The sequence below is a fragment of the Chenopodium album genome, chromosome 27 (genome assembly GCF_948465745.1).
Source record: "Chenopodium album chromosome 27, dcCheAlbu1.1, whole genome shotgun sequence".
NCBI lineage: Eukaryota > Viridiplantae > Streptophyta > Magnoliopsida > Caryophyllales > Amaranthaceae > Chenopodium > Chenopodium album.
The window spans coordinates 25,137,645-25,209,733 of NC_137860.1; the positions used below are offsets into that span (position 1 = coordinate 25,137,645).

At 33.1% G+C, this 72,089-nt stretch overlaps 1 protein-coding gene, 1 long non-coding RNA gene and 1 pseudogene across 4 annotated transcripts; 1 reads left to right on the forward strand and 2 right to left on the reverse strand.

The window, feature by feature from the left end:
- Nucleotides 1-6,941: 6,941 nt before the first annotated feature.
- On the reverse strand, nt 6,942-29,062 carry LOC145620505 (uncharacterized). 3 transcript variants are annotated; one of them, XR_014108247.1, is made up of 6 exons: nt 28,636-29,062; nt 26,757-26,863; nt 24,324-24,373; nt 24,055-24,222; nt 9,469-9,590; nt 6,942-8,010 (listed from the first exon to the last, which is right to left on the reverse strand). It is a non-coding gene; the product is annotated as an uncharacterized LOC145620505 (long non-coding RNA). The 3 variants fall into 3 exon arrangements; XR_014108246.1 differs by adding an exon at nt 16,121-16,171 and having other exon boundaries at nt 6,942-9,590; XR_014108245.1 differs by having other exon boundaries at nt 6,942-9,590; nt 28,636-29,061.
- LOC145620504 (abscisic acid receptor PYL2 pseudogene) lies at nt 16,203-17,331 on the forward strand (annotated as a pseudogene).
- Nucleotides 29,063-38,331: 9,269 nt separating the features above from the next.
- On the reverse strand, nt 38,332-43,514 carry LOC145619186 (inorganic pyrophosphatase 2-like). Its single transcript, XM_081673817.1, has 4 exons — nt 43,261-43,514; nt 42,653-42,774; nt 40,631-40,838; nt 38,332-39,074 (listed from the first exon to the last, which is right to left on the reverse strand). The coding sequence occupies exons 1-4, from the start codon at nt 43,414-43,416 to the stop codon at nt 38,706-38,708; spliced, it is 855 nt and encodes a 284-aa protein (XP_081529943.1). The 5' UTR covers nt 43,417-43,514; the 3' UTR covers nt 38,332-38,705.
- Between the last annotated feature and the right edge of the window lie 28,575 nt (nt 43,515-72,089).

Below are 72,089 nucleotides of genomic sequence, written 5' to 3' on the forward strand. Positions count from 1 at the left end.
AATAAAAATAAAAATAAAAAATAAAAATAAAAATAAAAAAAAACTTAACACCAAGCACCACAAACGGAGCCCAACACCACTTAGCGCACCACCAACAAGCCCAGCACCACCACCACCTGCGAACCCAGACCCACAACCCCAAAACCCACCACCACCCACCCCGAAACCCACCACCACGAATCCAGACCCAGAACCCACCAACCTCCACCCCGAAACCCACCACCCAAGAAACCCACCACCACCCACCCCTGAACCCCAGACCTATAACCCCGAACCCACTACAACCCACCACCACCCACCCCGAAACCCATAACCTACCCCAGACCAACAACCCCGAAACCCACCACCACGATCCCAGACCCACAACCCTCCACCACCCACCCCGAAACCCAATTCCCACGAACCCAGACCCACGACCCACAACCCACGAACCCATATCTACCGCCCACAACATCGAAACTCACAACCCACCAACCAGCTTCACCACCTATCACCAACCACCTACCACGAAGCAGCAAGGAAAGGAAGAGAGAGAAAAAGGCGGCGACGACAAGCAAGACGACATGGTTTCGATGGAGGTCGGTGGTAGACTGGAGATCGGGGGAGATGACAAAGAGAGAGAAATTCTGGGTAAATAGAGTGGAGATCCGGTGGTAGTAGTGGTGGTGGTGGTGGTGGTGGTTGCCAATTAAGGTGGTGATGAATTTAGATAGAAGGAGAATGATTTTGGTAGAAATGCTTAAGTTAATCAATGTTAGGGTTTAAGTTAATAAGATAAAATTAGTTGTTTAATTAGGGTGTTTAGTATAAAAAGTAAGGGTAATGTTGTAAAATCACACAAAAAAATTTGCCATAAAAGGAAAGAAATAAGTTTATTGCAAGTAATGTGTAACGGCCATTTTTAGTAATTGTTGCAAGTAATTCGTAACGGAGGGAGTATATTTTTTTTCTTCATATTTTTAATTAAGGAAAATGCTATACATAGCCCTTAGGTAGGGGTGTCAAAAACTCACCCGATCCGAAAGGTTCATCTAAAACCGAACTGTTTTCGAACTGGCTTAACCCGCGATTTTTTTATCTGAATTCGATCTGGAGTCAACCCGAAGTTAACTCATAACCGACTTCACCTGGTAATATATGGTCCAAACCCAACTTGGAATCGACTCATAGTTAATCCGAAACTATTAAGACCCGATAATTCAAGATCCGAATTCGATCTAATCCGAAACAAAATCTACCCGAAACCATTTTGACCATAAAAGTATCTCTTTTTACCCGATCTATGTATTACCCGACCTCTATTTACCCGACTTGAAACATCCTTTGACCCAACTTAACCCGACCCAAAACTACTCATGTTTAATTTTTACCCGACCCAAAAAATTTAATCCAAAAAATTTCATGACCATCCTCTCCAACCATTTTAAGTTGTGGGGTTCAAGCTTAGTTATAAATAGGAAAAGTGAGACATACACTATCACATTTACTTATATATCCTTTGCATTCGTCTAACTAAGCTAACAAACTATAATTACATTCAAGAGCCCATGATTTCACACATCTAAATATTCTACATTTCTACAACATTGCAAACTAAAAGCTCATGGATGACCAAAAATTTAACGCATGTACATTATTAATTAATTATTCTTGTCAACACCAATGCCAAAATCAATCCAATCATTCGTTAGAGTGAGATATGGACCTTGTGTTAACATATTTCATATAAGTTAAATAAATCTAATACTAATAAAAAAAAAAGTTAGAATATATCCTCTGCATTCATCTAATACTAATACTATACTTATCCTGTGCATTCATCAATAAATCTAATACTTATCATCTGCTTGACTGCTTTCATCTAAATGATCAATAAATTATTGTATTGAAAAGCTAGAATTTAAAATTTGATAAACAAAAATAAAATTAATACTGCATTGAAAAACATGGAGTAAAAATTATTATGTAATTTTATTTCTGATGTCCACTACCGCTACCGAAATCAAATTACATTTATTTAGAGTTATAAAAACCATTGCACACAATAACAAAAACTAAAAATCTGGGAATGTAATCTGATTCATCACGCAGCGGCATCAACACTTCAGCAATGTTGAATGGAGTCAACATATTAGGGACAATAAAAATGTACAAATTGTCATTGATTGATATTAGTGCATGGATTAGGGACGGTACAATGATCATTGATTGATATATTTAGACAATTAGTCTATGATTTTGCACTCTAAAGTCAAACAATCCAATATTATCATTATACCATGAAATATACTTCCTAAAATGTATAAAATTTGAAGTTTATGACATTAAATATGTATATATGTTATATTAATGTGATTAGGTGTATTATATTCACAATTTTGATGAATCTGAATTTATCTGAATTTATTTCAAATTAATTGAACTTATCTGAATTTATTTCAACACATGTTACATATATGGATTTATCTGAATTTAATTATTTGAATTTATCTTAACTAATCTTAATAAATTAAAACTTATCTAAACTTATATGATATAATCTGAACTTATTACACAAAGTCTTATATATGTGGCTAGTCACATCGTGTGGCAGGGGTTACTTTATTAGTGTAATCGCGGTTACTTGATCAGTGTTAAAGAGGTTACTTGATCAGTGTTAAAGGGGTTACTTCGTCAGTGCTATAGGGTTACTCAGTGTTATAGGGGTTACTAAGTTTGTATTACAGGGGTTACTTGGTCAGTTCGTTTTATATGGGTTACTTTTTTTTTAATAAGTGGTTACTTGGTGTGGCTGGCCACACACAAGACGAGCTGCTGAACTTATAGTCTTGTATATTTCATCTGATTGTCATTAATCTTATCTTATTGCCGTATTGGCCTAGTTTAGGGTTTGCATTGCATAAAATTGTAAGAAAATTACAAGGTATGGTCCAAATTGAGAATTTTATAATATAAAGTGTAGTGAGTGGAAATATAATTAATTGTTAATATGAGTAAGAAATAATAAAATATTTTTGTTGGTAGGATTAATGAGGAGAAATAATAAAAATATTCGTAGTAACGTGTCCTTAATTACTAAATAAGATGTTAGAATTATTATGAAACCAACGTAAAGTAAATATGTGTTGCGATTATTATGAAATGGAGGGGTATAACTTCATTAACAATAACAAAATCAAACGTTACTAAAATATGAAAAATCTTGTATTCTTAGTCACGAGTTAGTTGCTAATATACAATAGACAATCTTGATACTTCTAATAATCGAGTAGCCAATGAATTGGCGATGATAAATAGCCACAAAGACGATGATAAACCAACACGTAAGGAAACATTTTATAATATGTGATAATCACCTGATCAAGGAGATAAATAATCATTTTAATTTCTTTAATAACTTGAGTTGTCAATCTTATATCAATTCTGATAAGCCAATACAAAAACTTAAACGAAACCCAAAAAATGATCTGAACTATATGAATAAAATCTCCAACAACAAAAATGACATGACTATTCTAATATAGCTAAAAGCCGAGTTGAACCGAGATTAACCCGAATTCAAATTATTCGACCCAAAAGAATGAGCTAACTATCGTAGTAACGAGATTCAATTTTTTGCCGGAAGTGAATTGATTTGAACCGAGATCTAATCGAATACGAAATGACCCGACCCAAAGCTAAATAAATCCATTTTAACCCAAATAAACCCGATAAAATCCGGACTCGAGTTCTTCTGAACTCGGTATGACTCGACCCGAATTTGATATGGGCCAAGTTTGATTTGTATCCGACCATGCTTGAACTCAACTTTAACCCGAATCTGATTAAGTTCAACCTGATTTGATTTGGTTTGTTAAGTTAAAATGACCCATCATTACCCGATCTAAACATCCCGACCCGTCGTGGGTCAACCCAAACTCCATCTGGGTACCCGATTTGACACCTCTACCCTTAGGGCTACATATAAGTATTAAATTTACACTTTAATTAATTACAACACTATTTTACGGAGTATTTGATAAGACCCCACTAGAAGTGTGCATAGTCAGATCCAAATCTGATTTGAACCATATTGAAATGGACCAAGCAATTCTAATCCTGTCCCTAGTATATACATAGCCCTTAGGGCTACATATAAGTATTAAATTTACACTTTAATTAATTACAACACTATTTTACAGAGTATTTGATAAGACCCTACTAGAAGTGTGCATAGTCAGATCCAAATCTGATTTGAACCACATTGAAATGGACCAAGCAATTCTAATCCTGTCCCTAGTTTTAAAATAATGTGGTTGTTCATTTCAATATAGCATTGGGCTGAAAATTACCTACACCAAAGAGCATATTGATTGGTCTCAAGAGTGTGCAGGGCCGTAGCAATGATTTTTGGGGCCCTGTTCCAAATCGAAAAAGAGGCCCTTAATAATGTGAAATTTATACAAATTCTTTACCTATAATTTAGGCAATGCACAATTTTTCTATGTATACTTTACCTATAATAATAGTGTCACATACACTTGATTACAATTATACTAGGCCCGTAAAAACCATCAAGATTATAACAAATAGCCAATCTAACATTCTAACCCAAACCAAAGCAAAAAAACAACCAATTAAAATTTTAACTACATGTTGCAAAATTAAAAAAAAATTCAATTACTCCGTAGCTGTGAAATAATACTCCGTAGGAATGATGAACATATTGCATAAAACACAAAAAATAACCTATAGAAGAATTATAAACTAGCAGACCTGAAAAGAATGCTTTCGTCAAAATCAGAAAAAAAAAATTAAAAACAAAAACATCAAACTTTTACCTTTAATCGATGGGCAAAGAAGTGAAATTAATTGCTTCAATCGTTTCTATTTTTGCTTGATTGTGTATCAATTAAGAATTAGATGAACAGATGATTGAGGAATGATGGAAGATAACCCGCCGTTTGACAAGAATAATTATAGAGAATCAAAATTAATTGCTCACCAATTTTTTTTTTTATTATTATGGAAGAAAAACCATTTGAATTTGACTGAGTATATATATATATTTTTTTCCGATAAAAATCCTTGAATGGAGAAATAGAAAATACAAGTTTCCATGAAATTCATTGATGTAATTATGATAGTACTATTGTATTGATGGAGGAATTTGGAAAATTGTAGAATTTAATATGGAAGTTAGAATAAAGAGAGGAAAATATGAGCGTGATACAAGAAGACTACAAGTTTATAGTTTTTTTTTTCTTTTTTTACAAAATAAGAATATTAAAAAAAAACAAAAATGGGCCCCTTTAAATTGGGGGCCCTGTGCAAGAGGCACCTTGCACTTGCTCTTCTACGGCCCTGAGAGTGTGTCCGAGGAAACCGCTCAAACGCTTAAGTCAGGCCGCGCGATAAATGATAAAAGAAAGTATTCAATGCAAGTGTGAGTATATTCAATGCTAATATATTTGAATATCTTGAGGGTGTGAAGAATCTCGCTATCTATACCCAAAAGGAAGTAAATAGTTTGGACTCACTTGGCAAGTGGGCTATAATGAAGCAAATTGGCTTAATTTACTTGACTTATGGGCAGGGGTGGAATCAAGGGGGGCTAAGGTATGCCATAGCCACCCCCATGATTCAATTAAAATTTAATTTTGAATATTTATAACGTATACATTGCAGCAAAGTTGGTTTAACATGGGAATTGTAAAAGTTCTGGTTATGCCAGTGCTTATGGCATGTAGCTACTTATTTGCACTGACTATACTATAGAAGAGCTCAATAATCAAGATAACACAGCTAATATTCTTATAATAAAATGAGGATGGGGGATATCTCAAGTGGTTAGAGCTTTCTTTTCAATTCCAGGAGTCCATGTCCGAAAGTTCGACTTTAACTTATTTGACATTTTGTTATTTTAATATACTCCTAGTCCTTTTCAAAATGTCATCCAAACTGGACCCAATTATAAATATATCGTTTTTCTAGTCGGTTTACAGTTTGATAATTCTAAATCACCAAAAAAGAATAGTTTGCAAATTATTATTCACTTTGATATTTTAACTAAACCATGGTTAGACCATATTAGACCATAAATCATTTTGATAAAATTAAGACGAAGATCTAGAAAACATGATCACTTCGCGTACATCCACTATGAATTTATGGTTCTCTGAAAATAAAAAGCAATTTCAATAACATGCTATTTTGCACACTATTACTTTTATAAAATGTTGTGGGTCGAAATATAATCCAACACCAAATACTTTTGCACTATTCATGGTTTATTGACTAGCTAGAATATCAAAGAGGAATCACACTGTGGTGCTAAGAGGGGGACATATTATGCTAGCATCCGGCTACACAATTGGACGAGCGCATTGTATGCATATCACTTAGGTTGTATGCTCATTGCTCAAGTGATGTGCCTTGTCCCTCAAAAAAAAAAAAAAAAAAAAAAAATTAAAAAAAAATTAAAAAATAAAAGTGGTGTGCCTTGCAATGGGACAACGAGGAGCTAACCTCGGAGCGCCACAACGAGGGTGTTAGTGGCTTAGGTGGGGAAGTGTTGACAGATTCCCCAATGCTCGACACAACAAATCTCATGAGGCAACCTCCCTATACACGTGTGCTTATAATGATCCATGTCTTGGTGTTGTTTCCTCTATTATTGTTATAGTGCTTGTTGCTCGTATGGGGAAGGCTAACCTGAATCAATCCTTGGGAATTCAGACACGACAGGAGCAATTTAGCTCGTCCCATGACATTAAGCAATGATGTAATATTAGTAGGAATATGGCCGTGGTTAAGCTGTATGAGCCGATTTTCAAAGACTAATTCTTTTTTGCTATGAGAAAGAGATCAGATTTGACAGTAGAGCAGAAGTTTATCATCCTTCAAAACAAAAAGGGCTTCTTCTACAGTATATGCAATGTGGTGGCTTCACTCTGGTTTGATCTTCATTATCCAGCTCTTCATGTACGGAGTCCCCTCATGATTTTAGGGTCCAGGGGTCTTCCGGGCATCAATTCTCTGGTGTTAAACAATATCGAAAATTATAAAGATACAACAATGGGAAGACAAGTTTTAAAAGCTGATTGAATCACTGATATCACTCAAGCCGAGTTTTAGAGGTATAAAAAGTCTCAAAGCCCTTGAATAATATAATAGGGAGTATGGAGCAACATCATTAGACTACAAATACTGGATGTTGCCAACTACAGTTTCTGCAGTCAATATTCTTCAATGCGTATTTTGGAAATCATTCCATTGACAGCTTCACAGTCCTCGATACACTGAGAACCATGCCTGACCCTGTAAGAATGATCCCATAAGCACTCTCTGCATTACTAGTTTCTCTTGAAAGGATCAACACTTTTGAGCACACAGACGATCACAGTAAGACAGTTGCAAAATCGGAAAATCAGAGATTCAGAAAATGTCACAGCAACAAAGGGAAATTTTTTTGACAGTAAATTTTTTTTTTTTTTTTTTTTTTTTTTTTTTTTTTTTTTTGTAGAAGCATTGACAATCAAAGAAACGACACTAGACAAAGAAATTCATAGTTTCAGGCATAATAAGCATACAGAAACTGCTCATGATCTTTTTGGAGCAGTGGATGCACATACAGCTGCAGCTTTATTCCATGTAAGACTGAAAAAATAAGAGTTAATTATACGTCAATCTGCAAGATGACTACATGAGCTTTTAATTCCCAATATCCAGCACCAATCAAACCAGTATAATCTAAGTATGACTTCCACCCAACATCTCCAATTGTTTTCTTCCCTTCCTTTTTCAGTCAGCTGATCTGCTGGTCTCTGGTGGAATTCTTCTTGTTGAATTTCTCCAACGATGAATATGATCATTATGAGTCCAGTTCTCAAAGCTTGTCGGACTCTCACTCTCTTTTGCCTTTGCAATTTCAACCATCATGTATTCACGACCTTCACGAGTAAATAAAACTGCAACATGCCAGAGCGCACAAACACACACACACCCAAAAAAAAAAAAATATTCATGGCCCTGCGATTGAAAAACAGAGTTCCACGATATAAAGATTTGAACCTTTATATAGTTTATCCTTTTTTCTGGCATTACTAAGGTAAGGTATCAATAGACTGCATAGGGAATAGCTTGCACTTTCAACGAAGGGGACTAGAGTAAGAGTCATGCAAAACAAATAAATAAAATAAAAATAAAAAAACATGGCAAAATTACTCTAATTAGCACCTTATTTAAACTAGTAGAACAAGGGAAAGCAATGATTGACAAACTTCTTTACGCATAAAAAATTAAGGATGAAACTCAGCATCATCCCCCGAAACACTATACGTTCTTTCATAAGTCCCCAAGATCACCAAATAACCATCGTTTTATGTCTCCAAGACCTTCAAAATATCCCTATGACATGCAATATAAGCCTCTGTAAAGACACATATTTAGGGAGATGGAATAAAGTCTACACAGGAACACATGTGAACAGGGGGGGGGGGGGGGGGGAGTTTGAACAGCTTGTAACTCCAAATGAGCTTCCATCTCAAAACTAAATAGTAATGAGAGGAACAAACCCCCTAAATCATAAAGTGATTACTATCACTTCTAATTCTTAGTGTAGAAATGTTTACATGCCCACATGTGCAGTGTTGGATCTCTCAACAAAGAGGTATAAAACACAAACAAGATGCCAAAAAATGTATTAATCCATTTGTCAAATAATTATGCTGGCAATACAATCTTAATGGTGCAAAGGGAGAAAACAAAATCTGTCAAACTAAGGAAATTAACCATGATGTTCCTCTTGATCTCCACTGCAAGTGTGAGATACTGAGGGGCAAAAACTTCTTTGAGTGACAATGGAAAGAAACAAATAGTGCTATAACTGACAAATTAGACTAAACATGACAGTCAGATTAAAAGACCATTGATATTTCCCTTTTCCCTTTTGAAACAGATACTATGACAAGTAGTTATCAACTGATTGCAATAATTTCGACTAATTTCAACTAAAGTTCCAGACACAGACCGAATCGATCAATAACATGGTACGAGAAATGCGAAATAAAATGGCCAGTTAAAATAAAGGGTTGTTCCAGGCCAGCCCACTGAACAGGACAAGGACACAAGGAAACAATATGTGCTCTGCATTGCCAGGTTTGCTGCAGTTAGACTACAGGATTGTGGACTTGCCTCACTCTTATTATGAGAATCTCAAGCCCAAGTACACTGGAATTTGTTATATACACCCAGGTGCACCGTACACCCAACCCACCCAAGGTTAGTTTTTGCTCTTCATTTGATGATTAAATGAAAAACAATCATCAAAATGAGAACAATATACTCATGGGTGTACGGTGCACCCGGGTGTATAAACAATCTCACCAAGTACACTAGATTCAATATAAGCAATACAAATGGTGATATGAAGATCTTTTGGTTCCCTTGGTTAATTATGAAATATCACATTTTTCAGGCTGAAATTACCAGTCATGGTTTGACTTTGACATGGCCCAATAGGATGTCTTTCTTCCTCGCTATGCTAGTTCATTGAGCATTCCACACTTGATATTCAGCATGCCCGTCAGAAATAAGTTTTTTGTGCAATCCTGGTCATAAAACAGAGCAGCACTTAGCCATTTTCAAAAACAAAAATCAAACAAAGTGAACTGTGATATTACAGTCCCGAAAATAAAATTTAATAGGCAGTTAGGCACTAGGCAGTAAAATCGTTAATATTCAGTCTTAATATATATGCTGTCTCCTGTCTTCATTTAAGCTGCTTCAAACGTTCTAATATAAATTACAATTAAAAGGATATATACTTTTCAGTGGATCCTTTGTGGAAGTCATACAAAAATCAGAGTAAAATGAAACTTATTCTCGGTATTTAATATCATCTGATATGGTTTTATTGCAGGATCCAATTCTCTTAGATAAACCTACTAGCATATTGTACATGCTAATGGTATACCTTTTGTTTTCTTTTCTTCAGGTCCTATAATTTAAACTAAAAGAAGGAAAAAAAATAAAAAAAAGGATCTTGAAGGGATTAAGATTACAGCAATTATTATACCAGTCCAACCAGAAAGTATAGAGTGCGCTTACATAAGTTATAGAGCTCACTCTATGAACCATAACCGAGCAAATTAGACAAATTTACTCATTGATCCATGTAGTAAGGATATAGAGCCTGCTCAAGTCAGGTTCAGTTTGGATTATATTGGTTCAGGTCATAGTCAGACACTGGGTCATGAATCAACTTAGGCAAAGTCATATTGGAGTCTAGTGCAGTAGTGCTAACACCAAAAAAAAATAAACATAATGGAGCCTAGTGCAGGCTAGCTTATTAACAAGAAATCTATACAGTCAAAGTTGATCTTTGGATCAGGTTAGAGTTAAAAACACTTCAATTCATCTAAGTTCAACCCAACACCCTCATACAGGCAATGATATACTATGGTCATCTTGGGTAAAAAAAAAAAAAAAAAGGGTAACTCTATTGCTGTCAACTAGAAACAATTAAATTGACGAAGATGACCTAATCCTGAATTTCCAGGACCAAACCCAACTTGACCTAGGATGACCAATTGCCAATATGACCTAAAACTGACAACGCCTAGACTCAAACACTGGAATGGACAGATTTATCTTATTCATCGTCTTTCTTGATTTTTTAAGGGTTGGGGTGTACAAACTAACAATATTTAAATACCCTGTTTATACACAATAATTTGCCAATTTAAATTGTCACACGCAGATCATAGATAAATATAGAAGATTGATGAAATTAAAGTGACTGACATACATGTATTAGATGCAAATGTTTATAATTTAATTGAAAGAAGATAGGAGCAAAGTCATTAATTTGATAAAAAAAAAAAAAATGAATATAATAAGAATATTTGTCAAAGCTTACACCGAGATTGTAAAACAATTACTAATTTGCAACAAGAATTTCTCAAGAATGACACTTTTTGTAAAATCGAGAAGTTTTATTATGCAAAGTAGTTGGAGTAACTAGTATGTACTTAGTTAACATTAGCTAAAGACAATGAAAGATGGACCACGGGAAGATAGCATGATAAGGTAGTTTAAGACAGCTACTATTTTGGAGAAGAAAGCGTTTTCATTGGCTTTACAACTTTCAAAACCAAAGATGGGTGGTAACCTGGTATTACAGATGTGGTGACCCATTACGCTGAACATCTATATGTCGACCTAGTTTCAAGAGGGTGGGGGGGGGGGGGGGGGGGGGGGGGGGGGGTGGGGGTTTGCCAATTCCTAAATAAACCTCAATAAACCTTCCACCCTCTGTTCACTTAATTTTTTTACCCTCAATCCTTGCTTTTACTTAGGCTTGACATGAGTGACATCTAACTAGAGACCCCAGGTCCCCAGCCACCAGAGGAACTTGCAACGACAACAGCCATACCACCGGAAAAGTTTTCATATAATACACCATCATTTATTAAGTACCTCGAACCTACATTAAAGTTTCACTTACTCAATGCACACATATTTAGGAGCGATGAATCAAAAAAAGAACATACAAAGGTTTGATTAGTTATATGTGAATATAAAAGAAAAAGTGGGATTTGGTAGATTAAAGGTGAATAAAAGGAGATAAAGGGGTTTTGGGTTCAAAATAAATAGAAACTTGGATTTAGTTAGAAATGAATAAACGTAGAAAATAGTAGTGTTTGATTAATTATATGTAAAATATATAACAAAACAGTAGAGAAATGAGATTTTCGGAGGCTCTTTGATCGGCTTTCAGCTTTTTCTTTTTCTTTTTTTTTTTTTTTATTATTTAGCCAACCAACCAAAAAAACTTGTTTGGTAAATGACTCTTTCAACTAGCTAAAAAGCCGGCTTTTCAGCCAAAATGATAAAACTACTTGAATTAGCTTGGATTACGGCTTTTAGGCCTAATTGATTAGAAATATTTCCACAGTTATTTTATTTAGTTGCAAACATTTTGTTTTTCACATTTGTCATCTCATTATTTCAATCAATAATAGCTCTAATTATGCATTTGTAAAGAAATTAAAATTAAATTTAGTAAAGTACACAATGAGATGAATATGACCTAAAAAAGCTTGGAAGAAGCAGATTGAGAGTGACATCACTGACATGAGTGCTTTGGGATTGAGGATAATAAGGTATTGGATAGAGCGGTGTGGAGAGAGAAAATTCATGTCAACGACGTGTCATGATTATATATATACTTTTTAAATTAATCTGAGTATTTACTTTTATTGTTTTATCCCAATAGTGTTTTATGAACAGTATTGATGTCCTTTACTAAAGTTTTCTCAAACCTTTATGATTTTGACTCTAAATGTTTTAACCACCTTTTTATAACTTTCTTGAATTTCATTTTATGTTCACTTTTAAAACTTACTTCATTTAAAATAAAAAGTGAGTAGAACAAAACGGAAGGAGTACAAGCTAGGATATCTTAGACATATAACATTAAAATTTGTTTAAGATACTTATTTAAATTAGGTAATAAAGTGTTTATAATCATCAAGTTTTCCGTTTTTTTAAAAAAAGTTGAATGCACTGGGAAAAACTAATACTTCCATAAAACATTTACTCCATATACTACGTATGTGATAAAAATATACTTCGTATATCGGAGTACTTTGTAGTATGTGCACCAGCAGCCTAAGTGATAAGAATATGCTTTCCTATAAACTAAGTTGGATGCTACTATCACCAATATTACGTTCTCAGATCACAGAATGTCTACAAAATAATTGCTATGCCATATATGTGGTCCAAGAGAGAGTAATGTGCAAAAACATAGCACCAATAGTTGAATGAGAAAATGCTAGATTGTTGAGACTCTTTCCATCCTAAACTTTATAATACTAGAATAAAGACTAAATATTATCCTTAATATATAGAAAAAATATAGTAGTAGAGACCGGTAGAAAGCATGAACAAATAGAAGAACAACAAGAAACACAAATTCAAAGCGATATGCTACTTATGTTCTATTTGCTTCATCTGATTTGTTTGAAATTGTTTTATTTCATTTAAAATCATTTTATTTAATTTGAACTCAAAGTATATTGTCTAAACTCTTTTGAAATTTCATTTTACTTATCTAAGCTTATTTTATTTAGTAATACTTAATAATTTTAGTCTGATATTATTTTGTCAAAACTTATCTAGATAAGATCAACTAAGTTAAATGGAAAACTTTTGTATACACCCGATTTTCAGTAATTTACTGAACAACGGGTTCACTTTTGTCAAATTTAGTGTCACTTTTGTCAAATTTATTGTCACTTTTGTCAAATTTATCAATTAAGCATAAATAACTCTTATATGTCAGAACAACTTTTGTGCATTTTTGTGTAACTTTTGCGCATTTTATTGTCACTTTATAACGGATGGTCAGTAATTTACTGAACATCCGTTTTATTTAAAAGTTTGTCAAGTTAAAATAGGATGAAACAAACAAACAAACAAACCCTTATTGTCATCCAACAGTTAGAAAAAAACAAACAATTAATTTGAAAAAAAAAAATTTGAAAAAAAAAAGGGCAAGTGGTTAATGTTCTCTACTCATACACCTAATGTAGAGTCTTTTCAAACTTAAAATAATATACCTAATGTACTAAGAATAAAGCAATTTAATAGAAGATCTTATATTAGATTCTAATTTTAATGAACAAAACCAAATGTAAAGACTTTTTTCAATAAAAGGACTCGCTTTCAATATTTCTGGAAATATTATTTGGTTGTATAGTATAAAGGAATATAACTGGAACCTTTTTATAAGATCTAAGAGACAGAGATAGTCAACCTGTTTCAAAGCACCTAGCTTTCTTGATTTAGTAAACTTTGACACTTTAAATACCAAAATGCATGACAGTGAAGCCATCTCATTACTAAATATGACAGGGAATCAAGTGGGGTTATGGTATGCACATTATTGCGGCTCCTAATGTTCAGAAATATAAATAAATCATTTTAAGCAGTGACCATGCTTTCAAAGACTCTATGAGCAATGCAAGAGCTGCTATAATTATGAAAGTGTCTTCATCACACATAGTCCTTGACAGTAAAGTGTACACTCCTGAGACAAGGACATACAAGATATGCTAACACCTTTAATTTTCAGATCTCGACAGCATGTGAACACAGAAAATCCTATGATAATTTTCGGCGTAACTAACCATTTAGCTTGCATGATTAGACGTGAAGATACTCCCTATGTATGGAATCAGTTGAACCCGTTACGAGTCTCACAACCTCTAATTGTCACAAGAAAGACCATACACACTGTACTGCATGGTTACCTCTCAAAAGATCAATCTTTTTACATGTTCACTACACGAATTTTAATTAAGGCCTCACACAGCACAGTGCTAATACAACTGATTAACCTTGTCAGTCAGACCAGTGCATTTAAAAACAGCTCTTAACAAGGCAAGAAGGGTCTTTTAGGAAAAACAATATTGAGCTCTAATCATAGTACAATTATGAAGGATGGAGTAACAAACCATTCCAATCACTGAATGAAGAAGATATGACTAGCCAGATAATTCTAACGAACATACTACTCGGAGAAGCCCAAAAAGGAGCAAAATAGCTCCTTTGTTTCATTGCTGCAGGCTGTGCATGACACACAATATTATGCTGAAGTGAGATAAAAGAGAGGCATTTAACAACAGTTCTTAACACTTTGCCAGGCTTTATTTGTACCAAAACCTCTCAAAATTTAAGCCTCTAAGATTTTAAGATGATCATAACACTAACGCAAAGCTCAAACAGACTATTTTATCTAACCCATTGTCTCTGCATAAAAATCATTTCTACTAACTTGTGAAAATCCACATAAATCCTTCAACTTATACTAAATCATATACAAAGTATTGTTTCTCATCATAATCCAAGCACATTCTCCCACAATTGTCACATTTTTTTTGCCTTTTTATCTGATAATTAGGAAAACCGATATACTCGTCTTAGTAGAGATTAAGACTGGACAGCAACAATCCAACCCTGTGGAAGCCATCAATATAGAAAGAAAGTAGGCAGAAATGTTCAAAAAACATCAAAACAATACCTCAAACCATTAGTTTGGGGTTGATGAAAATTGACCTATCAATTTCATGGCTGAATGACTGAGATGTACAGAAACATTACAGCAAATATGACTGAAACAAAGTCTATAGAAACAAACACTGGTAGATTCACAACTAATCAGACTAAAGTGATGACCAGATCATGTCAACTATAACTCTTGTAAAACTGAAATAATGTAGCCATTACCAATGTGCAACAAATCTCTTGCAATCACAACTTTTACACCCCAAACATTAGCTTATCCCAACAATGGCCAGATAACCAAGTGTATTGCATCCATAATAAATAAATAAATAAATAATAAAAAATTAAAAAAAAAACAAATAATATATCAGCTAAGACTATACCAACAGTATCTCCACTACATGATTTGAGAAATCGCAATTAATGAACAAGACAATAGTATAAAATAATATTAATATAAAAAAACAGTTCCAAAAATATATTAAAGTAAGGTGACCCTCTTTGTGCACAAGCCCAACCAAACATATAGAATCTGAAAGCTCAAAGGTATCATATTGATGCCTAGTGCTATTGAAGTTTTTGTTAAATTAAAAATAAACCAAAAAGGATGAGTACACATAACCCAAGTTTTACGATTGCTTATTTTATCTTAGTATTTACTTTAATTATTTTTACTCAATTCGTGTTTTAACAACTTAACTGATTTCCTTTGCTAAAGTTTTCTCAGATCTTCATGTTTTTTTACTCACGTTTTTACCACTCCTTTAAAACATTCTTGAATTTTAATCTTGGTTTTTTTTTAACACTCTTAAAATTTTCTTGGATGCTCTTTCTTTTCCTCACTTTACACACCTTTTTTACAAACTTTTTCAACTAATTATCTTGTTATGTCCTTTTTTCTATATCGGACGGTTCCTTATGACAGTTCATATTAGCCAACCCCAAATCAATTTGGGACTAAGGCTTTGTTGTTGTTGTTTTTATAAATATATACGCCCGCATGGTAATACCCGCGGTTGATTGCATATTCAAAGACAGTAAACCCTCAAGTAGCTAAGAGCATTACCTGTGTACCAGCTGCTAACTACGACTTAGTAATTTCCCTGAGAGCATTGAGCTGTCCAATAACACCAAAAAAGAATCTCTTACTCCAAATAAACAAATCATATACACAGACAGAAAAGTCAAACAACCATTCCCCCAAGCACTCCCAGAGAAAAGCCAATAAATATGCCCTTTTGTCACATGAAAGGTGCTAAATTCTCTTTCCAAATTTCTCCCTACACCACTTCAATATTTCACCTCACTCCCTCTTACTACTTCAACCAAGATCTTCTGCCACACTAATTTTGTTTCATCTCAACTATTAGCTAAAAATCAACAGACACATAAATGGATCGGAACCGATTAACTTCCCAAAGTCTTACAGCAGAAGAGTACACAAAACTGGAAGATGTCATAAGCACATGCCATAGTGCTAATTTGCCTCCAAACAAGTGCACATCTTTAATAATCCAGCGCATAAACGCACCGGCAAACATTGTTTGGCGGTATGTCCGAGCCTTTGATAACCCTCAAGCTTACAAGTATTTGATCAAGAGTTGCACAATGAGGGGTGATGGAGGGGTAGGTAGTGTGAGGGATATAACAGTAATCTCAGGACTTCCTGCAGAGAGGAGCACTGAGAGATTAGAGATGCTTGATGATCAGAGACGTATATTAAGCTTCAAGGTCCTAGGGGGTGAACACAGACTTATGAATTACTGCTCTGTCACATCAGTAAATGAAATAAAACACACGGGGAGGGTTTACACCATTGTCTTGGAATCCTACACTGTAGATATACCAGAGGGAAACACAGCAGAGGACACAAAGATGTTTGCTGATACTGTAGTAAAACTAAATCTTCAAAAATTAGCCGAGGTATCAGAGATGACAGCCTCTTGAATGCTGAAGATCAAAGGGTGATGAGTGCAAAATTGTTGAATGGCTAGGTCTAAAGCTGGATTTTGACTCTGTCAGAGATTTTTCTCTTGTTAGTGGGAATGCTGTTACATCTTGTAAGTTGAATTTTTCCACACTGTATTAGATAGTTGTTTTAAGCATGCTGATTGGTTGAAAAGCAATATCTCTGATGATCCAGAATACTCTATTTTTATAGACATAACCAATTTGAATTAAGACGGTTCTCTAAAAAAAGAAGTCAAAAGAGTCTAGGCTGGATGTCTTAGTGGTCTCGAAACCCTTAAATTACTCAGCTAGCAGACATAAAACTAGATTGAGATATGCTTGCACTTCATACATAATTAACCTTTGCACTAGAAAAAGGTTCCTCAAAACTAGCAGCATTAGGTCAGTTGACTGTTTCTAGGAAGGTTTTTCAGCAAAAGATAACAATATACATGCATATACCTCAGCTATCTACCATATAATACTATTTCCTTTTAGAGTTAAAATTTGATTAACCCTTAGCAAAAGATTCAAGGATAACATGATCAATAATATAACCCAGATTGGATGTCAAGGGCTTTCATTATTGAACACATGATCGCATGTCAAACAAGGTTTTTTTAAATTTATATTTGACAATAATTTGTTAGTGAAATTTTCTTACAGTAATAATAAATAAATTTACTACCTTCGTTCCAAATTATTTGCAATGATTTGACAAAAAGTGCGAGTAGAAAATGTCTAATCGGTGCAAATAATTTGAAGCGGAGGTAGTATTTAAATTGATATGTTGTGCGGGTCCTAAATAGTAAGCTCTATTTTTTTCACCTTAAGAGAATAGTTTCAAGAGAAATATGTTAAAATCCTCATTCAATAATACATAAGCTTTCCACTTGCTACTATGTCAATACAAAAGACTTTAAAGCTTATTAGCATGAAGAAATTCATGTAAAAAGAAAATAAACATTCCTTGTCTAAAAGATATAAAGAAGAAACAACTTTTAGAATTTTCAATATAAAGACTTTTGAAAGAGTTTTTTTTTTTTTTTTGAAAGAGTTATTTAACTACAAAGAAGATTGAAAAAGTATAAGTCATGGAATATTTGTTCACATAAGGTTTACTAGGCAATACTTTTTTGATAGTGAGAACATGCAACTGTTAGAAATGAACATATGGTTGATAGGTTCTAATAAGTGCAAATAGAATAAAGGTTATCAGAGTTCAATTTCAGCTAAAATAAGTTCTTATAAGTTTTAATAAGTTTGATCCAAATTGAAAAACACACCCTAAGTGTCAAAAAGATTTACACACATACACTACTATTTATCACATCCTTATTTAATTTTGTTTTTGGTAGATAAAAAGCACATTCATCCAAGAGATTGTTACCCAGGTATACACCCACTCGATATCTTCCATTTTCTCTCCATCTACTCCCGGCAAGGTCAAATGTAACTCCATTCCCATAGCCTCCTTACCAGAGCGTCACGGTCGTCTTCTTACATAGCCAAAGCATCTTAAGCGATTCTCCCTCATCTTGCACTCAATCGATATAACCCCTACTTTCACGTATTATCTCATTCATCAACCGATCCTTTTTTATATGGCCACACATCCATCACAACATACGCATCTCCGCCACATTCATCTTATGCACGTGGCAATGCTTAACGGCCCAACATTCTGTACCATATAACAAAGCAGGCCTTATTGTCATTCGGTAGAATTTCCCCTTTAATCTATGGGGTATGCCGGGAATCACATATAAAAAAAAAAACATGTCGCACTCTTCCACTTTAACCAACCTGCTTTGATCCTAGGAGATACATCTCCATCCAATTCTCCATCCTTTTGAATGATAGATCCCAGATTCCCAGATATCGAAAGACCTCATAACCTTAGACAATCTACTCATCCAAGGTGATCACCCTTGCCTCATTGTTTCCCACACCGCTAAACTTACATTCCAAATACTTTGTCTTACTTTTGCTCACCTTCAAGCCACGAGACTCCTAAGTCCGTCTCCACAGTTCTAACTTACTTTCCACGTCTTCTTTCGTCTCATCAATCAATACAATATCTTCAGTAAACATCATGCACCATAGTATATCATCTTGGATAGGATTCATCGATTCGTCCATAACTATAAGAAAACGAAAAGGGCTAAGTATAGAACCTAGATGAACTCCAATTGTAATTGGGAACTCTTTGGTCTTCCCAACAGTGGTCTTCACACTAGTACTAGCTCCTTCATACATGTCCTTAATGATGTCAACACACTTCTGCAAAACGCCTTTTCTCGTTAATGCCCACTAAAGATCTCCCTTGGTATTGCAAAAAATCAATATTTGAGGGAACGGCATGTTAGGCATAGTCTATTAGTAGTAACTTAGGGTATAAGCTAGAGGTTTGTTAGGAGGGATAATCTGAGGAATAAGGATATGTTGAATATTGAGTGGTTTGTTATTGGGAGAGAGTGAGCCTCTCGAAAGCTCAAACTCAGGAGAGAATCCACCTTTCGAAAGTGGAATCATCATTTAATTTACTGTATTCCCATCTTATCAATATAATAATCAATTTTCTTCGGAAAATTTGCCAATTACTACCGTGTATTAAAGCCACTTTGCAAATTACTACCGCGAAATAAAAAACTGTATTCCCATCTTATTAATATAAAGAAAATTTGCCAAATACTACTGTGAATTAAAGCCACTTTGCAAATTACTACCGCGAAATAAAAAACTTGTGACTTACTACCATAAAAACCTTTAAAAATTTTATTTTACTACCAAGTTTCACTTTAACTCAATTATTATGTTATTAACTTACATTTAACCCTTACTTAAGCAAAACTAGAGAAAAAAATTTAAAAAAATAATCTAACCCATGGTTACCCCTAAACAAACCCAATTCCGCTCCCTCTTTCTCTCTCTTCTTCATTCTCTCTCTCACTCTCCCTCTCTCATCTTTACTCTGGCTTTGAATCTCATTTTCCAAGCTAATAGATTTATTCTCTTCCAGCAGCCCCAAAATTAAGTCCCTTTGCCAAATTGTCATTTCTTCATCATACCAAACAAAGTATATGCAACCCTTTGTATTGTTTTTCGCATCAAAATCTAGCTAGACAAGCTTTAAACCTCCTACTGGGGTTTTCTTTGGTCCAGGGCTTCAACCCACACTTGCATTTCCAACCCACTGACCTTGCCCCTCTAAACATCTCGCTGTCACAATTATGGAGTTAAAAAAATAAAAAATAAAAAACTGCATCACTAATAATGTTCAAATCGTAGTTAGAAAAATACAATAGTTCTAAAGTAATTAACCAAAATCGCTAACGAAAAACCCCAAATTGAAAATTTCCAAAAATACGTTAAACCCTAGATTTGAAAACAATTTCACCAAATTTTTGATAAGGAAATTAAACAAATTGATCGTTTCCCTTGGATTGATTAGAGTATAGATGGGAAGAATAAGTGGTCAATTTAGAGAAACAACTTTAATATCAGAGATTTCACAAGCCCCCGCTTTGCAATAGGTAGCGGTTCTAATGGTGAAGATTCTGAAGAAGGAGAAATGAAGGAAAGGGGGAGGTTTGGTTAAGTTAGTTAGGGGGTTAACCATGGGTTAGAATTTTTTTTTTTTTTTTGGTGGTTAAATTGCTTAAACAAGGGTTAAACGTGAGTTAGTGATGTCATAAAGAACCTAAAGCAAAGGTTGGTAGTAGAATAAAAATTTAAAAGTTTTTATGGTAGTAAGGCACAAGTTTTTTTATTTCACGGTAGCAATTTTCAAAGTGACTTTAATACGCGGTAGTAATTGGCAAATTTTCCTTTTTTTTTTTTGATTTTTGCCATTGTTAGTGCTGTAGGAGGAAAGAGTCTTTGAAGCAAGATTTCAGTCAAGAAAAAAACCGACAGTTCCTCACAGGTATCATAAGCTTTCTCCAAATCAATTAAAACCATAAGTAGATCCTTCTTGTCCCGATAGACCTTTATTGGTTGTCTTATTATATGGATAACCTCCGAAGTCGATCTTCCAAATCCAAATTGGTAATCTAAGACCTTCACACTTCTCCTTAACCTTTGTTCTTTCACTCGCTCCAAAGTTTCATAGTAAGACTCATTAATTTGATCCTTGGCACAATCTTCGACATCACCTTTGTTCTTATACAAAGATATTAAAATACTTATCTTGCACTCCAAAGGCATCTTATTACATCCCTAAATCTCGTTGAAAAAAGTTGTCAACCATTCAATTCATCTTTCTCCCAAACATCTCTAAACCTCAATAGGAATGTCATCAGACCCAACCGCTTTCTTCAATCCCATCTTTTTTAACGTCATTTTGACTTCTCCCTTTTGAATTCTTTGCATAAACTCACAATTAACCATATCATGTGGGACACTTGTATCACCAATGTCTTGAGTCGATCTCCTAAATAGATTATCAAAGTAAGACCGCCACCTATCCTTTATCTCCTTGTCTCCAACAAGAACTCTGGTGAATATCCTTCACACACTTGACCTTTCCAAAATCCCACGTCTTCCGATCTATAATACAAGCAAGCCTATAGATGCTTTTTCCTCCTTACAATTGGCACACAAATCAAGTAAATTAGAAAAAGAGAGTATTGATGAGGTAAGTGGATATAAGATAAATTAGGATAAAATAAGAGAGATTGTGTAAATAGGTGGGTGGATGTAATAAAGAGAGATTGTGTAAATGAGTTGGTGTACGCAAGAAGAAAAGTTGGTGTACGTAAGAGAATGAGTAGAAAGGTTTAAATATCAATTGACAAACTAATACATAAGCAAGTGTTAGTCAAACTAATGAATAGGGAGTAGTATTTTGGGACATCCTATAAGGGAATTGTAGGATAATATACTGGTTGTATGGGATAGAGCCATACAGAACTTTAATTGTGATGAAAGGTCACTTTAGTCATTCCCCTCGGAGCAACTTTGTGTGATGGTAGATTGCAAAAGTCAAGGTATGTCATTAATGATCATAGGGAACTGTTTAGGTACACAGAAGACTAAGATTGTTATGCATGCATGTGGATTGTCGGGTTGTTGATTGAAGAATATCGTTGAGATCAATTCTAAATATACTCCATCAAAATAGTTTACTATACAAAGTAGCTATTTATAATGCTAGTCATGGTGTAAAAACAAGGTCACAACGTTCTGGTCATGCTATAAAAAATGGCTATTTATAATGCTAGTCATGCTAGTCGGGCCTTATCGTAAAGGATTTCAAATTGCACGGACCTAAATCGTCCATATCAACAAGCGGTCTTTCAAACACCCACGATCACATCTATTAAATGTTCCAACCCCAAATCATCAAACATTGAAAGTTACATCTATCACTTAAAAACTACTTCCTATTAAGAGAAATAGTGAAGATTCCCCATGTCTTCCCACTAATGGGCTAATGGCTCTAATCATATGTTATTCTACTCTAATAATTCTAATACCATACAACTACAATAAAATCCTAATGAGACTTTGAAATCAAAACTGTGACACAGTCTATCATATCCATTCTCTGATGTCCTGCGATCACAACTGAATTTGCATTTTCAAACCATGATACAAGGAATCCCAAGAAAGTAACACATGAATTGGATTTAGGTGCAATGTAAAGATATTCTATAGAGGTTTGCATTAGATCAAATTTAGAGCCTTTTGGCCGTAGCATCAAATATATAGGCAACTTCTTATAACTATCAATTTAGTACTTTTAACCAAAATCCCACAAATTATAGAACACTATGGGAACAGAAGTATATTTTGCCCCCTCTTACCTTAACCATAAATTACATTGTTAATAACATCATCAACACATAAATAGAATCAGGCCCCATCTCAAACAACTTGGAGAACTCAAAATTGGGTACCACATAAATTTGAATGTTACGATGGATGTGTATGAACACCGTAAAGAATATAATTAATAATGGAAGTATTTGAAAGAATGTTAGTTTGCTATTAAGGATGATATAGGAAAGATACAATCACGTTGCTATGGGCTTGTGAGGTGGCAAAACTTGTAACTCGAAGGGAAATGGAGAATTATGACCATGGGATTTATAGAAGAAACCAAGGAGGCCAAAATCACTCGGATGAAGGTAATTAAGGATGATATAAATAAATTAGGTTCATAAGAACATATAGTACTTAAATTTTGCTTTAAAAAAAAAAAAAAATATAGGGAAAGAATCTTTGTCAATTAACTAAGGAGATGAATTCGATTTAGTTTACCCAACCAAGCCCAAATGCCCCCTCCACCTCACCATTGGGATTAAGACTTTGGTCAAATAAGTAAACATTCAATTTGAAATTCCTTGTCGGAACAAAGGAAGAATGATATATTTATGCTTAAATCTAAGGAAAAATAGAGTATCAAAGTACTCCCTCCGCTCCCTTATTTTCATTTTAGATTGTCACAATTCAATTGCCCATTTTCCTTTTCTGGGAAGGTCCTCAAGTTAAAAAAACAAGAAACCTTTTCCTATATTTCCCTCTTTTTATCTGTCCCATACTCCCATTGTCCCGACTTACTCTCTTCTTAAATTACAAAAACTAAAGCATATCTAATACTTTGGTATTTTATTCAACAAAGGCCAGCCACAAGCCCACAAGAATTCCCTTGATCTATGTGCTCAAAAGAAGTCTGTTATCGGTTAGGGGCAAAGTGAGTAAAATAGGACAAACCAAAAAAAAGACGAAAAAAAAGCTTGATAGTTAGAAGGATGACTGGATGATACAGTTTATTAGCCAATTTACATATTTTCTTGTTAGGAAAAGCTGCTTGAAAATCAATTTCCAAAATTTTAAGACATATTTAACATAAAGCTATTAAAGATCATTAAAAACAATGGGCGGCAGCACATCTCCCTTGCTCTCAAACTAAAAAGGTGCACTTGAACAAATTATAATTAGCATCACATGATCAATAATATGTGTACGCGCACACACACAGGATGATTCATTGGCAAACAGAGTAAGAAATTTGGCTATATAGCTACTTCTTCACAAACATACCTCCAAGTTATCCATCAAGAAAGAGCATGTGCTTTTATGTGGCGTCTACATCAGGAATCTCATCTGAGGAATATAGGCATTAAATAATCGTGATTGATTCAATCCAACGTCATGATTCCAAATTCCAAATTCCAAATGGCAAAAAGTAATTTATGTGGTCTTCAAAACCTACATAAGCAAGAGCCAAAATGATCCCAGTACAAAATTAATTAAGTTAATAGAACCTCATATGCATGTAATTGTAAAGTGCTTATAATTTCTGGTACTACCTTAGCAGAATGTACAGTAATTCTTGCAAGAAAATTACAGCAACTTCAGACTGGAAAAAAAAATGTAATCCAATGATTCCAAATTAGTAGCTAAAGGGTAAAACCAAATCAAGCAGGCTACAATAGAATAGTATATTTGAATGCTGCCCATGAGCACAATGAACACACAAAAAGATAATATATTTGCAAAGATCATAACATGCAACTGGAATATTTACTACACAAAAACGTTTCAAAAAGTAATCATTCATTCTATCAATAGATAATCTCTGCTTTTACGGTTTGAAAACCAAAACTCTACTCTTATCACAAATAGCTGAATTAAAATTTCTATTGACCATATAGCATATGCATTTGATCTTCCCAAGTCCATATGTGACAAATTCAAAGGATATTTAGCTAAACATGGAAAAAAGGTCATTAAATCAGATTCAGTTCAAACCATATTTGAGTGATGAGTCATTTGATATGGTTTCGAGTAGGCCCGGTAATCAAGCAAATCGAGTCAAGAACGGTGTGGATCAATTGGCCAATAGCTAGTTGGGTCATAAGAAACTCGGCCAAAGCAGATTATGCAAATTAATGATGGGAAGGTCATTACATAAGCATGGGAAAAATGAAAGACGAAAGAGGCAAGAGAAAGTACTAATGAATACAAACCCTACATGTAATTTAATTTATTTATTTTTATTTTATCATAACTATTTTCATACAAAAAATTATTGGGCAATTATATTGACCTAGTCCATTAAAATCCTATCCAATAAGATTCTTTTAAATTGGCCCTAAACCTATACCCATTGAATCAACTTCTCCAAAAACCAATACAAGTTTTGGGTCATATTTAGATAAATCGTTGATTATCACATCATCAACAATCATTCAATATAAGTTGCATTAATTTCAAGGTATATTTCATTTCTGTATCCAAATTCTGGGCAAATATGTAAGCCATATGCTTAGTGCAGAAATAAGTAATTTAAACCAACTTGCTAGTTAACTTTTATGAGAATAACCAACTTGCTAGTTAATTTTTATGAGAATAAGGTTGTTCCCCATCATATCCAGCCCATTCCCATTCCCTATATTGACCCATCCCTGTGACTCAAAATCTCCTTTTGATGATTTTGTCAGCACTATTTATAACACTGCCTTCTTTTAAAATTAAAATCCTCTTCAGCTAATACTAGAAATTCATTTCTCACTGTAAGCATTAGATTAGATAGAAGTGTAAGACAAAATGGATTTTGCTGTCAAATATGATGAAAATGGTAGGACAAATTAAATGAGGTGGCCAAACATACCATGATGAATGAGAAGCACACAAAATGGAGATTGTTTACATGAAGACACAGGAAATCAAATCTACAGATTATAGCATCCAATGAAGAACATATTATGGCATACCGTCCTTGAGACATTCAATTGAAACACTTATCAACTGATTACTTTTCTGCCACCTAACTCCACATAATAAGAGTTCATGATGTTTGTCATGTTTCTTCTTAGTTGGCATGTTTCTTTAGTCATGTTTGTCAATGAATAACTTCGACTATTAATATAATTAATTAACAGTAAGCAAAAAGGTTATATGTTGAAATTATATAACGAGATGATTTATCAAGATCCCACATGTCACATGACTATGTTTTATCATCACGTATGAATCACACAAGTTTAATGGCTCTTTTTATTTTTAATGATATAAATTGACAAGTTTAATGGCTCTTTTGGTTCATGTAGCCGAACCCACTTATGGGATTAAGGCTTTGATTGATTGATTGACAAAAAAAAAGACAAAGATTAATTTTAAACTATCGCTTCAACTTAATGATCCATAGGCACTTTTTGCCCAACTGATCATCTTTCTTCAATTTTATTTTATTTTTGCTAGATAATAAAAACGTCTTGGCTTACTATGAATTAATACTTGCTTATCACAAAGTCTGCCTAGATAAGTTTTTCAAGTAAAATAACAAATATTAACGTATACTAGCAAAAAATTCATCAGATAGTCAAGCCCCAAATTTTATTTCTTTAATTCTTTTTTTTTTAATTTTTTTTTGAAATTAAAGAAGTGCAAATGCATCCACTTGGGGGATTGTCCAAAAAACAAAGTAGTATGCTAAAAAAGAATGAAAAAAGCATCACGAATACACAAACATTCTGGAAGAAGCTTGGTTATCTTTCTAAACCTTGTATTCAGAAGTTGAACTATTCGGTAAAATCCTTTAGCAAGCGCAATCCGCATGATATACATCCTATCATTAGCACTGACCAGATGAATTGAAAATAATAGAACATTCTAATGCCTTTAAGCTTTGTTATTCGCAACCTAAAATTTATAGTATGCCAGAGGAAAGTTGTGAATATAGTAGACCATGTAATTCCCAATGATAGCTACATAAAACAACAACAGTAGTGAGGAATTACCAGATTACAAAAGAGTGAAGTCTGCTTCAATTTTCATTTCTTGGTGCAGTACTGGCCTGATCACCATCTCTGGCAAGATATACAAGAATGTAAGTAAGATATTTGTCCTGCGAAAGAATGTCCAAAACAAAAAGGAGAATTGAGATAAGATTATAAAATAAATAAATAAATAAATAAAAAACAAGATAGATGAGGCAGTAAATCACAAAAGATGGAGACGGTAAGATAAAGGATAAAAAAATCTATACACAAATTCCTTCAAAATAAGAAGCCATACACAGAAAACCGATACAAATCGCAGAGGCATAGAACTAAAGGCAAAATAAACATTGATTTCTACATAGACATTTTAGGCAAACTCAATCAAACTAAGCAAGAAATATAACCAATAAAGGTCCAAGGCAACTTCAAAGATATAAAATGTTTTGGTGTAAATAACATCAAAAAGAAAAAAAAAAGGCAATGTAAGGCACTTCATAGTAGTCATAAATATAGTAACCCATAAAAATGATACAGATATGCTACAACAAATGTACCCAGGCACTGGCACACCAAAGTGACAAAACTGTCCAAGAAAGCAACAACTGAAGAAGAAAACTAATGATCTTACTAAAATGATCGAAATCAAGTTCACTCACGTTGCGAGCAATGAACCAAGGATTTCCAGTTAACTGCCACTATTATGCTATATATCTACAACAACCAGTCTTCCGTTTTTGCATTGGCTAGTTTGCTCACATTTTACTCTTCTTAGGTTTACAATAACTCCGTAGTATAAAAACATAAATAAATAACATTTACAGCATTGTCTAGATTAGAAAACACTACAACATAGTTTTTTTTTCCCAGTGTAAGGTCGGATGCACCACAATATTGAGACTTTACCCAAGATCAAAATAGGAACAAAAAACCGTGTGAAAGTTGACCCAACACAAAAGCACGATCCAATCCCACAACAATATTGAAATTGAGGGTCTTGAACACAATGTTTTAACCCAAAAACTTGAAGACCCACCATTAACACCTACATAATAGATTTAAGTGACACCAATACAGCTAAACACAAAATTACCCGACCTTAAAGAGTTGCTCACTTACTCGTATCAGACATGTCTATCAGAGTATAACAATGAATATTTAACTAAATTACATAGACATGTGTACATGTATATCAAAAATCAAATACCTTACAAGCTTCTTAACATTATGTTCACAAAGCCATGTGATGCAAAATAAGCAGACAGCTATGAATTATTGAAATGTGCAATTGAATTAAGTTACATATACTTATTAAAATATTAAATATAAGTGACAATGTCACAAGAATAATATACATTCTTAGAAACTAAAATAAAATTAAAAATAATAGATTTGCATATGATAAAATAACCCCAAATCCCAACATCCTCAAAACTATTAAAAATTCATATGTCGGCAAACAACGGCACACTTTAGATCAAAGTTTAATACCCACTTGATTAAATTAAATCAAAGAAAAGTTCCCATTTTTTATTTTATTTGAATTCTGATCATAAATCAAAACAAATCAGCTGTTTCTAGAGACCACCCAGAAATTAATTGTTCCCCATTTCAAAAAAAATCTACACTTTACACAACCTAAGATTGAAAACTACAGTAGTACTAATGTTGGAAAATGGGATTAATTTGTTGTTTTATTCTTTGCTAATTACAAGGCGGATCAAACTCAATAGAATTTGAACAACATGAAATCATGAATTAAAATAAACACTTCAATTCAAATAAAATAATACCATCCAATTAAAATAAACATATAATAGGACGATGTTAGATTACATTAATCCTAGATTAACCCTAATCAGCAAATAATAGAAATAGAATAATCAAAATTAGAAGGTACCTGTGGTTGATGTCGGCAAGACGAGCGTAACCCATGTGGCTCGCCGACCTCCTCTATTATGCTTGCTTTCGGTGGGGATGATCTGCATTTCTGCAACTGATTGTTACTGGGCTGGTTTTCCTCATTCCATTTTAATTTTATTTCTTTTTTGGTTGCGGGTAGAAAATAATGTAGACAGAATTTAATCCGATGCTAAACTGTCAATAGTCCAAGTCCAAGGCTAGTAGAGGGTCCAAAGTTAAATGAAACACGATTTTTTGACTTATAAAACCACAACAACAACAAAAAAACAAAAAAAAACAATTATGTAATAAGAGGAAAGAGAGAATATTAGAGAGAGAGATGTATACGTAGAGAGGTAATTGTATTCTCTATATACATCCATTTCATGAGTAACCTATATATATACATGATAGAATATTGTAACTTATACGGACAATGAAGAGTCCATTCATGAGAGGGTTAATGTGACAAAATGACATATGGAGGGTTACAAGGATGTTATTACTACCATACTTAAGGTAGTCATAAAAGAGATATTTACAAGCTATAATGGGCATACATTATTATTTGTAACACTCCCCCTTGGATGCCCATTATCTAAAGATATTTAATGCGCTTATATGTTGCCTCATTAAAAACCTTTCCAGGAAAAACTCAGTGGGAAAAAACCATGGATAAGGGAAAAATAGTGCAGCGCGCAATTACTCCCCCTCATTAGTATATTGACAGGCTAAAGTCGTATCACCTAATCAAAAGTAATTACCTAAGTCCTCTAACTAAAGTAGATAGGAAAGTAGGATCGAATCCACAGGGAAACTAGTCTTTCTATTCCTAATTAATTAATAGTAATCTAAATTATTAATAACAATTTGTTGTGATTTAAAGATTATACTACGAAGAATATAAGTAGGGAGAATAAAATAGGAGGAATCAATGAATTAAAGACCTAGGGCATAGGTTCACCAATAAATAATACTCCAGGGTAAAACATAATAACTAATCATCAATGCATCAATTAACCAGATTACAAAGGGTTTTCGCTACGTATTACAATCACAGAATTAATCTACCGGTATTAAATCTCATCTCTCGAATCTCGACTTAACCATTTATAGATTAACCTGCCTATTGAAACTAGACTTAAACATCAATTCTCATCTCTCGAATCTCGAATCAATATTGTCAAACTCATGCATAAAAGATCAGGCCTAATTCGAATCAATATTGTCAAACTCATGCATAAACTCATGCAATTCCCTATAAAACTCAACCAAAACTACGAAAACACTAGAAAACACATATTAGTAATAAAAGTGGCTCTAAAGAGCCAAAAACACTACTAATAATGACCAAGGGACGGGGGTAAAATACTACATAAATTAGACATATCATATATCACTGAAGATCTTTGAGACGACGCAATCCAATACGATAAACTAACTTTTTAAATTAAATGTTGTGGTCAGAAGAGCCTTAGTGAATAAGTCTGCTAAATTTTCACTTGAACGAATCTGCAATACTTTTATATCTCCATTCTTCTGAAGATCATGAGTGAAGAAAAATTTGGGTAAGATGTGCTTTGTTCTGTCACTTTTGATATATCCTTCCTTAAGTTGAGCAATACAAGCTGCATTATCCTTATATAAAGTTGTCAGTGCCTCTTTCCCAAATGATATACCACAAACTTCTTTTATATGTTGAACAATCCACCTTAACCATACACATTCACGACCAGCCTCGTGAATTGCTAAAATCTCAGAATGATTGGAAGAAGTAGCTGCAATGGTTTGTTTCATGGAACGCCAAGAAATGGCAGTACCACCATGTGTGAACACATATCCAGTTTATGATCGACCATCATGAAGATCTGATAAGTAACTTGCATCTGCAAAACCAATCAAATTTTCTTTGGACAACTTTGGGAAAAATAAACCCATATCCTTCGTACCTTGAAGATAACGAAGTAAATGTTTAATCCTATTCCAATGCCTCCGGGTTGGACATGAGCTAAACCTTGCTAATAAATTAACTGAAAATGATATGTCGGGTCGTGTATGACTTGCAAGGTACATTAGTGCTCCAATTGCACTAAGATATGGTACTTTAGGACCAAGAATTTCTTCATCATTTTCCCGAGGTCAGAATGGATCTTTCTCTACTTCAAGTGATCTTACAACCATAGGGCTGCTCAATGGATGTGTTGTATCCATAGAAAATCTTTTAAGAACATTTTCTATGTATGTTGATTGATGCACAAGGATTCCATTCTCTAGGTGCTCTATTTGTAACCCCAAGCAAAAGTTCGTCTTTCCGAAATCTTTCATTTCAAACTCTTTCTTTAAATAATTGACAGTCACTGAAATCTCTTCAGGAGTTCCAATGATATTCAAATCATTAACATACATCGCAATTATAACAAATCTTGATCCAAATTTCCTTATAAAAATACATGGGCTAATAAGATTATTCTTATAACCTTCCTTTAACAAATACTCACTTAGACGGTTATACCACATACGCCCAGATTGTTTCAATCCATAAAGAGATTTGTTCAACTTAATACAAAAATGTTTTTGAGATCGAACTAGATTTTGCTGCTTCTAGCAGCTTAAATCCTTCTGGTAGCTTCATGTAAATGTCATTATCCAGTGGGCCATATAAATAAGCTGTGACTACATCCATTAAACGTAAGTTAAGTCCTTCTCTTATTGCCAGACTAATCAAAACTCTAAAAGTAGTTGCATCCACCACAGGAGAGTATGTCTCCTCATAATCAATACCAGGCCTTTGTGAGAATCCCTGTGCAACTAATCGTGCCTTATATCTTACAACTTCACCCTTTTCATTTCTCTTTCGCACAAAGACCCATTTATATCCCACTGCTTTACACCTTCAGGTGTACGGACTACAGGTCCGAATACTTCTCTTTTTCCAAGAGATTTTAATTCTGCTTCAATTGCTTCTTTCAATTTTGACCAATCATTTCTTTGTCTACATTCTTCAATGGATTTTGGTTCATGATCCTCGTTATTATCCATAACATCTAATGCTACATTTCATGGAAAAACATCATCGACGTCGATTTGATTTCGATTTTATGCAATTCCAGACATGATATAATTTGTTGAAATTTCTTCATTAGCAGGTACCTGAATTTCTTCCTGCATCATATCTAAATTCTCTTCTGGAGATCCTTCGGAAATTGTTTCTTCAATTTGACCATCATCAATCAATGCCCCCTTTTCTTTTCCGAGGATTCTTATCTTTGGAACCTATTGGTCTTCTACGTTTCTGACGTGGTTTAGATTCATTAGCAAATTTATTTTGTCCTTCCGGGACATCTATTTTAAATAGAGCACTTACAGCTGGAATATGTGACTTGGTCACTCTTTTTGGGTCAGCAAACGAGTCTGGCAATTGATTTGCTAAACTTTGTAAATGAATTATCTTTTGAACTTCCCGTTCACATTGTTTAGTTTAAGGATCAAGATAGGATAATGATAATTCATTCCATTTAATTCCCTTTTCCAGCTCTCTCTTTTCTCCCCCTAATGTTGGGAAAAGTGATTCGTTAAAATGACAATCTGCAAAACGAGCCGTAAATAAATCCCCTGTTGTAGGCTCAAGATATTTAATTATTGACGGGGATTCAAACCCAACATATATTCCCAACCTTCTTTGAGGACCCATCTTAGAGCGTTGTGGTGGAGCGATTGGAACATAAACCGCACATCCAAAATTCTTAGATGGGAAATATTTGGATCCTGACCATAAAACAATTGTAATGGGGAGAACTTGTGATCACTTGTTGACCTAATGCAAATTAGTGTTGCTGCATGTAATATAGCATGTCCCCAAGCAGAAATTGGGAGATTGGATTTCATAAGCAATGGTCTAGCGATTAACTGAAGACGTTTAATTAATGACTCTGCCACACCGTTTTGAGTATGAACATGTGCTACAGGATGTTCAACATCTATCCTAATGGACATGCAATAATCATTGAAAGCTTGAGATGTGAATTCACTAGCATTATCAAGCTAGATAGTCTTAATAGAAGTATCTGGAAAATGTGCCCGTAACTTAATCAATTGGGCAAGTAATCTCGCAAACGCCAGGTTACGAGTTGATAACATGGACACATGTGACCATCTAGTTGATGCATCAATTAAAACCATAAAATATCTAAATGGTCCACATGGGGATGTATGGGCCCACAAATATCTCCTTGTATACGGTCCTGAAAACTAATTGATTCAAAATTAATTTTAGCTGGTGATAGACAAATTATCAACTTGCCTTCTGAGCAAGCAGCACATGAAAATTTATTATGAAGAATCTGCTGGCTCTTCAAAGAATGTCCACATGAATTCGTAATTATTTTACGCATCATTATTGAACCGGGATGGCCTAACCGATCATGCCAAACAACAAAATTATCAGTGAAATTCTGGTTTACTATAGCATGAGTCTCAATAGTATTGATTTTTGTGTAGTATAAACCACAGGGGAATGTAGGGAGTTTCTCCAAAACATGTTTTGTGTCTTGAGTTATATTTGTGATTTGAAGGAATTCATTATTTTCTTCATTGATTGTCTCAATATGATAACCATTATTGCGAATATCCTTAAAACTTAATAAATTTCTTTGAGACAATGGGGAGTATAAAGCATCAATTATTTTAATTTCAGTTTCCAAAGGCAATTTTATAGTTGCTCTTCCGGAGCCCTCAATGATATTTGTACTACCCAATATGGTACTCACATTAATCCTTTTCATCATCAAATAAGAGAACTATTTTTTATTTTTAAGTATTGTATGATTAGTTACACTGTCAACAAGACATAATTCTTCACCATTCATAGCAAATTGTACTTGAGTAGTATCCATATTCTTCACGAAATAAAATACATGTCAAAATATTAAGCATAAAAATAATGATGATAGAATAAATAAAACACTCAAATAGTTCATAAATTCATAAAGCAAAAGCCCTTATTACAACCATAGAAAATAACTTAAGTAAATAACTAGATAAAGTCTAATACTTAAAGTTGACACAAAATAATATTTAATTATTCCCTTCCGGGGCATTGAAGAAATCACCAACTTCTAAATGAGTTGTATTGCCAAAATCAAAATTATTCCTTCCGGGGAAGTAAGGAAATTAGCAACATCGAAATGATTTGCATTGCCAAAATCAAAATCACCTTCACCATCTTCAAGAACAAGGTTTGCCTCAACTTTCTTTCCTTTCTTCGATGATTCTTGGTAAAGTTCAACAAGATGCTTTGGAGTTCTACTAACCCGAGACCAATGGCCTTTTCCTCCATAACGGTAACATATATTGGTCTCACTTTTCTCTTTATCATCCCTACGTTCCCACTTCTGGTGGGAATGTGAGTTTGTGAAATGACTTTCACGACCTCTACCATATCCACATCCACGACCCCGGTCGCGTCATTGGCCACGACCGCGACCTCTACCTCGACCACTACTGCCGGAGTGGTCTTTGTTTTTAGTTTCTTTCTCATTATGGGTTGTCATATTCATTTCAGGGAATGGAGTGGAGCCAGTAGGACGTGATTAATGATTTTTCATTAACAGCTCGTTATTTTGCTCAGCCACAAGAAGACAAGACATTAATTCAGAATATTTTTGAAAACCTTTTTCTCTCTATTGTGTCTACAGGACAATATTATTTGCATGAAAAGTGGAGTATGTTTTTGCAAGCATTTCTGCATTAGTAATATTTTCTAACAAAGTGTCTCAATTATCGTGAAATAAAGAGAGTACTTATTACTTACTAGAAAGTATTCCATATGTTTATACATTCGTGCAATATTTTTTTTTCCGAGAAAATATTTATACCATAAATTAGTATGAGACGGTTTCAAATAGAGGAGATCATTGTTCGGGCCAGGCCAAAGCTAAAAAATTAAGCCCACTTTTCAGGCCGGGTCGGGCCAAGCTTTGGACCGAAATTTTGGTGCTAATAACGTGTTATGTAATAAGGGGAAAGAGAGAATATTAGAGAGAGATAGAGAGATGTATACGTAGAGAGGTAATTGTGTTGTCTATATAAATCCATTTCATGAATCACCTATATATATACATGATAGAACATTGTAACCTATATGGACAATAATGAGTCCATTCATGAGAGGGTTAATGTGACCTAATGACATTGGAGGGTTACAAGGATGTTATTACTACCATACTTAAGGTAGTCATAAAAGAGATATTTACAAGTTGTAATGGGCATACAATATCATTTGTAACAAAAACTGGATTATAACATCACGAAAAGCTAAATTTTATCATAGCACCATAAAAAAAATCTAAAAATTGGATTTCACCACCAATTAACGAATTTTTGGGTGGAATCCATTTGTGTTGGCCTAGTGGCCCATCACGTATACGTGTCACTAATATATTTGAATTTAAGCCATTTTTTGTTTAGGTTAGGCTTAATCATATTATATTATATGGGTCATGCTAGGGCAGATCATGGCAAGAAAGAATAAAAAGGGGGGGGGGGTTCAAGTCGGGCCCAATACTAGCCAAAAAACTGTGCCCAAACCCGTCATTTCAAGCCAAAAATTAGCATTCATTTTGAGTCTTTTTCAAGTCAGGCAAAAACTATTATTGTATGAGATAGCTCCCTCTGAGTTATTTCCCACTCTTAGCCTTACCAGGGGATGGTGCGCGATCTCTAGTGCGACACCGCTCACCCTATAAGCTACCTTGAGTTGACAAACCACTAAATAGAATAGCTCTTGCTCAACCTACTTGGTACAACTATAAATAGTACCTAAATTACACCAACAAAAGGGTTAGACAATTTATACTTTCACCATACTTTCTCTATTATTGATACTTTCTCACTAAATACTACTAAACCATTAGAGGAGGATTCCTCAAACCACCCTCGAGGGAAGGGTGTTAATGAGCTCACACGTTTGTGAACTACACGCAATCAAGCTCGATTAAAGCTTGGTTGAAGCTTAAAGCTAACAAATAAGTTTAAGCAAAAATCTTAACCTTGTCAAATAAATGAACAAATCTTGAAAAACATCATGTTCGACTCAATAATGTTCATGAACCTCTCGTTTAAGTTCATTTATAAGTTTGTTCACATTCAATTAAAAGTCTGTCAATATTTATTTTTTTACTCTTATATATTTGTTAAAATTACTAATTATTTCATCATATATAGGCATGAAAACTCTGTCATTACCTTTTTTTTACAGAAAGAATGAAAAAATCTTATATAAAATTAAATGCATTAAAAGTTGAAAGAAATCATTTTTCAATGATTATTTAAGGCTCATTTATTCAGTCAAGTGTGATCAAACTCGTTCTTCAAGCTCGAACTTAGACTCGAAATGCAAACAAGTACATTCGTGAATATAGCTTGGACAAGCCAAATTCTGAATGACCCAACCTTGAACAAGATTTTTAAAATCTTTTTCAAGCTCGAGATAGTTCGAACACTAATAATTCTAATCAAGCTTAGCTTTGACAGACTAAAATTCAAATCAGCTTGGATCGTTTGCATCCCTACTCGAGGGCAACAACGTTTGAAAGTATCTAGGTGATCAAAGTAGTTCCATACAAGAATTCGGTCACCAACACCACCACCAAGACCTCACTTGGAACAAATACTAAAGAAAATAATTCGATTGCCCAAAACCCAAAATATAAAAAGAAATATATCGACCTAAGCTCAAAACTCAGTCACAAAAATTCTACCCCAATCCAGGGTAGTTTTCTAGGTTTAAATTATGCTGATATTTACAGATTTAGACATTTATGAATTTGAGTCATCATCTATTGAGTATCGAACCATTATCAAGTCATTATCGAGTCAATGTTTATTTATTTTTTGTCAATATTAGTTCCTTTATCGAGACATTCTTTACTCGAATCATTTGATGACTAAAAACAATTACAATATCCAATTATATAATATCAACCACGCAATAAGGCAATAATTAGTACAAGTATTAAGACTGGTTCTTTATATATCATGTAACACAAGATGAAAAGTACAAATATGGCCTAGTCTGAAATAGATACAACCTAATGGAGAACTCACCTGTTAACAACACGACAACTAATGATATGACCAATATGATAACAATCTATGACCAAATTCACCCAATTGGTTAAAAACCAAATAACCTATATTGTCAACCCAACTTGCTTGTATCTATGAACCAATAACCAACATTTATGACCCAATGATCACTTGATCTGACCTGGCCTCTCCTAACCTAGTGGGGCCAAATTGACATGTTTTAATCAGAATTGAAAATTATTGACTCATTATTGTGAGTCAGCCCGAAATCAATCTGATTAGATGGCCCGTATTCACACATCTAGATGGTTCTTTAGTCTTTACATTGTCCCCAACTTGTGGTTCTTAACCAGAGGCGGAACACATTGAGATAGATTTCACTTTGTTCTTTAACTCTTAGTTCCTAATTTTGTGCTACTTGTGTTTATACACAATTGCTACTTGCTGACATCCCCTTGAACACCTTAGGAGCACCTTAGTTTTCCTTTAATTTTTCCAAGTTGGACTTTCTTGATGATTGGCAATCTTACTTGAGGAGATCAGAATATTATTGGTGATACAAGAATCAAGAAAATTAAAAAGGGATATAATCCTGCATGATTGTGCCTGGGATATTTGTTGCACACTTGCACTTGCATGATGTACATTTGTTTTTTGTTGTTTTGGCAGAGCTAAGTTTCTTCTTTTAACTAGGCAGGGTATATATTGTACAATATGTTATTGAAAGCATGAAGTATAATAATATATTAATTTTTAGCGTGTTTTCAGCGTGACCAGTCACACCGTATGGCCAACTAACACACATTAAACACTGACCGGGTACCACAAACAAAGTAATCCTTGACCGAGTAAACCCTGACTGAGTTACTCTTAACCGAACAAACCCCTAACCAAGTAATTATAACCTTGGCCACATGACGAGTAACCCCTACTAAGTAACACTCCGACTACATAATGCGACCAGCTATATATGAAACTTTGTCCTTTTTCTTTTTAAATTAAGTAATACTCCGTACTTTAATATATTAAAGTATAGATGTTAATATGTTATCTTATACTTGTTTCAGAAGGTTTTAAACATTTTATTAATTTTTCTTACAAATCTCTTTAAATATTTTACCATTCTTACCACACATCCAATTTTTACCTTTTTAATCATTGTTTGCTTACTATATCCTCACCATTATAATCTCTCTATAATTTAACATTTTATTTTATTAAAAATTTATTTTTTTTCTAACAGCCACTTATCACATCAATGTTCTATCTCCAAAATCTTTAATTTGTGTTTTTAAGGGTGTTTGTCATTTGATATGTACCTTGGTGTGTATCTAGATACCCAAATTTTTAGGGTATTTTACCACTTGAAACTATTTTTTCTAAGGAATATTCAGTGATAATGAAGTTTAAATAATGGAGTTAGAGATTTGAAGTATAGTTTAAATTTAGCTTAATTATTTATAAAAATAAATAAACAAATTCAAAGATTAATTTTAGTACTTATTAAAATGTTCATTGGAAGTATCAATTTCTTAGGTCGTAATTGGTAAAATAGTACAATGACCCACTCGTGTTAAATGATTAGATAATAAAAGAAGAAGCACTCACATTATGTAAAAAAGAAATGGCTATTTTGCCTTTACTTCTTATTAAGATTACAATAAAGTACACACTATTATATATGATGCCTAATTTAATTAGCTTAATTTGGCTTAAATAAACTAGCTCAAACTCAAAGCTTATATATACTTCATACGACGACCACATCCTAAGCTCACTCATACTTTCGTAACATATGATAGGCAGGCTATGTGGGTTCAAATCACCATTTTTCTCGAACATAATTTTGACGGGGTAATGGTAACCACAATACTATATCTAGATATTTCCTCAATCTAGAAACAATTATCAGATGATAACATAATATAAAATAACATGTGACAACTAAATTTTGACTGAGGGATTTATTAGTCAGCGTCATTATTACTGAGACACTGAAAGTGCCGGTGGTAGAACTTCACGTGAAGGCCTTGGCACGTTATTCTTAAGCTTGAAATCAACCTTAGCCAAGCTTTGATGTCCACCTTTCTTCTCTAGCTTATTAGATAACAAGTCATGGATGAGGGAGAGTAGGACACGTTCGAGATCGCCCCCGTCGGACCATCCATGGATCTTAGCATTGATGAGGCTAGGGTTACTTGAAATTACACCCCAAAGTGGGTAGTTCTTCCTAGGCATGCAACAATCACCTTCTCTTAGCTTTAAGCTAGGGCAATGATCTCCATTTCCATCACCTAAATAGATGAATGTGTTGTCCCCTTCATTAGCTAATAGCTTTTCCATCACTACACCCTGGTTGTTTAGTAGAAGAAATCATATTATTAGTGGATTTAAAAAGAAAATTATAAAGAATATGAATTATTTCTTCCACTAAATGATAAATGATTAATGTACCTTTCCATTTTTTTTGGAAATATCTTTCATACCCTTTGTAACCTAGCTTATATTGATAGTGACATATTTTGTCTACCTTCATTGATTCTACTATTCTTTAGTTTTATTACTTAGGCACAAATATTATTTATGCCTCAAATTTATAAAGTAACACATTTGTTTTATGTGATCGTGGATGGATTTAAGACACAAATAACATAATCATATAAGAATATCAATTATTATATATATGGTATAGACTACAAAATCAACGACACTAATTATTCTTTATTTATTATACTACTCTCGTTAATTTTTATGTGCAACATTTGGATATTATTTGAGAGATATAAAAACTTTAAAAGTTACATATAATAATTAACGAAGATAATAGTTTAAATAAAAAGTTAAAGTAAATAAAGTTATTCGATTGTATTTGATTTCACCGTTCTCATAATATCGAGGCCAAACCTTTTATCATTACCCCAATTATTTATTTTTAGTTTTTTAAATTTATGAGGCCAAGATTTTCCTCTAGGAAATTGATTTGTAATTATATACTTGTATTTATCATTAATTATTATTTATTGTTTTCTTATAATGTAAAAATGTAAATTTAGTACAAAGAACAAAACAAAGTACTTTAAAAAGGGGGTTGGCCCTCTAAGACTAGAGCACATGATGGTCTAAAATGTGAAAGGAGTCAGGAAAATGTGGATGGGGCCGTCCTTCTCTTCCTCTCATAATCGATTGCATAGGGCTTAGGCCCAATTCATCTGATTACTTCTTACACATTTTTATCTCTTTATTAGTACAGATTTTTATGGTTAACTTTTTTTTTTAGTGAATGGAAATATAATACAATTTTATCACTAAAATTATCTGACAGAGTAGTTTTTTTCCTTCAAAAATCAAAACATTAATACTTTTGCTACTAAAGATTCTTTTTTTACTTTGCAAAGTCCAAAATCATTTATTTATTTATTTTTTTCTCTTGTGGCTCATCAAATTATATACTCAATTCAATAGTCTAAGTATAACTTTGACCAAAATTAATAAAATAAATTACTTCATCTCTTTCTAATAATTCTTCTAGTTTAGGAATTAGAATTGTCTTACCAAAATTTTCAAAATAAGAAATTCATTTAGAAACGGAGGAAATAAAATGTCGTATTTTACAAAACCACACATAATTATGATTATTCCTAACATTTAAACCCATAAATGGCGATCAAATGAGTGTGTGTGTGATTGAAGTAGTCAAAACAAACCATCAATAAACTAAACAACATAGGTAGTATATCTTTGTTATTTTTCAAGGTTAGAATCTTTAATTTCTTGAATATAAAATCCATGCATAAGGTTAATCTTATTTTACATCTTCCACTGTGAAACTCATGTCAAAATAAATAACCTTATCCTAAAGTACACTACATGAAAAAATTGACTATTTTACTATGTAAGAAAATATATACCTTACACATGTTAGGAGGGCAAAGAATGTTGTCACAGTTATGAGGAGCAGTAGTGAAATCATGGTGAGGAAATATTCTAACTCTTCCACTTTCCTCCACATAACCAGGATTAGTGTGGATCTCAGTAAAATAATCCTTGATACCATGATGATCCAATATTGTTTCTATAAAGAACCTGTTTGCATCACTTAGTATCCTCAAGTCACACCTGAAAATCATTGTCCCACATATAGATAAGTCAATTCACTTATAATCTTCTATATAGAAAATTGCAACTTTGAATTTTCTTGCAAAAATATTTAACAACAATTATTATTTTAATCAGTAAAAATAATTTAAATGCACTTATCAATTTTAGCCGATAATGTTTGTACACTTACTCTAAATGACAAGCTACAAAGAAAATGACTGTAACATGTTTATTCGGTAATGATTAGTTTTAATTAATTTTCATAACACTAAAATTAATTTTTAGTCGATAAAAATAATTAAAGTTCCAAAAATCAATTTTACTGGTAAACATAAATAAAGTTTAGTAAAAATTTAAGTCAGTGAATTATAATTATTAATTTTGAAGGACAAGTTACAAATAAACTCTTTTAAAACAAGTTTTAGTTGGTAAAAAATAGAATTAATTAGTAAAAATTTATCTTAATAGGTAAATTTAGTTATATAATAAAACTAATTACTGGAAATGTTTATCAATAGAACAGAGTTTTTGGTAGACGTAATTGTTACCGTACAAAAATACTTTTCATTTTATATACTAATTATGGATATGAATGTAAAAGGCATGATTGACAATAACTTTAAAATAGTGATTTTTTTATTTTTTGTTTTCATTTTCATTTACTACTTATAATTAGTTTATTAGAGCACGCTTCCATCAAAGTTGGGAAGACAACTAGACAAGTACCAAGGTAGTAAGGTGTAACCTTGAGAAGAATCTTTGATTTTGCGTTTTTTTTTCCTTACAAAAATTATTTTATTAAAAAGACAGTTACAAGAAAGTGTGGGATCCCAACTGTGAAGAAAAATTCTGGTTTAAATCAATAAATATTAAAGGCCAGAAATTCTCAACCTCAAAAAGTTAAGGAGTCCAACAATTAAATTCGCACTATATAAATTTTTAATAACCCTAACTTTCATTCCAAGGTTTATCATTTCCATTCTTCTTTTCATACTTGTATTTTGGAGCAATTTCAAATCACCACATCTTTTTATACAGTGACTTTAGCTTATATAATGGGTGAATTATTATAATTTTGTGACACCACTTACAAAAATCCGTATGTGTTTTTATGCTATTATATACTCCATATCTTTTTTTTTCGTAATAATATTGAAGTATAAAGTTTTAAATTTGACCTAAGTTTATTTCGCTTTTATATATGATACATCTTATAATCATCAAATGGAGAGTTTATTCCCAATAAATTATTCTTTTCATCATTATGTTTAAAGTATAGTAATTGTTTTAAACCAAGAGCTAAATAATGGTATATATAGGAATTTTTTTATTACTCTATCTAACTATCTAAGTGATACAAATTACAATTTTAGTGACTGGTCCCAATACATTGTGAAAAGGTTAATTTAGCCAAATACTCGTAGGTTTTTTTGTGGCACAATCTGAGCTCATGTATTATGAAATGTATTCCCCTTAATCTATTTAATTTGTCACAACATTTAAAGTTCATAAATATTTCAAAAAAAAATTTTCCCCATGCCATGCCACTACAAAACGCGCTACAATCCATATTAATTATTTTCCCTATATCTGGACATAAATTTTGTAGTCGAAAGCTAGCTGTAAGTAAAGGGATCATAATATAAAATTTTACGACACCACAATTTGTGTAAATTAACTTACTAGTGTTACTTATCTTTATACACCATAAAAGTTACTCCGTACTCCATAACATAAATAAAAATAGTAAAAAAGCGAATGAAAATATCATGTTCAAAATGATTGGTGACCAATCATCCATTAACAGAGTAAAAAAAAAGCAAGAAAAATACCCAGCATCATAAGCAGATTTGATGGCGGGAATGATACGATCATGCATAGGAGTTCTGTTTAAGACCTCTACGATATCTTCCTTCGTCACTCCTTTCTCATGCATCGTCTTCATCATCAAATCCTGTCATTCATAAATAAATTTTAATTTTCAGTAATACATTACTCGTAATATTCTTAATTTTGAGAAGAAGTAAGCTTAGGATAAGCTTAATTATTAGTACAAAAAATGTGTAAGATAATGAACAAATAATTACACCATTTTTTCGGGTTTGTGACTGCAAATTTAATGCTTATTTCATGAGAAATAATAGTGACAATTTTTGTTGCAATATTTTTTTTCTGGGGTTTTATCACAAGTTTATAGTCCATAAATCTCCAATAATGCAACATGTACTGTATCAGTTGTATACTTGTATAGGAAAGTCCTTATTTTTTATTTTATTTTATTAGTGCATTTATTTATTATTAATTATAACAAGGAGATTTTGAGTTAAAGAGTGAGTATTTATTTCTGCATTATTATATTTAAATAAATAGAAAAATAATGAATAATTATCATAATAAAAACAGAGAAAAAACAGAGGAAGCAGAGAAAAAAAAAAGAGACCATAAGAGTATTCCAAGGCATGGTAGGAAGAAGCTTTTCGAACATTTCAGTGAAACCAAGATTATCTATAACCCAATTATCAGTATCACAATCAACAATGGTTTTATCGAAATCGAAAACGACCATGATATCAACCATTGGAGCTTGGGAACCCATGGGAAATAGAATGGAAGAGTTAAAAAAAAAAAAAACACTTGTTTTTTGGTTTCGAAAACAGCAAAAACTCTTTGTGTTTATGTTTAGAGGTGGGAAATTTGGAGAAGGAGTAAGGGGGTATTTATAGAAATTAATGGCCTAATTTAACATGAAAAAAACAAAACTAAAAAAATAAAATTAATTGGTAAAAATTTTGATACCATGGAATATTACACCCATTCGTGTATTGGGGAGTTAGGAAAAGTCATAAAGTGTATCTCTTTTTGGTGGTTTTACACTTTGAAGGGGAAAACTGGAAAAGGATAACAGAAATTAAATGGGTTTTAAAAGCAACGTATAGTATGTAGGACAAACATGATAGTGGTAGTTATTAGTGTATGGAGTATGTGTGGTTTTTTCATACAAAAATAAGTGAACGTTGCTTGAGCAACTTGAGTTTTATGCATGGTTTGATATAGAGCTGTCAAAAGCTGACCCGACTCAAGATACCAATCCGAACCCGATTATTAACCGACCCGTTTGTTCTCGAAAAAAATGGTGACTCGAACCCGACCTAATCCAACCTGAAACCAACCCCAGACCTGAGTTGACCCGAATATTTAAGACCTGAACCCGAACATGAACCGATCTGGAGATGACCCGACCCGAATGTCATAACCCGTAAATTATTGACCTGAATCGAACCCGACTTAAACCGAAATTGACCCAAACCCATGTTAACCTGTAACACCATAGAAATTCCTGTCTTTTAAAAAACCTGTTTTGCTCTTTTTAAAACTCGAAATAGGAAAATCTAAAATATTACCGCCACCGTGAAAACGATTAAGGCAATTATCAAAGACACACAGCGGAAGACAAGACTTAAAACCATTCAAAACAAAGCAAACCAAACGAAAGTAAAGTCAAACGAAAATAACCTACAACTTGGAACCATTGTAGGCCCTTATTAAAACCAAACCAAACCAAATCCAAAACTTTGCATTAGTCTCACACATAATAATAATATCATAACTAAGCAAAGCATAAAACACATCATAAACTAATGGAAACTAGCATCATTCGCTCTTCACTCATGCTCCATCATGAATATGCTTCAATACCTGAAAAACTTATCTCTATAAAGACATGGCCAAAACACACAAACACACACAATCAGCAAAGCTGAGTACGCGTAATTAAACACACTAACATGCTTTCACCTATCAACAGACACTTACCTCAATGCACCTGTTTACAAGCACACACAACATTCAACAAGACTTTTCAACTAGACACTAAATAATTTATTTAGCATTGATTACGCATCGAACGGGTTTCCCACTCTATCTCCCCCAAATTAATTGAGGTTACTGACACGGGAGCTAATCGTGCCAGCATCAAAACCACACATAGGTGGCGGAATTCCTGCGCATAATAATAATAATAATAATAATAATAATAATAATAATAATAATAATAATAATAATAATAATAATAATAATAATAATAATAATAATAATAATAATAATAAAAAGGAATGTACATCGTCCTATACTCCAGTAGAAGTTATGATCAAATACAAAGTCACATAATATGATCAAATATAAAGTCACATAACTCCCCCCCTCCCCCCATATGTGTCATACTCAAGGTATATACGTTTCAAGAGTTTTGGTGCGTAATCTCTTTTACTTTACGTTATTTACAGATTATTAGACTTGGTGATGACTCACAAACCACAATCATTCAATAAACATTAATTATTCAATCAATCAAACATACCAATTTAATTCTTGAATAGTTAGTGGCCACATAATATTTAATGTTGAACCCTTTTTAAATCTACCTCAGTGTCAAAGACACCTTAAACGCATAAAGCGCCACAAATCCTATCCCTCGATGTTGAAAACACCTTAAGTGCACTAAGGCACTAACATACAATTTATTCCTCGTATACATAGGCACTTATATAACTCCTTTCTCATGCTTATAACATCAATAAAAATTATATGAACCATAATAAAATTCCTTTTTAATATTCCAAACCAAATTAAACATTTAGTTTAATTAAACATGCTCTCTATCATGCCATAAATAAATATGTGGTTCATAAATAATATTCCAAGCTATTATTTTCCATTCAATAATCCATCACAAATAAACCATGCTTCATAATCCAATCACCAATAACATCCAAATCATAATTTCCATTCCAAACCTAGCATGATATTACTTGTAATTAATCAAACACATTTAGCATGCTACTACATCAACATAATTATGCCAAGTACGCGAACGTACCTCAATTAAGCCATTAAAATAACCGAGTACTCTACAACAATTCCCGAACCAAGTCTCCTACATAAAGGGACAATAATACTAAATTAATTACCCTTGTATACACAATTTCCAGCAACTTAAACTCACTTTAAACTACTTAAAATAATCTAAAAATTATTTTAAAACCCCGAATTAAACTCCTTTTTTAATGGGTAATCACACCCTTTTATTAAAATCACAATTATACTAATTTAAATAAAATTCCAGCAGTTTAAACTAATCAAAAACCCTTTAAAACTTCATCAAAATACATCTTTATACTTAAAGTATCAATAGAAACATTAAATTATCTCTTACCCTTTAAACTCAAGGATAAAATTTAAAACATCAAAAAAAAAAACTTCGTTAAAAATCAAAAACCGTCCGAAAATCATATTTAGAGGCTGAATTTGGCCACGAGAGGGTGGTACTCATTACCATAGGTAGAGAGTTTTTCTTAAAACGTTGTTTCCACATGGAAAACACTATTTTTTTTTATCAAAATCGGATGAGTTCAGAACCTGGTCGGGATTAAAACGGGATTAATATTAACGAATGGAAATCTAAAAATTAAAACACGAATTTACGTGTTTGAAATAATATGGAATTAAGTTAAACTAATCAGTAGTTATAATTACCAAAATTTCAAAACATCATTAATATAACATCCCTAAATCAATTGTTCATAAAAACCCTAAAATCATGATTTTCAATAATTAAAAACCCTAGGTTATAAAATTTACAAAATCTTTTTTTTTTTTTTTTACAAGATTAAAATTTAAAAAATCTGAAAATTATGACATTTATTAAATTTGAAATTATAAAGTATAATCATCAAAAATACAATTTGATACTAATTAAATTAATTTCAAACAATAAAATCAAAACCCATAAATCAATAATTATAATTACATAAATTAATAAAACAAAGGAGAAAGAAAATAAGACTAACCTTTTTGTGTGGGAAATTTTTGGGGATTCATGGGGTATTTATAGAGTAGAGAGTGTAAGGTTAAATTTGGGCTTATAAAAATGTGGACTTAAGTTATGGGATAGGGCTTAAGTTATGGGTTTTGGAATGGGTAATTCCAATAAGAGTATGTAGGAATAATTTACATTGCCCAATAATTAATAAATGTTTGGCCCAAAATATATTTTACTTTTATAAAACCTTATATTTAAAATACTTTAACCCTTTAAAATATTTAATTAAAATACTTGAGCCCTTAACAATACATTTTATTAATACTTAAATACTTTATAAAAATACATAAAAATATGGGGTATTACATAACCCGTCAAAACCCGAATTTAACCCGACCTGTTACCAACTCGACTCGAAATTCAACCCGACCGGTTACAAACCCGACCCGAAATCAACCCGACTTGTTATTGACACGACCTAAATTCAACCTGACTTGTTATTGACCCGACCCGAATTTTACTGGAAATAATATGAACTTATAATGTATATATGTCTTATATAAAATTACTTGAACTTATTAGCTCGTATTTAAACTTCTCTCAAATTATTTCTCTTACAAAAAATGAAGAAATTGATAATGATTTAATGTGAACGTCATTACATGAACTGTTAACAAACTGACCCAAAAAATGTAATTGAACCCGATATGACTCGACCTGATATCAACCTTAAACCCAGATCAACCCAATATTTTGATACCCGGCTTTGAAATGACCTAACTTGATTATCATAACCCGCAAATTATTCCGAGAGTGAGGAAAGGACCGACTTGATTATAACCCGAATCGATCGACTTGGAATGACTCGACCTGAATATAACCCGCAAATTTTTGACTTGCCAACTTTAACCCGAGAATGACCCAACTTGGAAATGACCCGACCTGATTATAACCCGCAAATTATTGACTTAAACCGAACCCGACTTGAATCCTAGAATGACCCAACTTGGAAATGACCCTACTTGATTATGACCCGCAACTTACTGACTTGAACCGAACCCGACTCAAACCCAAGAATGACTCAACCTGATTCTAACCGCAAATTATTGACTTGAACCAAACCCGACTCGATTCCAAGAATGACCCTAACCCGTTTTAACCCGTGAAAACCCGAATTAAACCCGACCTATTATTCACCCGACCCGAATGTAAACTTTGATATGTCATACAAGTATGTAGAGAATTTATTAGCATTATCAATTCGGGTTGATGGTTTGGTTTTAAACTTTGATATGACCTACAAGTATGTAGATAATTATTAGCATTATCAATTCGGGTTGATGGTTTGGTTTTGATCAGGTTGAGTGCATAAATAATTTAAGATGGATTAATCAAGTTCATTTAATATTATAAGCAAGTTGGTTCAAAAGTTAGCGAGTCAATTGGTTTGATTATTATTCATATGATTTTAAATTGGATTAGGTCATACATGGGGCTAGTTGCATTGTAATTAGGGAAGCTTATATCCAATTTCAATTGATACATGTTAGAATAATGGGTTGGAGACATGAAGCATTCAGTAAGCTAGTTGTAATTGTTCGGTTGTTATCATTCGTATGATTTCAAATTGCATTCAGTAATAACCGAGGCTAATTGTAATTTGGGCAAATTATATCCGATTTCGATTGATACATGATTGATTGGGCATGAGATAGGTTAAGCAAGGTTAAAGCTGGTTTGGATTTATATCGAATTAGGTTATAATTGGGTCAAATTGTAATCGAAGTGAGCCACATTCAGTTTAACTGAAACACCTCAAGTTAGAAACAAGTTTACGTGTTAAATCGTGTTTACATTAATATTAGGTCGTGTTATAATTGCATTAGGTATTAAATGATTTTGGTTAATCTAGTAATGGTGGGGGTGGAAATTGTTTCGGGGTTTTTTTTGTTGTGTTCTGCGTGAGAGTTACAACACCAAGATTGGTCTGCCGCGAGCCCTGTAACTATACAAACAGAAGTTTCGGTTGTTCGGAGTTCTGCCTCTAATGGTCAAGTTAGCACCGTATGAGAAAGTTAGCGGAAAGTAAAGAGAGAAAAGTGATGTACTCGATTTCCGAGATAAGAGCAGTAAATGCTATTGTAAAAATTGACTAAAAGTGAATGTGTGCTCCCACTGCAATGAGTGTTAGTAACTTAGTATTTATAGATGTGAGGCAGTGCGTGCTTTTAATTTCTTAGGTCATTTTAACCTAGGTAAATGCTCTACGTCGTTTTATGGCACCTCGGGATTTGGCCTTAAGGCCGCCATTTCCCCAATGATGGGGGTGCCACGTGTCATGCTTTGATTGGCTCATTTTGAGCGCTACCTAGGATCTCAAATTTTTTTTGGTCAAGTTAGGGTGTCACGTGTGATCCTGGGACCAATTCTTACCCCTACTCTTGTGGGTGCCTAAACACACACACACAAAAAAAAAAAAAAAAAAAAAATTGTGATAAAATTTACAATTGATTTGAAGTTTAATATGTTACATTGAAAAATAGTGGGAATAAAATCTAAACCTTGAGTGAGGATAAAATGTGCAAGAAGAACTTGTGTTGGACTGTGAGGACAGTTGTTGGCCCTTGATGTGCGTTTTGTGACGATAGGTCCCACCCTAATTTGGGGTCGGGGTCTTACAAATGGCATCAGAGGAACCCTGCGACCACGTGTTGATCGTGGATAACTAATCCTATATCAATCGCTTAGCGGGGGAGTATTCTAGGGATATATGGTTGTATTTAGACTAGATTAGATGTAACACTAAGGCTACCTAGAGGCCGGTTGGCGTAATACTGGGGTCAATAGAGGTCCAGACGCAACGAGGGCATTGTCATTCTCAAGTGGGCCGGGGTGTATAATGTAATATCTCTTGCTTTAAAGGAACTTAATATACTACTTATACCAACAAGATACATCTTTCTTTTAGGGAGCTCATATGCTAAGATACTTCTAAGTTAAATGTACTTGATTAGGAGTAGTGCCTTAGAATGGGTGACATCTTGGGAAGTTTTCTCGGGATGTGCATGAGCAAGTGAGGACAAAATGCGGTGGAAGAACTTGTTTTGGTCTGTGATGATTGTTGTTGGCCCTTGATACGCATTTTGTGACGATAGGCTCCACCCTGATTTGAGGTTGGGGTGTTACAACGACTCTTGTCACCAATAAGCAAGAATGCTCATAAAATCCATTTTCTCGCTTGTGTTGCTCCGTGCTCTCAAGCCCCGGCCATTCAACCTTGGTTAGCACCGTCATCGCCAAAAGACTAAAGCGTACCGCACGGATCTGGTATCAAAACACCCGATATCAAAACACTTGTACCTTGACAATTATCAACTAATTTTATTCTTGTTGGACTACCAATAATCCATTTTTCGTATGATTTACGCTAAATTTTCCAATTATTAGCACTTACCATAATATTATTCCATAAAAATCGTGACAATGCAAGATAACATTTCCAATTAAGTATTTGGATATGCGGAATTATCGTTCAATTCACTTATCACAGAAACAGACGACAGTGGTGTCACATTTGGTGAATTGTCCTTGTCTATATGCTAAAGATGGCTACTAAATTGTCTATGCATGGATGACATTTATAGTGAGTTGGTATTGTCTCACCACTAATTTACTAGTGGAGCTTAAAGGCCTTACATTATATAATTAATCCAAGCATACCAAAATTTGTGTAATACTAATGGAGATCCAAGTATGATATGATGGTAATAAAAGCTTTAATTCTCATTTCTTAAACATATATACTTGTAGGAGATTAGGAGGGTATAAGTCTTTTATGAACAGTACAATTTGAACACAAAACAAGTTTGTTTTTTCTTGAGCAATTTAACTAATAATACGTTCTTTTTACCTAGATTTATCTTACTTAAATCTATTAGATCTAATTAGCCTTAAGTTCATCTTTTTGTTTAAGGATCTGCTTACAATTATTGAATGTACTTCTTAAGTATGTAACTTAATTATGTTGAGTTTTGTCTATTATATATGATTTCACAAAATAGAACCCATCAAGTTATCTTAGATAACTCCTGAAATAAAAGGAAAAATTGACACAAAAACATATCAGTATATAGTATATTAAGGTGCGGAGGAAGTGGGTAGATTTTTACTACTCCCTCCACCCCCTTTTGATAGTCACTTTTGATAGAAAATCACGGGAACTAATAATCATAAATAAGAAGTAGCAAAAGTATATTGAAAAAGTAAATTTACATTAAGTATGCAAAAAAGTAGAGATCGGGATAAAGTAATTAAAGTACATGGGAAAGTAAAATTTAATTTACATGGGAAAGTTAAATTTGTACAAATATTTTTGCAAATGGGAGAGAATTTTGGTAAAAAAATAAATTAATGGTACTTGAAAAAACCAAATGTAACATTTTAGGTCACCAAAAATGACAAAAGTGACTATCAAGAGGGGACGGATCGGACGGTATAAATAAGAAGTACTCGTAATTGTTTTTCATATTTGATTGTCAAATCTTATTAGGAGATACATTGAGGGTGGGAATTCCTTTATCCCCTCTGTGTCTAATTAAGGTGCATTACTTGTTATCTTGGTCCTGGTTGACATATACTTCCTCCGTTTTTATTTAGTTAACACCATTTGACTTTTATACTATTTACAAGCTACACTTTGACTAGATTTTGTACTTTATAGCTACGATAAAACATAGCCAAGTGCCCAAGTGGGATCTTGTTTCAATCGTCTCAATGTATATTTTATGATATCTACTTTTTATAATTTTACAATATCGAGAATCAGATATTAATTGTTAAAATAGTGCATTGGTAAGCATGATAAGAGAAAGATGTCAACTAAATAAAAACGAAGGTAGTATGAGATTTCGGCTCATTAGATTTTTCTCCTTAGGGCCTGTTCTCTTCAGCTTAATTTCAGTTCAGTTCCTTTCATCTCCAATCAGTTTAGTTCAATTTCTAATTTCCTTCTCTCATAAACAATTCATTTTATCTCTATTCAATTCAGTTCAGTTCAGTTCAGCTTCAATCAGTTTAGTTTAGTTGTTTTTGGTAAATCAAAACAAGCCCTAAGGGCTTTCTCTGATTGACTAAACTGAGTTGAATTGAACTGAATTGATTTAAAATAAACTGAACTGAACTGAATATTTTATGAGAGAGGAAAATAAAATAAAAACTGAAATGAAATGAACTGAAGAGAATAGACCCTTACTTTTTAAAAGTAAATAAATAAACCCTAATAGTTGTTTGCATGTCAATTTTGGGATACTTGGATATTGATACATCTTGAATATATGGACGCATATAATCGAAATTGAGAATTTAACACCTAGTGATTTAAACATGACACATGTATGATCACCAAACGCTTTAGTATCTTATTGGAATATTTGGTCTTTCCCTCAGTCAATATATTAATCAAATGCATGTGATGCGATGCATATACGCTGTAAATTTTATCAACCACTAGTAATTTACCACCTTTATACTAGTAGTTACTTTCTAACCGCATATTACAAATTTGGGCGTGTTGGACAATAATTTTCAGAGTAACTTTTAATACATTGATTAAATTAAATAATCACTTAATTCAAATAGAGTACTGTTCATAAAATACTGATGGATGATAGGTTTAACTTTTGTTATTCTAACAAAAAAAAAAAATCTTCATTAAGTGGAAAGTCAAATTTATAAAATGTTGAAATTGTGATTAATTGTCAACAACTATTTCCTATAAATTACTATTATTAAATTGAATTTACTACATCAATTTTAACAACTAATTTCATAATTTGTGCTAAATACATGTTGAGTCCATTAACAAACTTACATGTTACATGTAGACCTGGCAATCCTGACCGACCCGCAACGCGAAAGTTGACCCGAAATCATTGACTCGAAAATGACCCGAACCCGAACTTACCCGAGCCGACCCGAAATGTAGTTGACCCGAACGTGACCCGATGACCTGATTTTGACCCAACCCGAATAACCAAACCCAAAATTGACCCAAAACCTGAATTGATCCAACCCGATTTTAACCCGAAGATTAGCCCGAATCGACCCGACTCGAAGTGACCCGACCCGGGGTGACTCGATTCCTGCTAGGGGTGTCCATAATTTGGATTAAAATCGAAATCCAATCCACTCTAAACCAAATTATCAATTCGGATCGGATCCGAACTTCAAATCGAATCGGATTGAAACGGATTGAGATTTTTTGAAAATTTGGATTTTCAGATTGGATCGGATTGACCCTAATTGGATCCAATCCAAACCAAAAACCGAATTGTAAAATCAAGAGTTCTTGCAGTTTAGCTCAAATACTTACTACTACATAAAATAAACTAGGGAGACTTGTATTAATTAATTAATGACTTGATGTTGAACTATCTATTATAATCATGATTTTGAAAACTTGTATTTATATTAAAGCTTTATTTTTATAATCGTATTAGGCGCTAAAAATAATGTATAATAATTCGGATTTTTTGATCGGATCCAAATAGCCGACACTACAAAAATTTGGCCTTATAGCAACAGGTAAAATCCGTTGCTAATTGCTAAAATTCCGTTGCTGGACATAGCTAGCTACGGATATATCGACATAATTACTCCGTTGGTAAAAACCTTGTCGCTAAATGAATTTAGAGACGGAAAAAAAAAATCCGTCGCTGGACTTAGCAACGGAAAAAAAATCCGTCGCTAGATTTAGCAACGGAAAAAATAAACCGTCGCTGGATTTAGCAACGGAAAAAATAAATCCGTCGCTAGATTTAGCAACGGATTAAAAAAATCCGTTGCTAGATTCAGCAACGGAAAAAAAATCCGTTGCTAGATTCAGCAACGGAAAAAAACATTTTGAATCTAAAAAGAGCTGCTATTTGGGTCGACCTCACTCGGGTCAACCCGACTCGGCTTTCCATGTAAGGCTCCTTGAATCTCCAATCGCAAGAATTGCAATTGGTAAGGGTCGAACCCGTGACCTCAATGTCACATAGTGAAACTCTTACCAACTATACCAAATATTATTTGTTTACTTTTACGCACATAAATGATAATAAATGAAAGAAATTTTAGAGACGGAATTTAAAATCCGTCTCTAGTTTAGAAACGGAATTTAAAATCCGTCTCTAGTTTAGAAAATCCGTCTCTAAATTAGAGACGGATTTGAAAATCCGTTTCTAGTTAAGAGATGAATTTTACTTACATAATTCATCTCTAATGTAATATTTTACATAATTATTTTCAAAAATTATCTAGAGACGGAATCAAAAATCCGTCGCTCATATTAGCAACGGAAAAAAAATCCGTCTCTAACTTAGCAACGGAGAAAAAAAATCCGTCTCTAAATTTAGCAACGGAAAATAAATCCGATGCTAGATTCAGCAACGGAAAAAAAATCCGTTGCTAATCCGTTGCTAATTTAGCGACGGAAAAAAAATTCGTTTCTAATTTAGAGACGGATTTTCAATTCCGTTGCTAAGTTAGCGACGGAATTTTTAATTCCGTTTCTAATTTAGAAACGGTTTTTTTAATTCCGTCTCTAAATTAATTTAGAGACGGATTTTTTGATTCCGTCTCTAATTTAGAAACGGATAAAATTCCGTCGCTAAAATTCCGTTTCTATATGGACATTTTTTTGTAGTGCGAATTTTAATAAAAATTGGATCGGAATAGATTGGGAGAGAAATTCGGATCGGATTTGGACTCAATCCAAACCGAAAACCGAACGGACACCCCTAATACCTGCAGTGAATAGGGTGAAATGGTGAATTAGATAGTTTATGGTTTCTTTCTTTCGTTCCTCAATAATAGGTACTCATCACGATTTAATTTTAACGATTTTAATTTATTTTTTCAACTTTTTTTTTAAAGTGAATTTATTTTGGTGACCCGACACAAACTTGGCCCGACCCGAACTGACTCGACCCGTAAATTGGTCCTAAAAATTGATCCGACCCGAAATAACTCGACGCGAATTGACCCGACCCGAACTTGACCCGAAGTGCTGACCCAAATTTGACCCGAAACCCGAATTGACCCGACCCAAACCCGACCTAGATATTTGCTGACCCGAAAGTGACCCGACTAGAATTGACTCGTCTCGAACGACCCGTTTGTCAGGTCTTACATGTGACTGAACGTATTTTCCACATTGAAAAGTGTAAAAAAGTAAAAGCGAGTATTGGGATCCCACATTAAAAAAGTACAAAAAAGTTGTATTTTTTTTATAAGGCTAATGAGTTACTCACCTTATTGTCATGTATATGACTTTAAGGTGGAAATTGGACTTGTAAAATGGACACCTGTGATGAGTGCGGTTCAAACCCATTTATAATGGTATCAGAGCCTAGTGTGGGTTGAGTTGAGTTGTGATCTAGACTTGTATTTTGGACAACTCATATGTGAGGAATGGTTATCCCATGAACATACCCACATGTGAGTGAAAATATTGTCCCACATTAAAAGAGCGTAAAAATTAAGAGCAATTGCGTATTCCACAATGAAAAATAAAAAAATTATGTCCACTTTATAAAGTTAAGGGGTCATTCCCTTAATTGTCATATGATTTTAAGGTGGACCTACATAGATTTGTAAAGTGGACACTTGTAGCAAATGTGGCCTAGACTCGTTAACCAACATCTACTTTCATACATGGCATTTTCTCATGCATACAACTTTCAGCTAATACTACCTTCGGTTCAAATTACTCGCAACTTTTGCCATTTAGGGTTGGTCCACATTACTCGCAACTTTCCAATTTCTTTCATCTTTTAGTAACTTTTTATTGGTAAAATGACCATTTTACCCTTACTTTTTTTATAATTCAACTTTATTAAATTACAAATCTGATTACATAAAATTAAACACCAACCTTAATTAAATTACTCTTACCCCCAATTTTCTTTCTCTCTCCTCCTCCAACACCACAATCAAGGTGGGTATATTGGTGTTCCAGATCGTCAATGTTGGATTGGGTGGGTTTGGGGGTCATGGGTTTGGTGGGTGGTGGGTTAGATTATTGGTGTGTCATGGGTTCGGTGAATCGTGGGTTTGGTAGGTCGTGGGTTTGTTGGCTCGTGGCTTAGGTCGGTAGGTTTGGTGGTCGTGGGTTCGGGGGTCGTCGGTTGCGGCTTAGATCGGTGGGTTCAGGGGTCGCCGGTGTTGGCTGTGTTAGTAGGTTAGAGGGTTCGGGGGTCGTGGGTTCGTCGGCGCTATTGTTGCTGGGTTCGTCGGTGATGATTGGGTCGCTGGGTTCGGGGGTTGTCGGTGTTGGGTTTACCGGGTTTGGTGGTAGGTGGTGGTGGTGGCGGCCTGGTGGGTGGTTTCTGTACAGGTAGGTGGTGTCGGTGGTGGTGGGTTTCTTTTTGAAAATTTGGTTGAATTTGCTTTTTTTTTTTTTTAATATTACTTGGATTAATACTTAAGTGCCTTATCTTTGGATAAATATGCTTAGGAAATTTTGCCTCGGCCTCTGCAAACCCTCCCAAAGTTGCGAGTTATTTGAACTGGAGGCAGTAGTTAATTTTTCCCAACACACCTAACGAACACAATTTATGGAGATGAGGGCGAAGAAGAAATAAGCAAGTGAGAAAGACAAGGAGAGAAAGTAGACAAAAAAAAAAAAAAAAAAAAAAAAAAAAAGGAGAAGAGTAAAGTAAATGTATAAATGAAAATGTAATGGTAAAATTACCAAAAAAAAAATGCAATCAATCAATACATTATACTACTTTGTATTCCCTCCGTTCACAAATGATAGTCCCTTCTGTGTTTTTTTTCAAATACCATTAATATCAATTTTTTTATCAAAATTCCCTCCAATTGCAACAATATTTGTGCAAATTTAACTTTTTCGTGTAAATTTTGTTTTTCAATGTACTTTTATTACTTTTTCTATCTACTATTTTACATACCCAATGTAAATTTATTTTTTCAATGTAATTTTACTACTTTCATTTAAGTTTCTTAATTCCCGTGATTTTTGCCCAAGGGACTATCATTTGGGGACGGAGGTAGTATAAGATAAGTGGATCGATGTCGGAGTAACAAATATTGCTCAAATTAGTTTTTACACTTTTAATGTCCCTGCATTAAAAAAAATAAATTAATACGACCAATTAATGGCTCTCTAGAAACATGTGTCATGCATGCATGATAATATAACACGCGCGATGTGCACGTCATAGCTAGCCATGACCGGAAGTTCTTTCAATTTGGAGTTAGTAGCGTTTAATTAGGAAAAATATGTAAAAAATAAATAAATAATTTAGGGTTATCAATGTCCACACACAATTTTTAAGAGTTAAAAAAACAAAACATTAATGAGGGTAAATATATAAATAAACATTTTGAGGAGATAATCGTCTCAACACTATTCATAAAGTGTGGTCATGCTTTTAAAAGGGGTAAATACGTAAATAAATATTTTTAGGGGTATAGTAGTCTCACCACTATTCATAAGACTTTACTCATACATACTATAAGATATATATGTGAAGTATGTCGAGTGATTGATCGATGGGACTAATAAATGTTCCTTTATGATTCACTTATTTTATAATTCCCCCGTTTCTTTTTAACATTAACTCTCAGGTGTTCGCTTTTCCACGCTGTGTCCCCCCATTTTAAAAACTCCACATTGTAACCTCAAGGTTCATTTATTGACTACGTTGTAAACTTGTCATTAACCCTCCATTACATGTTCCCGTTAGTGGGGCTCACTTTACACCTATTTAATTTTTTTTTCTCAATTTTCGTGCCAAAAAATGTTCAGTTAAAGGTTGTAATTTAGGGGGTCATTTTAAGGATTAAGGGACCAAATTGAGCTCGGATGTTGCAAAAAAGAACGTAGAAACCCCATTTTGTGAATTCAGATTTCCTTAGTTAAATTTAGAATTCACAAAACGGGGCTTTTACACTTTTTTTTGCCAAATTCGAACTCAATTTAAGAACCAAAATGATCCCTAAAATCTTTAACGCGATATTATATCAGCACGTAAACGAGAAAAAAAATATTAAAAAGTGCAAAGTGGGTCCCACTAACAGTGTCCATTAAGGTAGAATAACGATAAGGTCACTGTTGAGACATAATTGTAAGTTGAAGGTTACAGACTTACAGTGTGTAATTTTTAAAAGGAGGAGACACAGATTGAAAAAGTCAATACTCGAGAATTATGGCGTAAAGTTTCTCAAAAAAAAAAAAAAAAAAAATACTAAGACTTGAAGGTATACGGTGAGAAAATCGATATTAAAATATAGGGGTACTCCATAAATTATTGAATTTGTCTTTCAAATAAGACGTGGCGACTTGTATTGGTTCTTTTTCTTTGTTAAATGTGGGGAAGACACTTGCCGACTTCTTGTTTTCAAGCAGCACAGTACATGGCCAAGGAAAATAACATGGAGCATGGCTGCATGGTCCATAGAGTTTGTTGGTCGAATACTTTTCTTTCCCTATCTTTGTAAACAACTAGTGAACTAGACAAACGAAACTGCCTCAAAAAATTCAACGGAACATTTTTAAGCAAGAAATCATACATACTCATATAATCGTATGTAGTATTATGTTGGGGTGAGCCGACAAGGGTTTGAATAATAACTTAAAGATATGTTTTACCCACTCAGCTTCAATTTTTTAACACACCATGCCCTTGTCGTTCACCTGACGTTAAGTTATTCTATTAGTGGTGAGCTAATAATTTTTTTCTCGTTTTACATGCTGAAAAAGATTTCGTCAAGGTTTTAGGAGTCGGTTTAGCTTTAAGTGGCAAAAAAATTAATGACACGTAAATCGATATATTTTATGACACGCAAAACAAGAAAAAAAATTAATTAGATGACACGAAAATCGATATTTTTGCCCATTTCAAGCTCAATTTGAGTTCTTAAGGGCTAAACCGACCCCTAAAACCTTGACAGACCCTTTTTTCGGCGTGCAAAACGAGAAAAAAAATTGATTAGATGACCACTAACGGAACTACTTAAGGACAAAGGCATGACGTGTAAAAAATTTATGACTGACGGTACCATGTGTAATATGGAGAAACAGTGGGCATAACTTTGAAAAGTTACACAAGGGCACTATGTAGTAAAACCCTAGATTATAAAAAATTGATATTCGAAAACTATACACTGTGACGATTCTAACAACTACTCATATGTCTATATTTGATCTTATGTACTCCCACCGTTTTTAAATACGTGCTCCATTTATCCATGCGCGGAGTTTTAGGAGAAATTGGAGAAAGTAATAAAGTATGGAGATAGTGGGTTTAGTGGAAGGTAAATTGGAGGAGAGAGAATCTAAAAGTTACAAGTATAAAATTGGGTTCTACTAGTTGAGAGAAATGAATTAAATATTATGAAAGCTTTACAAATAGGAAATGAAACAAGTATTTAAAAACGGCAGTAAAAGGAAAGTGGAGCAAGTATTTAAAAACGGATGGAGTATAAAACATAAATATTGGTTAAAGTAGTGTATATGAATAATACAAATGTCAAAATGAGACAAATATAGTGCTAGCCTCCTTTCTCTCTTTCCTCTCTCCTAAACTTTAGCTTCCATTGTAAATTTTGAAGGGGCTTCCATCGGATTTTACCGGTGGAATGCCCCAATCATTGCTTCTTTGAAGTTTTATAAATTCTTAAGTTATAATAATGTCTACCTCGAAAGAAAGGGTTTATCTGCTTCGAAAGACAAGATTTTTTCGATCTCTTTCAAAAGAAAATGTTTTTTGATCTCTTTTGAAAGACAAGGTGCAACCTGGTGTTATTTGCGTTTGATAGGGTTTCTAGTTTTACGGGGCTACGATTGATTATAGCTCGAATTCGGGTTACAATATCATCACAAGAAACTTCTTTCTCACAAAATATTGAAGCGACGACGGATTTACTCAAAAAGTTGTATGAGACAACAAATCGAGAATATGCCGGTTATATGTATTTGAATTCTTAGCACTTCTCCGATTAATTCTTGTTTGTTTTTGTTAAATCTGATTCTATTATCGTTATTTATCAATTGTAGATGTTATATGATTTTAATTGACGAAATTTAGTTTCTTTTTGGACTTCTTTCAATATGTATATATTTGTATATACATATATATATATATATATATATATATATATATATATATATATATATATATATATATATATACATAGATCGATTAAATTTTTATTTTCTATTGCATTCTAGATCGATTTGGGATAAAGTTTAGAATACCTAGCATTTGTAAGAGAATTAAGACTCTATAATACTCTCAAGTCTCAACTAGACTCTATAAATATTGGTCATGAGTACGTCTTGACATTTCGTATGCACAACAATGAACGAGGAGATATTACTCCCTCTTAAGTTTCTAGATTATTAGAGTTCTTGACCTTGTTTGGCAATTGGTTGTTGGTTGTTTAACTTGGCTTGTTTGACTAGATGTTAGTATGGCTGTTTGTTGTGGCTGTTTGACCATTTGTTGTATGTACATATGTTTGGTAAAATCGGCTGTTAGTTGTTAGCAGTAACTATGCAAAATGACCTTAAAGGACATTATTATGTGTTCTTATTCATTTATTATTAGTATTATTAATTACTAATTACTAAGTTTTAATTATGAATTACTAATACAATACTAACTATTAATTATTACTAACTACTAGTTGTTAAGTATAAAAAACTAATTATTAATTATATATTACTAATTTTTTTTGTTAATTACTAACTATTAATTATTAAGAATTAATAATTACTAATTACTAAAGTACTAATTATTAATTATTAATTATTGATTATTAATTATTATTATTAACTATTAATTTTTAATTGCTAATTTTTAATGATTAATTATTTATTATAAATTTTTAACTACTAATTAGTAATTGCTAAAAAAAAACTAAGGATCTTGCAATGAGCGCCCCGGGGCGTTAGATAAGGAATAACTATATTGGTTGATGTAGTATTAATTAGAAATACATGACAAAATCACGCGTCGTTATGTGTAATTAATGTTAGTTAGACTCTAATATTTCCACTTTTAATTATCTTATCTAACGCCCCGAGGGCGCTCATTAGCTTTTGCCAATTACTAATTAGTATCACTAATCACTAAATATTATTTATTAACTATTTTTTTTAATTATTAATCAAGGATAAAAAAGTAATTTGTTTAATGAAAAGCCAAAACCAAAAAGCTAGTAAGACTAGCTTTTTGTTTTTGGCAGAAAAGTCGGCTTTTTCCGTTAGCTAAAAAGCTATTTACCAAACATGTATTTTGGCTGTTTGACTAAAATAAAATTCCAAAACCCAAAAGCCAATAAAAAAGCCAGCTAAAAGCAATTTACCAAACAAGGGCCTTATGAAGCGAGGTGATTAGCGCAATGGTTGTTGAATTTTTTCTTAACTAGTTAGTGAGGGGTTTTTTTTTTTTTTTTTGTGTTTTTGCATGTAAAATATCATTTGTCACTATTTTTTGGATAAATCGTAAATAACAACCCTTTAAAACACTCTATTAAGAACTGGTGCTTCAGAGTTGAGGACTTGAGAAGAGAAGGTTTCCGTCAAGTAACGGAAGCTTCAGAGAAGAAGCTTCACCAGAGAAGAGAAGTTCCTTCCAAGGAACATAAGCCTCGGAGTAGAAGCTTCATTAGAGAAACATGAAGACTAAGCTAAGATAATTATATATTTTAGGATTTATGTAAGTATAAGAAATAAGTTACGATTCGAAATAGCTGTGTGTAATTGGTCTTAGAAGATAAAATAGTGCAAGCATGTTTTTAGGAAAACAATTAAATTCTAATGTTTATCTTTTTACAGAAAAAGGATTTTATTTTATTCTGATTTTCATAATATCTTTTTGACAAATAAAATCTGATTTATGTTTTCCAAAACTTGCGGCCTACTCCCCATGATCTTCTTCATATCATGGTCAAGCACATTGAGGAGTCATGTCTCCTTAAATTTAGGAACATGATCTTCTTAGTGGGTTGGAGTAGTGGCGTAATGGAGTTGCTGCACAAAGAAGTTTTTCCAGTGCGTTGATTGTTCTATAAATAGCTTTTGATTTCATATGGAAAAATTCACCCTTGCTCACATAAGTTTTCAGCTTTTGCTTTCTTAATTTGAGTTAAGAGTCCAATTCCACATTAGTAAAATAGAGTGTTCTTATGTTCTTATACTAGAGTTATTTCTTTCAAGTTGTATTTTGGGGAATTGGGAAGTTTGAGTGAAATTCTGTTTGTGAGAAGAGAAGCGAGAAAGAGAAGAGAAGAGTAACTAGTTGGGTGACTTGTTCCTCGGGGCTTTAAGTTCGTTGAGGAACTTGAATTAAGAGTCTTTAGTTTGTAATAGGATTTATTGCCCTATTCTAGTGAAGATTCTTTTCCTAAAATCCCAAGTGGTCGTGGTTTTTCTCCTTGATTAGGGCCAAAGAGTGTAAAATTCTCTCTTGCACTTTTAGTTCCTTCAGTTTATCTTTCTGTTCCTTTAGCTTACTTAGTCTTAATTCCGCAAAAAGTTTGACTAAACTGTCATACTAATACAATTCAACCCCCCTTCTTGTAGTATTCATTGAAACAACATTTAGCAAAACATTTTCCGACACCCAATTGAAGGAAAAAACTGGATTGGGTGTCAATTAACAAGTTATTAGTACTTTTAGGCTGCAATTTGTGCAATTTGCAGTTTGTTTTTTTTGACGAGAAGAAAAAGGATTTCATTAATGAAAGATAACCAAACGGTACTTACAAACAATTACTAGGAAATCTAATTTTCCAACACAAGTAAAAATCACCTTAGAACTAGTTACATCGCAGATTCGATCAACGATCGTCTTAATAAAAAACTTCATCCGAAGCAATACAATATGTGAGTTAGCACTAATTCGGCTTGAGAAGTTGAGATCCACGGATGAGTAGTTGTTTGGATGAAAAAACTCATATGGCCTTCTAGATACTTTCGAAAACGATGAAACCCTAAGTTTTCAATCTTTAGCACACGAACAATCAAAGAAAATAACCCTAATTGAATAAACACCATCATAAAGATGAGATCCATTTTTTGATGCAATTGACAAATGTTTCTAAGAACTAACCACCCCTTTTTTTTACAAAATTATAAAATATCATCCCTCCAAATCAAAAGCGTTTGATTTCACCACATCTTAATAAAAAGTTCCATATCTAAGCCAGATGCTTACAAGTAAAGAAAATGGAATAATTGGGCAAAGCTAAATTAAAGCAAATGGACCAACAATAATTGTAAAAGAGTGCATGGAAATGGTCATATTGCTACTTAATGCACTAATATCTTGTAATTAAAAAGATAGTTGTCTCAGCAATCTTGCATTAAGACTACTATAGTTACAGATGATCTATGTTGCCAGCTGAATGAATTGTACGATACATTCACTAATACAATAATGTTTCTTTAATAATTTTAGTGGTAGAACTTTAATGATTTATGGTCAAATTTGTTTGTGCATTGAGCAAATTGTTTCATTTAATCATTTTGAGGACCAATCATAAAAATAATTCATTATTAAAATAAACTTTATGTAAAGCATGCTCCTTAGACCAATAATCATGTAACAATATCCCACTAACAATCTTTTTCCGTTACAAATTGCTAAAAGGGAAAATAATATCTCAAATTCTCAATCTAATCCACAAATTAAAGTAGTGCTCCCTAATTAGCTACGTCAGAAAATTGCGTAATAGAAATGCCACTAAAGTGAAGACATCATCCGCATTTTGCAACTAGGCAAGCATCAATTCCTAACAGAACGTACATTAGGAGGCATATTCCCGATAATTAAGCATGTTTGGTGAAAGTGGTAGGAAACTCATTTTGTGGATTTTGATTTTACTATTTTATCGTTCACATATATATGATTGGGAGTAGAGAATTTCCTTACCTTCTCCACAACTCTTTGTGTTGTTGAGTTGACGGACTCGTGAGAGTCGGTGATTCTGTATGGCTCTAAATTTTTATTTTTATTTTTTGTAAAGCACATTTCCAATATGTTAGTTTTCATAACTTACCATATTGATATTGTACACTCTATTTTTGTTTGATCTATAGATATTTGAGTATGCCCAAGCTTAATTCAAGGTGGACGTATGCGATACTTATCAAAATTATTTAATTTGGTGTACAAATAACGTGAAGTACTGTCTAATCAATAATAATACAGGACAACGGGTGGATATAAAAGTTTAGTACGTTCGTATCACTTTTTGGGCTAATTTGAATTTTGAGCTCAGTTCTGGGTGGTTAGATTCCTATCCTCTCTCAATTGTCGTTTAGAAGACCGAACACACGGTTCTCCCTACAAATGCAGCCCCAATCACCACTGCACCAACAACCAATTGGTTCTAAATTGGCATTATGAATGCCTTAAAAAATCACATATTTATCGATGTAATTGATGTTTAGTTCAATTAAATATTCTCTTTTTTCACTCCTTATACGTGACATTTTAGTAGCATTCTCCATATAACTAACTATACAAGTATGAAAAATTGATCTATTGTCAATAATAAATCATTACCAAAAAAGTAAATAAATAAATAAATAATGATGCAAGCGTTACTAAGATCATTGTACACATAACTAAATTAGCTAAGGATTTGATAGTTTGTTAATCCTATAAAAAAAAACCCCAATTGTTACAATTAGTATAGGACAGCAAAGTATCTTTCTATGGCATTTAACGGTAAATGTCAAATTTTTATAGTTATTCATCCTTAGCATTTATACAACTTATTTTAGCAATTTGATTTTTTCTAAATCAAGGTATACATCACGTGCATATAGAGCTATTAGTTTTAAGATAGAACATCATTTGGCTTGTGCTATGATAACCTTCGCTTTGGGCTTGGGCCTTTGCCTAGAACCCAATAGTTGGATGGAGTTTTTGCCCATATGGAATTAGGATTTCAAATTGAAGAGGATAGGATCCTAAATTAGCAAAAATCTATCATCATTTAATAATAAAAGTAGTGTTCGGCCCGGGCGTCGCTCCGGGTGTTATTTTAAATATTATTATTATTATTATTATTATTATTATTGTTATTATTACTAAAGAGCCACTGAAAGAATTTTTTATTGTCGAAAATTTTAATATTACAATAACGATAATAAATGGTTTTGAATAATTTTTACTTTTATTTCTAATATGTATTTATATATTTATGTGCATAGATAAAACAACATTAGCTTATAGCTTGGATGGTAATAAGTTGGTCTTCATTCAATGAGGTCTTATTGTATGCATTTTTGGTTAACCATGACATGAAACAAAAATATGCTAGAATTACACGTGGCATATTGAATGATGATGTGGCATTATGCTAGTGCAAGAATGAGATACACGTGGCACATTAACATTTTTAGGAACGCTTTTTAATAGATAAGTATAGATACTTCCTCGGTTAATAAATGTTTTACTTTTGCACTGTTCAAATCAATTCATAAAATTATCCACTTAAGATTAAATTGCAGATTAAAAATTAAAAAAACTGCAAAAGTATATCGTAGGCACCAAAACGTGTTTCCATAAATAAAACTCAATGATTGAGAGTACATCTTCGCCTAATTTGGTCTGGGTTATGTAATAGATCCAATGATATTGCTTAATTTAGCCTAAACTCCTTTATTTAGCCCTAATCCATAAGCCTTAGCAAATTTTTTTTCTCATTACCTTAGTCCAATACGGAGCTTGCTCTATTTTCAAACCTCAGAATTTATATAGATTTATATGGCTAGATAGTCCTTGATATAATCTTTCCGACGATATATCATAATCTGAAATCCGATTTGAAAAGAAAGAGATATGAGCAATATCCTAAACTTAGTCCAAAACCGACACTCTTGTACTATGTAGGCCATAACATAAAATACAAAAAAAAATAATGATATGCTTTAATAGGGTTAGAAATTAGACTTTTAGAGCTTTCTAACGATAAATAATATAGCGCGTAGTGTGACAAGATGCGTTCCAACATGACACGTAACTCCCATCAGTGTGGACCGCCATCCCAATGCAAGCAGCGTGACACATAAAATATTCCTTTTTTATATCCAATTTTGTATAGGAAATTATAAATACCCAATTTACAGGGCCAATTAGCCAAATTGGTATAAAAGTTAGCACCCTTGTGACATATTGGTATAAAAGTTATCACCGGCGACAGATTGATATAAAAGTTAGCAAGATGTGATATATTGGTATAAAAGTTAATCACCGGCGACATATTGGTATAAAAGTTACCATGTGATGAGATATTGGTATAAAAATTTGCCAGTGATGACATTTAACCCTCTTTCTTGTTGAAATAATAAGTGTACATTGTATAAATAATTATTCTTATTCTTGTAGCTCAAATATATTGTTTTTCTTTATTTTTATTTTTTTTCTTCGAATATTAAATTTCTTGGACGCTATTAAAAGTCCAAAAGAAGTTAAAGAATAAAAAAGGGAAAAATAGAAAAATGTAGAGAAATATTCAAGAATAGATAAAGACCATGCGATGCACGGTTTGTTTGAATTAATCAAGAATCATTACAAGATCAAGCTCTTTGATTAAATATTTTCAAGATTGTATGGAGCTTTTTTTTTCTTTTTCCCAATATTCAATTTTATATTAATACGCTCCCTAACTTCTTAAATATTTATTACAACTTATCACATGCTAATTTTAACTTTTGAGACATTAAATCATAAAAATTTCTCCTTTCATTCATTTTTTTTAGACTATTTTTTAACTCACAATTTTTTATTTTATTTTATTTTTTTTGTCGTTATCTTAGGTGCATGACCATGGAGGAGAGAATTATTTGGCATAAAATGAGAATTAACAACAAATAAAATTAATAATTAAAAAAAAACTCCTTCGGCAAGAAAAAAAGGGTGAAATGTCACAACTTGTTAATTTTTATACCAATATGTCGCAATTTGTTAAATTTTATACTAATATGTCGCCGGTAGCTAACTTTTATACCAATTTGTCACAACTTGCTAACTTTAATACCAATATGTAGCCGGCGATAACTTTTATACCAATATGTCACAAGGGTGCTAACTTTTATACCAATTTGGCTAATTAGCCCAATTTACAGTTTATTTGAAGGGCAATCGAGTAATTACCGAGAGCCTTGTCGAATCAATACATCTCTTCTAAACAACAAAAAATTCCACATTCAAGCAATTCAAAGGTCCATTACAATATTTGTGTAATCCCCCGTATTTTTAAATATATTATTAATGAAATTATATTTTATTCATAATATTTATTTGTATTTTTTTCGGATTTAATTTCAAAAGTTTCAAATTATTTTTGGGGTTGATAAACGATTTTATTACAAAAAACTTTTTATGAACCTTCCTTCTATAATTTATGCCCAACAAACAAACTAAACCCACTTTACTTCCTTAATTGACCCATTAATTTTATGAGGCCCAATATCCCTACTTACCCTACTACCCTCTCTCCTATAAATACCCCAAACATCCCCAAAAATTTCCCCACTCAAAAAATTAGTCTTATTTTCTTTCTTTTTTGTGTTATTAATTTGTGTAATTATAATTATTGATTATGGGTTTTGATTTTATTGTTTAAAATTAATTTAATTAGTATCAAATTGTATTTTGATGATTAAACTTTATAATTTAAGATTTTAAAAATGTCATAATTTTTCAGATTTTGTAAATTTAATAACCTAGGGTTTTTTAATTATTGAAATCATGATTTTAGGGTTTTTATGAACAATTGATTTAGGGCTTTTATAGTAATGATGTTTTGAAATTTTGGTGATCATAACTACTGATTAGTTTAACTTAATTTCAGATTATTTTGAACACGTAAATTCGTGTTTTAATTTTTAGATTTCGGTTCGTTAATATTAATCCCGATCAGGTTCTGAACTCATCCGATTTTGATAAAAAAAAAGTAGTGTTTTCAATGTGGAAACAATGTTTTAAGAAAGACTTTGGTAGTGAGAACCACCCTCTCGTGGCCAAATTCAGCCTCTAAATATGATGTTCAGGCAGTTTTTTATTTTTAACAAATTTTTTTATGCTTAAAATTTTATCCTTGAGTTTGATTAATAAATTTAATTATGTTTAAAGTTAATTAAGCATAAATATATGTTTTTATTGAAGTTTTAAGAGGTTTTTCATCATATTATATTGTTGGAAATTACTTGGGTTAGTAATATTAATTGTTGGTTGTTTTCTAGGAAGTGATTATTCCCTAGGAGAATTTTAAGTGATTAAAAGTGGCACAAAGGATTTTTTATACGAGATACGTACATGTCTACTTCGTTATAAGTAGTATCATGTTTAAGTATTAAAAGGAAAGAACTTAGTTTCATGATTAGGGAACACTTGGATGGAAATTGTTTGGTTACACATTGATTTAATTCATGTGTTTATGTTTATGAGACATGTTTTGGTGAATTGATTATGTTTGTATGGAATTATGGATGCAAACATGTTGAATTATATTGGATTAATTGTTTGTATGGAATGTTGATACAAGCATAATTTTATTGGATTGGTTTGTTAACCACATTTGGATTATTAAAAGGATTGGAATTGAATGGTTTAAGTGGAATGAATTTATTAATTATTCCACAAGGTTGTTATTTATTTTATTTATTGCTCAATCATGACTTGTTAGTATGTTGAGTAAAGATGGATTAAGCCGAATGGCTTGGTGGGTTAACTATGTTCAACAATTTTGGATAATTTGGAAGTTTAATGGAATTAAAGGTCAACTTGTGATGTGATCACCATTGTCCTAAATAAGATTAAAATTGAATTGATGTATGATTGTTATGTATGGTCTTCTTGAATGAGTCGGCTATTAATTAAAATTATAATCACGTAAAGTGAAACATGGATGAGTAATAAAACTCTGGAAAGCGTGCACTTCTAGAGTATTGACAATTATGGGTTGGGTACACGGTGGTAGCCCGTGGCTTTCCGAGGCTTGTTTGATCAACATGTCCTCTTTTCTTTTGGTAGTTACATTTAATTTTATAATGAAAGTTAGATGGGATCAGAGACTAATTTTGTGAGAATGGAGTCACGCCCATTCTTGCATTGCGCTAAACTTTTATTTTAAATGGTCATTTGGGACCAAAATGATTTGGTGGATTGGACAACCTCGTCTATTGCTTACTCCAAACTAAATTAATTAAATTAAATATAAAGAGTCAAGTGTTTGGAATTAGTTAGTAAGTATGTTGAGTCAATTGAATTGTTTAAGTGTGGAGTTTTGATTAATGAATTCACGTTGTATGTTTATTTACTATTATTAGTTGAGCATGCTAGGCTTTGTGCGTTGTAGCTTGTATGTACTCAGCTTTGCTGATTGCGTGCTTTTGTGTGTGTTTTCGTTTGGTCATGGCCTTCGCCTTTCAAGGACCTTGTGATGATCCTATTATTACACTTAAATTATTGGGGAGCAGTATGCACAGGTTAGCTTGATGATGTGAAGTTCAGGGATTTGACAAAACGCATAGTCAAGGGATTGGTGTGATTGAGAATATTCGATTCTTGTGTTGAACTTATTTATGTTTTGCTATTCATTTATGTTTTACATATTCATTTATGTTTTGCTATTCATTTATGTTATGGAAAGGAATTTCTAGGGTGTTACAATTCGAGGTTCCCCTTAATATCAAGCCGAGAAAAGTACAATTTCTAAGGGGTGATTTCAATTAGTTAATTCAATTTAGTTCCTTTTATTATAATAATTAGTTGAAGTTGCTAACATTTTATTCGTGATGTAGCCTTTAAGTTATGCAATCGAAGTATGTACTTTATTGTATTTAATTTGTGTACTTAATTTATTTCCTTTTATTATTATTATTATTATTATTATTATTATTATTATTATTATTATTATTATTATTATTATTATTATTATTATTATTATTATTATTATTATTATTATTATCTCAAAAACAAAAGGCATACAACTTACAATAAATTAGTGGGAAGCCGGGATACAATTTGGGCCCCCACTCCTCTAGCTATTGCAAATCCTACCCTAGTGAAGATATGAGCTGCAGCACGAGCCCCAATGTCTTGCGTCGTCGAGAACCTCTGAATCCGCTTCAGTAACGCAACAGCCTCTTTCTCTAATTCCCCAAGCGAAGAAAAGGAGAAGAGAATGAAACCATATCCAATCGCCTGACATCGAGCTTCATACTTAACCCGCTTCCGATGAGCTGCATCAGCCACAACCCGCCCAGGAATGAAGTCAGATAGCCCTGACTGTGTCAAAGGAGAAGACCCTGTCAAATCAACACAGACATTGCGACCACGATCCCATGAATAAAGTAACACATCCGCAGGTCTGAGGGCCTCGTCGTTCCCTCCAGCCAACCCAATGTCAACCTCTTTTCTCGCTGAAATCCCAGAACGATAGCAAACATCAACAAGGGTATCCCGAACAACATTATGCCGATGTTTAATACCCACAATACCAGCACAAGACATCGCGTGATCATCGAAAATATCTCCAGCAAAAACCCTCGAACAAGCAGAGCACAACGTCGAGATAGAGAACAATGGAACACCCAACCGATAGGACAACACACAGCGATAAGTCTTGGCGTTCATCGTCTGACCCAACCCCAAAATAGGAACCGCCCGAAGCCAAGCAGAGGTGTGATCACCCTGCTGTGATTTCCACAATGTTGATTGTCGAGGAGTTAAAGAATAAGCAGATTCGGAAGAAGCGGTAATCTTTGTGAAATACATATCTGCCAATTTCTTCATGAGTTTAGGGGCAGCGACCTCACTAGGATTACTCAAAATGTCAGACTGCACTGTTCCATTAAACAGACTCAACGCATCCTCAAAGGCTCGTCCAAGACCAACAATGCCAGCATGCCGAAGAAAATTTACAAAAACCTACAACTAAAGTCAAAAAAATTTACAAAAAATTAGTGGGGAGCCGAGATACAATCTAGGCCCCAAGTCCTCTAACTATAGTGAACTGATCCTACTGAAGATGTGAGCAGCTGCACGAGCACCCTTAAAAACCCTTGAGCAAGCGGAACACGGCGCTGAAACCGAGAACAATGGAACCCCTAATCTTTAGCAAAGAACAGAACGGTAAACCTTATCATTCATAGTCTAACCCAACCCCGATATTGGGACCGCCCACAACCAGGTAGAATAGTGACCCCCTTGCTAGGATTTCCATAAGGCAACCTGACGCGGAGATAAGGAGAAAGTGGATGTTATTATTATTATTTGTACAACTACTTGTAGACACCCATATGTGTCTCCCCAAAAACCAAACCCAATGATGAATATCTTTCATGTCATTGATTATCAAACAAAGTAAAAGTGTGAAAAGTCTAGTGCTGCGGTTATTTTTAATAAAAATACTTTATTCTGTTTTCAAAAATATTCCTTTTTCGTACCCTATTTATGAAAAGCTTCCAGTATAGTTTAGTTTGGTCCATGATATGGGTCCAATGATAGTGTAGTTGGATGGGGTTTGAAAAGACCTTTCCAACGATATATTATAAGCCTAATTCCGATGAATAATGAGGAAGTTATGGTCAATATACTAAAATGGGTCCAAACCGGATTTTACCTACGACAGAATGGGTCCAAACCGGATTTTACCTACGACCCAATGATCATGAGAAGAGTCTAAAGGTTTATTTCCATTCCTAAACTAAATAGGATTAATTAGAAGCTTCTACGAGTTTCTAAAAGACCTTAATTATCATTTTGAAAAGATAAGCTCAAGTTGATGATAAAATCCATGGACGTTCGAGTGGACATTATGTGCCGAAACTGAATAAAACTCCTCTTTTTGAGAGTCCTTAATTTGTGCGAAATCAAAGACAGTCAGATATTATTTTGGTGCCTCATAATCTTTATCCAAATCTTATATGTTTGGATAAATCTTGAAATTATATTTCCAATGATATATTATAATATTAATTCTGAGCTATAACGACAAATATATGAAAGAAATACGAAATTTTATCCAAAACTGACAGCCTTCCACTATTTCGGCCATATCTTTTATTCAACAAAAGATTTAATCTGATTCTAATTGGGTTGGAAAGTGAACTTCAAGATCTTTCCAACGACATATTATATGAGTTATTTGGACTTATGGATCAAAAGATATGATAAAAACAAAATCCAAAAAACCGACTCCGGTGAGAGACGGCAAGAATCACGCGCTGCGTGATCTCTGTCGCATGGCGACTGACTCTGCGACATAACCAATTTTATTCCGATTCGAATTCTAACTCTTTCTATCGTTTCCGGACTATTTTCTCTATAAATAGGGTCGATATTCCTTGTTTTTAAATCATCAACAAGCTCTCTCTATGCTAAAGCTTATTCTTTCTTTTTCTTTCTCTTGATTTC

Coding starts and splice junctions, on each gene's coding strand:
- LOC145619186 (XM_081673817.1), bottom strand. CDS start 43,416: ATGGGTTCCCAAGCTCCAATGGTTGATATCATGGTCGTTTTCGATTTC. Junction 42,775..43,260: donor TGCCTTGGAATACTCTTATG/GTCTCTTTTTTT, acceptor TATGAATGACAG/GATTTGATGATGAAGACGAT. Junction 39,075..40,630: donor GCCCTCCTAACATGTGTAAG/GTATATATTTTC, acceptor CTAAACAACCAG/GGTGTAGTGATGGAAAAGCT.